The sequence below is a fragment of the Brassica napus genome, chromosome C4 (genome assembly GCF_020379485.1).
Source record: "Brassica napus cultivar Da-Ae chromosome C4, Da-Ae, whole genome shotgun sequence".
Lineage (NCBI taxonomy): Eukaryota > Viridiplantae > Streptophyta > Magnoliopsida > Brassicales > Brassicaceae > Brassica > Brassica napus.
Window position 1 is genome coordinate 16,278,416 of NC_063447.1, and position 69,578 is coordinate 16,347,993.

The following is a 69,578-nucleotide window of genomic DNA, read 5'->3' on the forward strand; positions in this document are numbered from 1 at the left end:
ATTTATTATACATATGATAAAACCTATGGAATTACCTAATGTGACTATGAAATATATAGCAATTAATGATTTTAAATAATGAAGATTTGCTAATAATCTGTATGTTTTCTATCATTTTTGTTTAATTCTTTACTATTAAAATAAATTTCACAATTACATTAATCATATATTAAAAATTTAGATTTTTTTGTATATGTTGTATTTTGAATTTTTCAAAACGAGTATAAATTACTAAAACTGTTAAAAGTCTCACATAAACTTTTGTGATCAATGTTTAATTTTTTTTCTTATAATAAGATACAATGATAATAAAATCATATAAATAAATAATTTTATTTTAATAGGTGTTTATGTTAATATATATATATACTTCATATCGTTTAAATTTAATTATATATCATATACGATAGATAAGATTGATTGTTTTGATTTATTTATTCTAAAATGATTACGAATAAACAAGAGTGGTCATTTGATTTATAAAGCCAATTTATTACACAATAGTAACTGATTTCTTAGTTATTTAATATATAATTATTATTTTATTATTTCATAATATGCTGAAAAATATAAAATAAGTATTTATTTTGCACAATGCGCAGATCTTAACCTAAGTATGTATCTCTTTAATAATTTTGAATCTAAAACATTTTCTAAATTTCAGGCCAAAATAAAAGAAAGAAATGAAAATAAACTCAAAAATCAATATTTATATCGAGCAATAACCAAAATGACACAAAAAGAGAAAAATGTCGAAGATTGATAGGATTGGTACGTGAACGTAAACTTCTCATAACCATAATTAACTTTTAAATTGCTAAATAATGATATAAAACCGAGCTGACATAGTTTCATTGTAACCAAATAGTAGGCATGAGATTCTTCGGCCTAAACGTTAGGTTTTTATACGATAAATAATTTTTTGACCTAAAACATTTTTAAAAATGAGATCAATTCATTAGTACGCAAATTATGTAATTAACAAAAAAGGGTTTTAAAAAATTGTTTAAGGGCCAAATATATTAATTCGATCAATAATATAATTTTTTTTCCATACGATATTTCTTAAATAATTTTCATATAAATTTACCATGCGCAAGGCGCAGGTCTTATCCTAGTTATATATTAAAAATCAATCTAATTATTTATTAAAGGTAATAAAACTTTAAACGCTCTAAATTTTAAAGTGAGAGCAAAAAATCACTTCACAAATAATAGTATAAATACTTTTGAATTCTTTGTCAACTTTTTTCAGAAATTATCACTTTTAGTGATTTTGGTTGTCTTAAGAAATTTATATTTGAATATAGATGTTTCATTCTATCTTATGTGTTATATATAATATTTTAGTATTACTAAATAAAATATAATATTAATTTAATTATGATATAATCTTTATAATTTTTAATTATTCTCAAGATAATGATAAATTATCGAGAAAATGTGTAATTAAATACCAAACTATCTCAAATTCTCCAAAACAAATACAAACTTTTCATTAACCCAAATAAATCACAAACTTATAATTATTGAGCCATACTGAGTACAAGTTTTCTCAATTTAATTTACCATCTAACCTCTGTTTGATATTAACAGTTAATGATGTGGTGTCGTTTTAAGAATAGAATACAAACCTAAAGAATAAAAAACTACACAGTACTTCTAATCTACACGTACTCTTCTCTTCTTTCTCTACTCATTGTAGAACCCTAACTCATCTCGTCTTTCTCTTTTCAATCATACTAAAACTCCATATCATCTCTTCTCCAAATCGTTATCATCTATTCTTTTTCTCCTCCTTCGTTTTAAAACTGTAAATCGTTTTTCACTGACATGGTGATAAGGAAAAAGCTTCCAGTATGTCGAGGCGGATGTAGAGAACCTGAACCTCAACCTGTTGATGAAGGTGATGAAATAAGGTCGGCTGTATTTATAGGCTATGACAGAGATGAGTGTGAACCTGTACCCGGTGATGATTGCAAGGCTATTGTTGATGATCCTGGTGATGAGATTGAAGAATATGAGAATGGGGTTTCAGAAGAAGAAGGATGTGGCGTACAAACTGAAGAAGAAGCTTGTGAAGTTTTCTCATCCTACTTTGGAGATGTTGCAAGTAATGATGGAGACGAAAACGATGAGAGTGGAGATGATGATTGCTGGAATGAGGATAATACGCCTGATCCTGTATCATCTGATGATGAGGAAGAAGAAGCGCGAAGGGAAGCTTGTGAGGATGCAGCATCAGCCGATGAGGTCTTAGCGTTTGGGAAGACGTTTTCGTCTGCATCAGAGTTCAAGCAAGCTCTTCTTAGGTATTCTCTTGAAACAAGATATGATATCAAGCTATACATATCAACACAAATGAAGCTTGGCGCTGTTTGTTCTGACACTGAGTATGATTTTGTTACTGCCCTTTGTGATGGTCTTTCTTTGTATCAGTCGTAAGGTTGGCGTGCGTAACAAGTTTTGAGTTTCTTATTTTCTTTTGCATCTTCTTCTTATTTTCAGAGCATAATTGTTAAACAGGAACAAAAACAAACCAGAAATCTACTGTTAATGCATGTTTGTTTGTCATTACGAGAAAAATGACACACTGAAATTAACAAAAACAGTTTGCGCATGTCCAAAAATGACAGAAAAAGTTTAAAAATAAAATAAAAGTCAATTCGCTCGTGCCGGGAAACACCACTTCTTGAGCTTCCTCATCCATCTCTTCTACTAGAGATTCCTTGGTGTCCACTTATCTTATGTAGTCCAAAGTCTCCTCAAAGTATGGTTTTCGGGTTGTGACCAGTAAAACCACTCGAACATATATAAAATCCTTACACTGTTGCAGGAAATAAAATTATAAACAAAAATCTATTTCATATCTAGCAATGTCCAATGAGAACAGAAAGAAGAGATAATTAGTTTAGATGGAAGATTATTTGCAGAAAGAAAGAGAAGACAAAGAAGATATGGTTCTAAAATAGATTAAAAGTATCAATTTGGAATTTTTAGCTTTTTGGTCTATTCTCTCATATCAACAAACGGAATATTAGATGGAGATTTAACGACAAATTAAGTTGACCAAAGGTGTACCTAATATAACCCAGTCAATATAAGTTTGTGATTTATTTGGGTTAATGAAAAGTTTGTATTTTTTTTAGAGAATTTGAGATAGTTTGGTATTTAAATACACATTTTCTCATAAATTATCAGTTAAATCAATAAATTATTTATTAAAATTAATAACTGAGCATAAAATATAAATAAACCTAAAATTATGGGAAGCATGACAAATCAGCAAATTCACTTCTCAAATAATAGTATAGATTCTCAAAAAATCACGAGACAAATGTCTTCGTTTTCTCGTGACTTTTGTCTCTTGATTTTTTCATGATTTTTTAATAATAATTAATTGCAAACAATATTTCATCTTCTTTTTTTTTTGGAAACTTACTACATCTTCTTCCTAGCTACTCTTCTTTCTTTCTTTTAATTTTTTAAGAGCATAACACATAGATTTTTTCATTGGTTTCTATTTTCAAGTGTTGCAAAATAGTCAATGTATAAATGAATCGTGGGATTTTAATTGCATCAAACCATCATTAGGTGCAAGAATTGTAAGGGCATGTCTTACACCTTTTCATTCGGAGGTGGAAGCCTTGATTTGGCAATGGAATGTATGAAGAATCTAAGACAGTTTCAGGTTACGTTAGCTACGGATTGTTCTCAATTGGTGAAGATGGTTTCGGAACCAGAAGAATGACCATCATTTGAAAGTTATCTGAAAGATATAAAGGTTTTACAAGGAAGTTTCCATAACTCAGACATCATCTATGTTCCTCGGACGGAGAATCAACGGGCGGATAGCTTAGCACGTAGTGCTAGGAAACAACCGTCTTTCGTCGTTCACATGGATGCGGAGTTACCGATTTGGTTTACAAAGTCAATATGAGTTTGTGAATGTCTTGTTGTAAAAAAAAAAACAAACAAACAAACCATCATGCTATGGACAATTAAAATATATATCTCGCTTCTACACAGATCATTATTTTGTTTTTTGTTACACAGTAGAACTCTCTTTTTTTGTAACACAAATTTTCATTAAATCTCAAACTTCTTCTCTACAATAGAAAAAGGGAATTTATCTTTGTCAATAACCATAGACTACAAAGGAGACATAAGCTAAAAAAATAGGTCTTCAACCGAACATGACAATAAATTCGAGACAAAGCTTGAATGTGTTTGAAGAGCCTTCACGATAAAATCGGCCAGCTGGATAATAGTCACACAGTGTGTCGTTGAAATCCAGACCTCATCTACAAAAACTACCGAGAAAGTCTCGTAGTTTAATCTCATGCTCTGATATGGAAGAATCAGTGCAGCATCGATATGCCTTGTATGATAAGTGATACGTGTAGCCACGTTAAGTGAATTTGATTTCTTCCACTCTTAAATATAACTTCGACATCTCTGGAGACGTGTATTGAAAGAAATACTTCATTCTGACCCATCTCCCAACCTTTTTTTTTTTGAATGAATGTTAAATTTGTATTCACCAAAAAAACTACTTTACATCAAGTGCATCTTGTTTTTATATCTCTCCATCCTGAACAAATAAACTACTCCCTACTTCCGAACCAAAACATAAGGATACCCCCCCCCCCCAGTTTGTTCGCTAACCTCACACTTACAAGGCTGAGTTTGTTCCTAATTTGCTTCTCAATGATCTTCTCCAAGGTTGCAGGTTGCATATGTGCTTCACCATGCCTTCTTCTATTGTGTTCTCTCCATGATCTTTTCAACCATCTTTGTTCAATCACTGACCTAAATTTTATGTTTTTTGTCCACCGTAAATGAAGTTCTTACAGCCAATCTCAGCATCCAATATTCGAATTCGTACAACTGCAGGAAGGTTATCATACTCTACAGGGGCAAAGCTAGCAAGAAGAGAGGGAGTGCACATGCACCCATATATAATATTTTCAAAAAATAATGTGTTACTCGGCCTAATTTCATATATACACATATTGTTACTGGTAATTTTACACTGTGTGCACCCAGTGAAAAATCAGTTTGGATTCGCCACTGATACTATATATAATCTCAAGATAGATAACTTGCAAGCCGGATATAGAGCTCGCCATTCATCATTCCCAAAGGCGCGATCAAGCCAACTCTGGACTAGAATATCCTTACGCTTGTTATTCAAAGTCATAGTACTACCTCCATAATGAAGATCAGTCATAATGCATAATGCAGTGATATAACATGTTCTGCCACCTTGTTTTTCAGTGCAATATCTGATTTCATTGTAGTCACCAAGACACTTCCATGGTCCACTTCTGCCTGATGCTAAACGTTCAGCTTTTTCCCATAAATGGTGTCTCAAACCTCGAATAGGATTGCCATAAACACAAGTTAAAAAGAAAGAGATCTCTTTATTATTTATCTTACAACTAGGTGTTTTTCCGTACATAATAATTTTTTTAAAAAAATATACATTAATTTTTACTTAATTAATTTTATTCAATTTTTAAAAGTATAAAGTAATCATTTGTAACTGATATTCTTTTTAGCTTACGAATTTTTTAATCTACACCGGCGTTTAATTTAAATAAATAAAAATTATTTTGTTTTTCTGAAATAATAATTTTTATACATCTTTTTATTGTCGTACTATAATGATCAATAGATATATCACATTTTCTTTAATAATTTCTGTCATAAATTTCTTCTTATAGTGATTTTAGACTTAAAAAATTAATTGGTAAATAATATATATGATATTATTTAAAAATGAATGATATAATTATTTAAAAGCAATAATGTATATTTTAAATATTTTTTTTTGTAGGACTAGATAAACTTTGTGATATAAAACATAAGCAGTTTGCACAACAGTTGTATTTGCAGAATAAAAAATACTATAAAAACTATTACATATGCTTATCTATATTTTATATCTTAAACATGAATTACAATGCCATTTATATATTATATTTAATAAAATCATAAACATGAGCCATATACAAAATACTTTATTTATAAAACAAATATAATAAAAAATATATTCGTACCATTTAGAATTTTCATCTGAAACATTGAAAATATAAAAAATTCCAATAAGCAAATGATTTTTTTTTGTTATTAATTTATTCATTTTGCAAGTTTATATAATAAATCGCATATAATATTTAAGTTATTTCTTATGTTTTATAACTATGGTAATGGCTATATATTTATTGCCTTATATTTTAATTTCTATAACTAAATTATGTCACAATTAATTTATGACATGTCATAATTAATAAAAATTTATGGCACATTTTTTATTATCCATGTCATCATTTTTTAGAGTGATTATACTGATGACACATGTAGAAATCACTTTAGGATTTTATCAATGTAAATTTTGTTGGACTTTTAATAATGGATTCAATCAATTCTTTCTGGATCATGATTTGTAAAAACTTGGTTATGTACAGTAGCGGCGGCAGAAGCATTAGAAGCATTTGCTTCCAGCCGTTGATAAGATATTAATTTTCGCCCATTTTATAAGTTACTAGTGGTGCTCCCACGCTTCGCGCAGGTTATTTGATATTTGTGCTATTTAAAGTTTTAAATGTGTATTTTGTTTTTCAGATTTTTTTCTTTTTTATGAAATATATTTGATGTATTTGATATTGATGTCAAAACGATATTATTTTGATATGATTTCTTAGGAGCAGTAAAAACTGTATTTGGTGGGCATGTATTCGGTGCACACTTGAGAATTTTGTTTATTTAATATATTGTATAAATGTGCATTTTTTATATATTTAAATTAATGTTTTAAATTTTTATATACTTTAACATGTTTTAGTTTTTATTTGTTGTTAAACATGTCTCGAGACTTTGAGATTTTCGTGTAAATGTTTTCTTTTTTACTATATATCGTTGGGTTCAATGTATGCATTTCCGTGATTTTTTGTATAGCTAATGTATGCATTTTATAATTGAACTCATTAAAAAAACGTTTCAGAATATAACCAATAGAATCTCCACATTTATATAATTTGAAAAATCGGAAAAATCCAAAATCAACACCAGAAAAAAACAAATTAGATTTATATTTATATTTCTGCCCAGATATATAATTAATGTATAATACTTAAAAGTGACTGAATAAAGTCTACAACGATATTAAAAAGATAAATATAATACATTTTTTTTTACTGAAAAATAGAAGGGTATATTGTTTGTGGAAGACTTGATCCATCCCTTAATTTCAGGTATTGGGCGCCTCTGATGTACTCATAAATATCTCGTTTCTTTAAACATTCAGTTAGAAAAATGTTTGAGATTATATTTTGTGATGTAATTATCTTATTATTTTTTCTATTTGCTTGGATTAGTTAACTTTTGTTTGTAACGTATTCAATAATTGAAGAAGCATTATTTGTTTGAACGATATGTCATTGAAATTAAAGTCAAAGTGGTCGATAATTCTAAGAATTTTTTTTCTATTTACTAATAGAACAAATATTGTGAAAAATGTAGAACAATTAAAATCTTTTAAAAATGAGTCATACTTAAGATTTCTAAAAATGAATGAAAAACAAACAATAATGCTAATATTACTTTTAACTAGGGGCATGTCCGCGCTTCGCGCGGAATATTGTTTTATTGTTGTTAATTATTAATTTTTAGGATGATATAGCTAGCTAATTATGTGATCGTCTTTATTTGCTAAGAACATTATTTGTTATTTTTATTATGTTATGTAGTAATAGGTGATAACATATTATGTGTTTGTTTTTTTAATAGTGTGTTGGTGTGAGTATAATAGTACCTTATTAGTGGTGGAGTGAGTTTGTGATGTAATGCATATTGAATTTCAATAATTTTACATTTAGGCATTTGTTGAATTTAAGGCTAATAGTTTCAGGGTAAAAGTTAATATTTTTCTAATTATTTGAACATTAGTTTTTAAAGATGTTTTGTGTTCTCTCCCTATATTTTTACATTGAGCCGTAACCATCTATGCATTTCGTTTACCTTTCCGTTATTCTGTGATTCTCGCCATCACCAAAAAAGACTCACATATGTGCTCTTGTTTTTCCTCACCTTTTTCTCCTCTTTTTCTTTAGATTTCGGCTCATGTTAGGAACTGCATCTCCTTGGGTTGGGTCAGAGTTTAGTCGTCTTTGAAGTTGATTTCCTCATCATTGGCTTACCAACGATAGTCCCTTCTCGTCTTAGTTTTCAAGATATGGTTTTTGGTGATCTGACTTCTATAGCTCGAGGACGGCTACGCGATTGAATGATTTCGTTTTGTCTATCCTTCCATCTATGTTCCCTCATCTCGTTGCAACTTTCATGGCTGCTTGCGTCTCTGTGACTCTCCCTTTCGCCATGTTTGCCACTCCAAATTTGGATAGTGTTCTCCTCCGAATATGCTCTGTAGATTTTGAAGATTGTTTCTTGTCTCAAGTCTGGGCTCTGGTTTCTCGGGGGTTGGCTTCCGTTCTCCCTCACTCAGGTTGTTCTCTTCTTCCCTTGCTTCCCTTAGTATAAGTGTGTGGTATTAGTCTCTTGGAGCTTTGGTCCCTTCTATCCATAGTTTTGTAGTTCTTCACTTGCATAGACGTCTTGTTTGTTCTTGTTTAGTTTGTGAGGTGATTCTTACCTCTTAGCTAGTGGTTGTCCTTATCGCTCGTTATGTATGTCTATTCCTGCTTCATGGTGATTTTAGCCTTTTGTTGATTATTTTTCCTCTAACCCGCTTTCTTGGTTCTTTGCATTGGTCTTTGATCACGCTCCTTTGTGTTCGAGTGATTGCTTTATCTCAAGATTATCTTTCTACATTTTTCTGACTTTTGATTGTTCTGGCCAAGACACTCAATGATAAAGTGGGGTAAGTTAATTTTCGTTCTTGATCGCCTTTGAGCTCTGGACCTTTATTGAGTTAGTGTTACTTTGGTATTTTTTTCTCTATGATTATGGAGGTTTTATGTTTAGATTATGTGTTTTGCTTTAATTTGGTTAATATTAAGATAAATATATAGTTGCAAATGAAATAATAGAAAATAGTAAAAAATAATAAAGTAGCGAAAGTTTATGTTATTTTTAGCAGTGAATAAATTAAATATTAAAATACATTTATATTTTTTTACTTATTTTTTTATTCGTTTTGCAATTTTTTGAACAATAAAATACATTATCAAACTTCAAATGATGATAGTTAGTGTGAGAAGGATTAGATAGTACATAATTAGAAAATAATGAACCAAATTGCAATAGTCTAAAAGAAGAAGGATCTAAAATGTAAAAAGACAAAAAAAAAAGACACATGTCAACAAACTCCCCTTCCACATGTCATAAGAAGAGAGAAAAATCTACTTTATATATATAGATAGATTAAGAGTTGATTTGCATTTTCAAATATGTACTAAAATTTAAGATGCTTATATATTATTTACTCTTTCACTTACCTGTTTTTAGAACATGTTAAACTTTAGTATATATATATATATACAGTAGAACCCCTATAAATTAATACTCGATAAATTAATAATCTCTATAAATTAATAAATTTTGCCGGTCCCAACTTGGGCCGGTGTAAAATATGACACAAATCGATACGATAATAATATTTTTAAAACTTTCATGTAAATATATAGTCTCATTAAAATCATAAATTAATAATCTATCTATATATAGTTTTATATAAGTACAAAATAAACATTATATTATTCATTTATATTCACAATGAAAATATCTTTATTATTCTTAACATTTTAATATATTTTGATAATATTTAGTAAAATTGTATGGAAAACCATTTAACAATCATATAAAACATAAACACCAAATAAGATAAGAATATTTTTAAAAATTTCATGTAAATATATAGCCTCATTAAAATCATAAATTAATAATCTATCTATATATAATTTTATATAAGTACAAAATAAACATTATATTATTCATTTTATATTCACAATGAAAATATCTTTATTATTCTTAACATTTTAATATATTTTGATAATATTTAGTAAAATTGTATGGAAAACCATTTAACAATCATATAAAACATAAACACCAAATAAGATAATAAAACAATATGAAAGTCAAATTTCTAAGATTTGAATAATGTGCATACGATAAAATCAAATATTTTCGTATTTTATATATAAACATATTTAAAATTGAAAAAAAATTAAAAAAACTTTTGTAAATTAATATCTCTATAAATTAATAAAATTTCAAAGTCCCAACATTATTAATTTATAGAGGTTTTACTGTATATGCGTTATAAGATACAAGAAAATAACTTTTATTTATATTCCTTTCCCAAATTTAATTTTTACTTTTATCTATTTGATAGTGATTTACATTTTCATGAATGTTGTGATAGTGTTACGTTTGATCTTGTAGAACAATTTTCTAATTAATAATAATTAGATATATTTATTGGATTTGATCAGTGAATTGAGAATGATATAAATAGAGTAATGTAAAGTAACAGTGAAGAATTTAAAAACCAAAACATGTAGAGAAAATATAAATAATGGCATTTTCATGCATTATTGTATCTAATGTTAAAAATATCTCTCTAATAACGAAGATGAAAAGTAAGAATGTGAGAGTAACTAAAACAATAGTGGGAAATCATGGCAAGTGCGTGCACAACTGTAACCACTCTTCCTTGCACCATTAATAAAATATATTTTTCGTTTCATGTTTCTATCTTGTGAGTTGTGACTTTCTTCTCTTTCCTTGGCAGTTCAACATATCTCCTAGAACAACCACTTCCTCTTTAATGGCAAAACTAAAACTTTAGATTTCTCGATTTTTTTTTTCTCTCCTTGGCTTTTATAACGAATATATTCTCTCAATTTCTCCTCAGGCATCACCAATCTCAAATTTTGTACAGAGAATACATCAAGTTATAAGCTTCAAAAACGTTCTTCCTGAGGAGAGTTTACTCCCAGAATGATCCCCCCGCAAAACCCGTGTACCTTTGATGCCGTGACTTGCAGAGATGACAATGTTTCTTGGACTGATCTCTGTTCCAAGCCTCTCAAAGTTGGATCCAGAGCCGTGGCTACGTCTCTTTTGTCTCTAGCCAGATTGGAGTATTTGTTCCTCTCAGAGTCAGACCCACATAAACCACGCCATTTCTGGTTTCAAGTGCCATGCTTCTTTCACCAGCTTGGATTTGCCGAGGAACTCTATTTCGTTTCATTTATAGATGTATTCACTTAATCGAGCCTAGGCCATTCCACCGGACTGAAATTTCTTATTTCTCTTCCAACATCTTTGATTATTCCCTCGATTATCCCGAGAAAATTTCAAGTGGGATGAACCTTAGTAGATTCAAGGTTATAGATATCTACACCCTTTACAACAGACTACAACGACGTAGTTTCTAATCAGAAACCGGAATCTTTAAGGATGCCATTGGTTTTTCTGTGTTTAAAATGTTGAGATAGAAAAGAAGAGGATGCGATGAGAAAGGTCAAACTCTAAATGCTTATTTATAGTCGCTAGCGTAAGGATGAGATGAAGGATACTTTAGTGAGAATTAATGAGACGTTTGGGTGGGGTGCTATAAATGAGAAGGTTAGTAAGAAGATACGAAGGTCATCTGTACGTTACAATGGCCGTTCCATAGAAGATAAGAAGGTTAATTAGGTAGACGACAAAGTTGATGGGAATTGGACGTACAAAATTAAGGTCCAAAAGAGGTGAGAGCCCAAACAGTATTTCACAATTTTATGCACTTGTGAAAGACCATTAACAACACACAAAAAACCAACGAAACTTGAAGAGAGAGCGACACGTGGCGTGATTTGCCCCTCCTTCTGTGCTGACGTGGCTTAATGAGGAGAGACACAAGTCTGTTTTATTGTATAAGATAACAGTAGCTGGTTCGATGCGTCTAGGCGGTATTTTTTTTCCTTTGGACTTCCGGTCCTTAGTTTTGTAGAGCTTTTTAGGGCCCGGCCTGGCTATGTACATTTAAAAATACTAGATGTTGACAAAATAAACTTAAATCATTTTAAAGTAATTTATTTATATTGATTCTAAAGTTTCTATAATACATGAGAAATTGCTTAAATAACCACATTCTTAATAAGACTTTTCATGTTTACGTTAACCATATTTATTTTTAGGATTTTGGAGGGTGAAACTTAGGATTTTAAAAAATAAATAAATTTTTAATTTTTTTTAAATAGTTTCAAAAAAATTCTTCAAATTTCAAAAATAAAATTTGGAATTCGAATTTTTATTATACAAAGTTCATATTTGAAAACGTATAATTCGAAAAATATAAAAGACAATTATTTTTATTTAAATAATTATTTATATTTATATATCTATAAAATAAGGGTATAATAGTTCTTTTGCCTCTTTAGTGAAACTTCATACTTTAAATATTTGTGAAAATGTTTTCTAGTGAATGTAAACATGAATAATAGTACCAAAATTGAGTTAAAAGTAGAATTGTCTCATAAAACATTTTGGATTTTGTTTTAAATAATTTACTTATACCAGTCTATTGGACTTTATTTTAAACCATTATATTTTTTTTTTATAAGATAATACTAAATATTCAAATATATGATACATGGTTTAGAACATATAAATCAAATAATATTGGAAATCTATATTATAATGATTGGGTTTTTGCTCTCTCTTCAGCGCGCCACGTCAGCATTCTGTGGGTCCCACTTTTAAAAAGTGTGAAAAAGTGTCAAGTCCATGGTTCGAACCCGGGTTATTGAGATATAAATACCAACATTTATACCACTAAACTAAAGGATACTTTGTACATTGATGGCCGAAACTAATATATATTTATGAAGGTCGGAAACTCTTGCTTCTTCGGCTTTCTCTGTGGGCCGGGCCTAGGGAAGGAAAATAATATAGATTGTTTTTAATTGATTTCCTGATTCTTTGTTGAATAATATTATTTGCAGATTCTGTGAATCATGAGTTTATTCCCGCCGGACGTGCTAATTATTACATGCCATCTTTGGAAGTCGGTTCCATTGTGTAAGTCGATCGTTTTGAGGTTGATAGGTGCTCAAGCATGTACAAGATAACTGATCATTCATTCCTCATTCGTTTCATCTCACCAACTATTATTGATGAAGTCATCACGAATGCTCCTAAAATCAATCTTCAGTTATAATTAGATTGTTCGACAATTTCCAAGTGATTGCGAACACAAACCTAGAACTCCCAGGTATATTATCATATTGCATCTGAGTTTATATTATGTTTCGATATCATAATTGATATTTAAACTCGCAGATGTGGTTGGGCAAATCCGTTCTGTTCAGGTCTCTGACCTTACCAAAGAAACAACCCGAGTCGTTATCCGTCTCCTCATTGATCCGTAAGAAACAATCAACACACAATTCCCTTTATATTATTATCTATATTGTGCTAACATCGTAATCAAAAATATTTCCTAGCCAAAATATGTGGTCGTCTATTTATCTCCCTTACTTATCAAACTAATTTTACACAAACCTTTATTTTACAGCTTAAAAGAAACCACAACATCCCAAACAATCAAAACACCAAAAACTAGAATTCCAAAAAAAAGACAAATCATTAATGATCACTTCTCTTTTTTGTCTAATCTTAGAAATAAACTTCAAAACAAATATACCAAATCAATCACCTCAACTAAAACTCAACGACACATACATCGAGTCAGCTAAACAAATACAAACTACACGGCCAACTATTTAACAATTTACAAACTTACTTTCGCAAAGAAGAAGACGAAGACGACATCAGTGAAATTACCTAAACAAAAAAGCAGAGTAAATTACGAACTCTGATAAATACAACTAACAATGATTTTTGTTTACATATTACCCATCAAATAAACGAGAATTAAAAACAACCAAACCAGAAGATACAAGATAAAATCCCGACAGACACAAAGACGACAACAACATCTCCACCTGCTCACTCCTCTTGTCTTATAAAAACAGCTTACATGCCCAATGTCAACAGGTCAATGTTATTGTCTTCTTAAGAGAAATACATAAATTCGTTTAAAACCCATTAAGGCCCAAATACTCAGAACTGTCACTCATTTTATAGTTATTTCTACAAGTCTTCATGTATTTGTTTTAAAGGTCCGGTAAGAGCAACAAGTTTAAAAATAAAAAAGAAACATATAACAAACATAATAAAGATAATAAAAATTATTACTTAATACACAAAACTTACACAACTAAACTGGAGAAAAAATATCCAGAAACAAAAGGTATTCTCAACAACTTTAATATAATTTTTGTACTCTTAATAGTACAAGAAACAAATTAAAAAGACAAACAAACAATAAGTCTCAGTGACACAGCAAACAACACCACAAATTATATCAATCACATTACTAACACAATTTAGTACTTCATAAGTGGAGAACAATGCATACACAATTTATCATCACAACTCTAACCCTATATAAAAAAAACTTAAAAAACAACTCAAAACGCAAAATTCACAACTACAATAACCCTAGCAAATATTGAAATGAAACAAAAACTCTGTCTACGACCCCCGCGCACAACTACAATAACCCTAGCAAATATTAAAATGAAACAAAAACTCTGTCTACGACCTCGCAATGCCCCTGGTGCACATAATGGCTGTATTTAAACTTTATAAAACAAATCATTATAAATACTTTAATTTGATCCTTCTTTTCAAATATCTTCGGGCCGAATGTGGGCCTGTAACACACCCATGAAAAAGGCTTAAGTGGTGGTGTGTACGGTCTGTCACAGGTGATTATTCATCGCCAGCCACCACCCACTAAACAAGAAGCGGGAACCAAATACCCTAAAGGCTAAAACCGAGGCGTTTAATATCGATTCCCGCGAACTCATTTCACCATCAATCTCCTCCTTCAGAAAGCTCCAGAACCCTAAATCCACAATCCTTCGAACAAGATGTTGGAACTTCGTTTGGTTCAAGGCTCTCTCTTGAAGAAGGTTCTAGAATCGGTCAAGGATCTGGTGAACGATGCCAACTTCGACTGCTCCAGCACTGGCTTCTCTCTCCAGGCCATGGACTCGAGCCACGTGGCGCTGGTGTCTCTTCTCCTGAGATCCGAAGGTTTCGAGCACTACAGGTGCGACAGGAACCTCTCCATGGGGATGAATCTCGGCAACATGTCCAAGATGCTCAAATGTGCCGGAAATGATGACATCATCACCATCAAAGCCGATGACGGCGGCGACACCGTCACCTTCATGTTCGAGAGCCCTAGTAAAGTTTCCCCCTTTTTGCTATTTCGGTTCTGTAGAGTTTGTTGATTTCATTACAGAACAAAACCCATAGTTTGTTTTTAGAGAAATGAAGGAAAAAGGGTTTCATTACAGAACAAAATTATAGTTTGGTTTAGAGAAAGGAAGAAAAATAAGTTTTTTTTTACATGTATACTATGTTAGAAAGTGTGTAATAATCTTCTTATGATTGATTGATGGATGGTGCAGCACAAGACAAGATTGCGGATTTTGAGATGAAGCTGATGGACATCGACAGTGAGCATTTAGGAATCCCTGACGCTGAGTACCACTCTATTGTGAGGATGCCCTCTGGTGAATTTTCCAGGATATGCAAAGATCTCAGTAGCATTGGTGACACAGGTATTATAACGCACTGTTGGTAGTCATTGAGAGTATTCAGTGAGTTTTCTCCTAACGTAGTTGTGCTTTTGATTGTAGTTGTAATCTCTGTGACAAAAGAAGGTGTGAAGTTTTCAACAGCAGGTGATATCGGGACAGCTAACATTGTACTCAGGCAGAACACAACTGTGGACAAGGTATGAACAACAGTCACAATTCATCCAGAACCTTATATACAATGTTGGGGTGACCTTTTGTTTTATGTGTGTTTGCAGCCTGAAGATGCAATTGTGATAGAGATGAACGAGCCTGTAGCGCTTTCATTCGCGTTGAGGTACATGAACTCCTTCACAAAGGCGACTCCCTTGTCTGATACCGTGACAATCAGTTTGTCCTCGGAGTTGCCAGTCGTGGTGGAGTATAAAGTGGCGGAGATGGGTTACATTCGGTACTATTTGGCTCCCAAGATTGAAGAAGAAGAAGACACTAATGCCTAACACGTCTCTGGCTTCTAGATGCACAACCTTTGGAACTCTTCTTGGATGAATGTTTTTTTCTTTACTAAAGTCCATTGTTAAGATGTCTGTCTGTTTGGATTCAGTTGTTTTCTGGATTTTCTATGTTACTGCATCGCTAGATTAGATCATGGTAAAACAGATTCGGCTGGTTTTGCAATTTGAAAAAAGACATGTTTACCAATTTCTTCTTGTTTTGTTCTTCAAACTTGCAAGCCAAAGACAAAAAATAACAAAATGTTACTTTCGAGACACAGAAACCCGTCTGCGTAAGAAAACCAGACTCGAATGCATCGCAGCAAGACGAGACAAAAATTTGTAACAGTTATATATCACATAATTCACTTGTTTAGAGAGTTTGCCTCCAGTCTTCTCCGGCGTACACAGCTTGATCCCCAAGCTCTTCCTCAATCCGAAGCAACTGCAAGAAGATTTCAAATGACTTTCAGTTTTTTTCGTAAAGAGTACTTTCTACACATAACACAAAACATGAATTGAGAACACTATCTAGAAACTAAATGTACTACATGGCAGATCCAAAACTGAGGGAACAATTATTTTATAAGCTAAGCTACATTATTCATAAGTCCCCAGATATTAACAAAAGATACAGACCTGGTTATACTTCATGGTACGTTCTCCTCTGCAAGGAGCACCAGCTTTGATAACACCTGTTGCAAGACCCACGGATAAGTCGGAGATGAAAGAGTCCTCTGTTTCTCCACATCTATGTGATGTCACCACACCCCACTGGGCATCCCTTGCCAGTTTCACTACTTCAATCGCTTCTGTTACTGTACCAATCTGATTCACCTGCGTATCACAGTATGCATGTTATGTTTTTATCATTCTTTAGGTACTAGCATATCTATCATACAACAATTACACACGATATACCTTGAGAAGTAGGGCGTTACAAGCAGACTCCTGTATTGCTCGCTCAACACGTTTTGAATTTGACATCAACAAATCATCACCTACCACCTGCAAAAGTACAATACTGAGGATTTAGACGACGAGAATAATTGTACAAACAGGTTTTGAGTTCCCTTTTTAACATGGTTAGCCTGGCTTGTTTTATGTAACCATCTGATTCCGTGAAAAGATTCAGAAGATAGTTATATCTGAAGTTAACCATTTCTAACAGGGGAAACCGAGTTTGACCTGGCAAATTCCGAGATTGGAAAAATACTTGGTGTGTTCCCAATCTTCCTTGTCAAACGGGTCTTCTATAAACACAATGGGATACTCTACCACCACAAGGAGACCAAGCAGAAAATAAGGTCGTCAGAAATCTAGAGCAGACCCAAAGGAAAATCTAGCATAAGGGGTATAAACATACCAGCACAAAGTTCTTTATACATGTCTATCATATCCTCCGCTGACTTGAAATTTTGCCCAGATTTATTAGGAGATTTGATATCCAGATCATACTTGGTACCTGCTCAGGAAAGAATCGTGGGAAAAATTCCAAGGAAAATAAAATATAGTAAAAAAACTTGGCAAAAGCATGATACGAATTGGTTACACATTATAACATCTTTTTCGTGTTGCGAGCCAATTGTGAATGACAATGCCTAGAACTAAACCAAGACTATCCATGACTGAAACTTAAAAGTAGCCTCGGAAGACCAGTTTGCAAAGACCTATAACATTACCTATACAAAAATTAGTGGCAGCAACATCAATAGCTATCTTTATCTTATCACCGTATCCTGTTCGGTTGATAGCTTCTTTCACAAGCTCCAAACCTTCCTTGAGACTGCAGACAGTTACAATTATGTATATAAGGTATTTATTCAAGGAACTATAACACAATTTTTCTCATTTTTTACTGATGCCGTCACCACAAGCAACAGAAGAAAAAAGATAGTTACCTTGAGATATCTGGAGTAAGGCCACCATCTTCACCAACATTACACCCCATATTACCATTCTTTTCAGTAACAACAGCCTGCCATACACAGAAATAGATCATATCTCACCTTTATATACAAAGTTACAGATGCAAATAGAAAATTAACTCCCAGAAAGCCATATATCTTTAAGAAAATTGACCGACCTTTAAATGATGATATGTCTCAGATCCCCATTGCAGGGCCTCCTCAAATCTACTTGCTCCAACTGGGAGAATCATAATTTCCTAACAATATATGCAATGTTATAAATGTGTAAACAAAATGATTTGAACACCAAAACAATTCTAGAAGAGTGGAAAAAAAAAGTATTCCCAAGAACTTGCATGAGAAAGAGGTAGAACAGAAACACTAATAATGGGTTGAATACCTGAATGGCAAAATGGTTCGAAGCATGATTGCCGCCACTCAAAACAGTGAAGGCAGGTACCGGTAACGTCATGTTTGCTCGGCCACTAAGATCAGAGAGGTGCTTGCATAGAGGGACCTATTATATAGCGCTTCTATCAGAATCTCCTAACAATAGAGTATGCATGAAATGTATAAGATAAGAGATAATATTGCCAAGCCTTAATACCTCTTTCTCAGCAGCTCCAGCTTTACATGCAGCAATGGAAACAGCTAGTATAGCATTAGCCCCAAGCTCATTCTACAAGATAATTAAATCAAAACAAACCGTGACGAAGATATACTAAAACTTCAAGATTCCACAATCCTAAACAATTGAAAATATATGAGAGATACCTTCTTTTCAGTTTTGTCCAAGTCTATCATAGCGTGGTCGATCTGAGCCTGAAGTTTAGGGTCCATACCGATCAACGCCTCAGAGATTCTATCATTGATGTTCTTAACAGCTTTAGCCACACTGTTTCCCAGATACATTCCTTTGTCTCCATCACGTAATTCAATAGCTTCGTATCTAAAATGAATGAATCAGCTTAATCATATTACAAACTTCAATGTCAGAAGTATCCTTGTAAGAGGTGAAATTCAATTCATGATCATGCATCAACACAATTCAAACAAATAAGGAAGATTAAGAGTGCTCACGTTCCAGAGGAGTCGCCACTGGGAACAGAAGCACGAAAGACGCCTTTGTTAGTGTGAAGATCCACTTCAACTGTTGGAATCCCTCTGCTATCGAGGATCTGCCGTGCTTTGACCTTCGTTATCACAGATGGTACTGCTTTCTTCATGTGATTAGCCTGCACGAAAACGATAATCTATCAGGATAAGGTATCACAATTGCATGAAGGGAACAAAAGAGGCGAAAGAAACGCACGATGAAGAGAACGGGATCTGAGGTTTTAGCCCTAACGGCGGCGTTGACGGCATCCTCAATTTTCCGAGAGAGTGTGTGCTTGTCTAAGTACTCCTGCACAGACATCTTCTTCTTCCTTCTCGTTTCGAATCTTCACGCAATTCTTCGATGCGTTCGTCAAGCAAGTTTGAATCTGAAAATTCCTTTTTCCGATTTCGAGTGTAAATTTTGGTTCGGCTCCGGTTCAGGATTCCAATCAGAAAAACGCCATCAAAACACGACGACGTATCGTGTTAGTCAAGCATGCGTGCCGTCTAAGGATTAAACTGTCGTACATCACGACGTTTTATATTTTTGAACGAATAGGGCTTTCTAGAAAGAGTTAAAAGCCCATTAGAAGCTCTCACGTGCGATTGCCAGGTTGGAAAATAAGAACTGCTTTTCTCTCACGTGAGATGCCGTTTTAGTAACTGCTCCTTGGTTGGGATCCAGCTGTCACACAAACCAGATTCCGAAATTCAAAAAGATTTATTTTTAACGAGCCATTTTTATTTTTGAATTTCCACCCGTTACACCACCTCGAATTACGTGGCACCATCGTAACCGTCCATTAGTTGATATCCCATTTCGAATCACCAAATATTAGCCGTTAAAACCTCTTTTCCTTTATAAAATGGACCCTCGCTCTCCCTCTCTCTCTCTCCTAAAACATCCGCTCTCCCCCTTTTTCAAAACCTCTCTCTCGCTTTAGATCCAGTTCTAGGGTTTGCGAAGATGCGTGAGATTCTTCACATCCAGGGAGGACAGTGCGGGAACCAGATCGGTTCGAAGTTCTGGGAAGTGGTGTGCGCCGAGCACGGCATCGACCAGACGGGACGTTACCAGGGAGACTCCGATCTCCAGCTCGAGAGGGTTAACGTCTACTACAACGAGGCGAGCTGTGGGAGGTACGTTCCTCGCGCCGTTCTCATGGATTTGGAGCCTGGGACCATGGACAGCGTTAGATCTGGACCTTACGGTCAGATCTTCCGTCCGGATAACTTCGTTTTCGGCCAGTCCGGTGCGGGGAATAACTGGGCGAAAGGTCACTACACGGAGGGTGCTGAGCTGATTGACTCGGTTCTTGATGTTGTTCGCAAAGAGGCCGAGAACTGTGACTGCCTCCAAGGTATGATAAAACTCTGTTCATCGCTAATTGATTCGTATCTTTAGGTTTATTGGTTTAGAACGGTTTAGTTTTAAGATTTTGTGGTTTGGCTGGTTGGTTTATTGTTTTCGTTTGGTTTGGTTTGGATTTTGCAGGGTTTCAGGTGTGCCATTCGTTAGGAGGCGGAACTGGTTCTGGAATGGGGACTTTGTTGATCTCGAAGATCAGGGAGGAGTACCCGGACCGTATGATGCTGACGTTCTCTGTGTTCCTGTCTCCCAAGGTCTCTGACACTGTTGTTGAGCCATACAACGCGACACTATCTGTGCATCAGCTCGTTGAGAACGCTGATGAGTGTATGGTTCTTGATAATGAGGCGTTGTATGACATTTGCTTCCGTACCCTCAAGCTTAGTACTCCAAGCTGTAAGTATCCTCTTTCTATAATCACTATCAATGTTGTTGTCATGTCTCAGTGGTTTTACTTGTGATGCTTTGCTATTCGTTAGTACCTAATTTGAGATTTACATGGGTTTTGCTTATGTGATCAGAATGAGGCTAGTCCTCCCTGATGTCTCTATGATTCTTGTCGTTAGTTGTAATCATGAAAGTATATCCCTTGCTTGAATCTTTTGCCATATTCGTTAGTACCTAATATGAGATTTATTTGTATGCATTTATGGGGGAAAGTTATGATCTGAAAGTATATATTTGTCTGTGATGTCTCTATGGTTCTGCTCTTGTTTGTTTTGTTTGATGTCTAATCATGAAAGTATATATTTGTCTGTGATGTCTCTATGGTTCTGCTCTTGTTTGTTTTGTTTGATGTCTAATCATGAAAGTATATATTTGTCTGTGATGGAAAAATGCTAGAATATGATCAGAGTACACGGACTCTTATGGTCTTACATGCTGTTTCAAATTGTTTTCATCAGCTAAAGCTTTTCGTTTGCTGAATTGTGCAGTTGGTGATCTGAACCATTTGATCTCCGCAACCATGTCTGGTGTAACCTGCTGCCTTAGGTTCCCTGGTCAGCTCAACTCTGATCTCCGAAAGCTTGCTGTGAACTTGATCCCGTTCCCTCGCCTTCACTTTTTCATGGTGGGATTTGCTCCCCTCACCTCTCGTGGCTCTCAGCAGTACCGTAACCTCACCGTCCCAGAACTGACCCAGCAAATGTGGGATTCCAAGAACATGATGTGCGCTGCTGACCCAAGACACGGTCGCTACCTCACCGCCTCAGCTATGTTCCGCGGCAAAATGAGCACCAAAGAAGTTGACGAACAGATGCTGAACGTCCAGAACAAGAACTCCTCCTACTTCGTTGAGTGGATCCCCAACAATGTCAAGTCGACCGTCTGTGACATTCCACCAACCGGGTTGAAGATGGCTTCGACTTTCATTGGTAACTCAACTTCGATCCAAGAGATGTTCAGGAGAGTCAGCGAGCAGTTCACTGCCATGTTCAGGAGGAAAGCTTTCTTGCATTGGTACACAGGGGAAGGCATGGATGAGATGGAGTTCACAGAAGCTGAGAGCAACATGAACGATCTTGTCTCGGAGTACCAGCAGTATCAAGATGCCACAGCTGAGGAAGAAGGAGAGTATGAAGATGAAGAAGCTGAGTACGAGCAAGAAGAAGGCTATTGAAGAGACATAACACAAAGCTTCAACTTCCTGTTGCTGTTTTACTTTTCAAAATTTCAACTAAGTTTCTTTTTTATTTAGTTTCTGTAACTATATCGTTTTCATTAGTAGTTTATGTACTCGGCGTAGACTGGCTAAGGGATTATCAAGATTTATCAAACAACTATTTTGCTTAAATCTATTTATTTGCCTATAATCCTATGATTCAAGATCAGAGCCATTTTACAAAAATGAATGGGGGTTCAAAAAGCCTTCTTGCTTGGACCGTCCTCTATGGTTTGGCAGTACAAGTCTTGGTGCTCTCTCTATGTGAATAGGGTTGTGGTCTGCTAGCAAGTCCTTGTCTTGTTGCCTTGTTGGTGATCCTTTATGACAGTGAGTTTTTCCAGTTGATGAGTGATGTCTTCAAGATCCTTCTGATTGATTAAAGTCTTCTCTCTTTTTTTTCCGAACCTTGTCTTTGAAACTTGTCTTATGGCTGGAACTAGCTACGTTGGATCCATAGTGGCGCTCTTCAACTTGTTTATTTTAGCGTAAATCTATATTTGTTTGGATCCAGAGACTTTGAGCTTGTTTGCAATTTGTGCTTGTGGATTTGTGAGTTTTGACAATAATATTAAATACGAGTCGTCTGACAAATGTAGAGGATACAAATCAAAGATAAAACGCTATAGAGAGAATACAAAATTAATCGCTTTCAATATCCATGGACGCGAGTAGATCCCTCTGCTTCTTAAGTTCTTCTTCTTCAGCCTTCCTATTCTTCTCCTCCTCGGCGGCCAAACGCGCTTGTTCAACCTTAAACTCTGAAACCGCCTTGTCAAAGACACTCCTCACATGTCTGTTCATGAGCATGAGCTCTTGACATGCATCTTTCAGTACCTCCCTCGCCGGATCGCCTAAAACAATCACATAACCCATCAAGTTTCTATTGGTTAAACACAAACAAAGAACTCTTGCAGAGTAATAGAGAAAGAACATAGTAACAATGTTGTGAAAAGGGTGTTGTAGTACCTGTGGTCTGGACTCGGACATTGACACATTCAAGGGAAGGATGTGGGATGCTGTACCCAGCAAATGTTACTCTCGGACTGTAGAGTTGCAAGTAGTAATAATGGTTAGTGACAACATAAACACTGACTACACAGAGAAGCATACATACAAGATCAAGATCCTAAATTGAGAAGATGTTATGTCAATTCATTTAATAAGCAACCAAGCAAAGACCTTTTTATTTTCCTGAATCCTTCTAAACGGTTTGGCATACAAATGAGAATCACTAACCACATACATAAGTCTAACCAACATTCAATCGCTAAAACAGAGAACCAAATTGGGAGCCAAGAACTGGTTTTGAGAATATATAAAGTTTAAGTCTTTCTATGTCAAGTATGTATAAACAAACAGAAAAGGGTTGAAAGATACTAACTCTTGGTTTAACATGAAACGAACGGCGTTAGCAAGTGTGTGGTCTTCTTCCGCTAGAGTAAAGGAAGCAAAACTATCATTCGTGAACGAACCGTGCTCCATCTCTCCGCTTCTGCTACAGAGTTCAAACCAAAACCCCACCACGAAACTATCGAACAACACACAAAGAAGAGAGAAAAGGTTTCTTTCTCCTAATGAGCTATGCGAGGAAGTTGCGCTGAGACTTTTGTTTGCTAAAACCCTAAAAGCGACACGAAGACAGCTCGGAAGTGTTTATTTATGTATCTGAAATTACTTCTGTACCCTTTCGCAATAACGGCGTCGTTTTGACTTGATGACGTGGCGTTTTACGTCTTAAACCCTAGTTCGCTCGGTTCGGCTGTCGAGGAGCAAGCAAAAGAGAGAAGCGTCGTCCGTCGTATTCAATCTCTGAACATCTTCAATTTTTTTTTTTTGAGAAAGTAAGGATCTTTGTTCTTCAAATTCAAGTATTGGATTATAAAGGTTCGATCTTTACGAATCTTAAACTTTGTTTTCAGGTATTGCTAAGATGGCTGCTCCCAGTCCAATTCCTGCCGGCATTTCTAAGGAACAGGTTCGGATTCCTTATTAATTGTTTTGTTGATACCTCGTAAAGCTCAGATCTTTGATCTAGTTAAGCAGTGGAGTTCAAAGAGTTTCATAGCTGTCCTCTGTGTCGATGTATATCTGTTCTGTATCTTCAACTCAGATCTTTGTTCCTTAAAACCATTGAAAATTCACGATATGCCCATTTTATACTTCTTCAAAATAGATTTTGGATTGGTGTCGTCTAGTTTCTGATGTTACCTTCTCTTTGGATTGAATCAGGCGTTTAGCATGGCACAAACGGAGATGGAATATCGAGTTGAACTCTTCAACAAGTAATGAAATCAAATGCGTTTATTTTTTTCGTTATCAAGTTATTTTCTCGTCTTGAATAAGATTAGAGATTGATGCTCTCTCTCGCTTTTATGTTCACCTTGTTTTTTAATCTAGAGAAGCATCAGTTTTGTCATTGCTGCATAAACCCCATTTCAGTGCCTGAAACTTTTATGTCCAGCTAGTGTTATATCTAGAGAAGTATCAGTTTTTTTTATAGATGATATAAACCCATTTCAATGTCTGAATTGATCTTGATGAAAGATTACTTAGGTGTACAATGTATAGCTTTGAATATATCCTTTGATAGGTCGTTGTTAAATGCCTTTGATGTGTGGTTCTTATTAAATGCCTTGTTCTTTTTTATACAGGCTTGCTCAAACATGCTTTGTTAAATGTGTGGATAAAAGGTAAAAGCTTCCTCCTATCTTGTTTTATGTGTGTTTTACAGATTTTGTTTTGAACTGATAGATTATTCAGTTGCACCAGTTTGAAGATGTTACTTTTTTGGGTATTCCTCAGGTACAAGGAAAATGAGTTAAACATGGGTGAGAACAGTTGCATTGACCGTTGTGTTTCCAAGTACTGGCAGGTAACCAAGGCTCTTGTGTTAATTAAAAAAAAAATTCGGTACTTCAAGCCGAATACTATTATTCTTCAGATATAATACTCTGATATTTTCTTTTCTTCATGTAACCGTTTTCAGGTAAATGGAATGGTCGGACAGCTCTTAAGTGCTGGCAAGCCTCCTCCACAGTAAGCCCCGTTTAGAGGCAAAGTCATAGGACCAAAAAGCTCACGGAGAGACAAAAACTCTCTTCTTTCTTTCCAAAGTTTTAAGGCAATCTTATTGTTTTTGTTGTCTTGCATTACATTTTTGGCGCTTATTTGGACAAATTATGCAATTCTCTGAGACTTTATTTATAAGAGATGAAATGAAATAACCAGATAAAAATCAAAAAAACATCTATTTATGATTTGTATAATTTATATGAAAGAGAAACGTCTATGCTATTGCACTATTACAAAGAAAGCTGGAAACTTTCTGTTCAGTTTGAAAAACTTCTGCTTGGATTCAAGATTACATAGCTGGAGAAATGAAATATGCTGTTCTGCTACATTGTTCTCGTTTATTTGATGATCTTCTTTGCTCTTGCTCTTTCCGTCCTTTATACTCAGTGGAAGTAATGGCGTCTGAGAAAGTCCACTAGAACGCTCTGCCATATCTGCAATTCAGAGATACATTCACAATTTCTTCAGTGTACCACAAGATTGACCAAAACCTATAATGGTGTTTAAAATACTCTTTTTGGGTGAATAGCAGAGACTAAACTAAGAAATGGTCGTGGCAAATCTGAGTAGAGTCGCTACATGATATCTTTGTAATGATCTGATCTTTTGGGTGAGTAAAACTAACAAGGAACTATGGAAAACAAAAAGAATTCTTTTTATTGTGGAAAACAAAGGGATGAAAAGTCCACTACGATCAACAAAAACCCCTTGTAAGAAAGAGCCATAGAAAAACGGTACACAGAGAATTGGTGATATAGAGGGAAGAGAAAAAAAACTTACTAAGACAAATGAGGTAAAATTGACGAAAACAGTTTTTTTTTTTTTCGCCTAAAAATATGGGTGAATTTGCGAAATAGCCGGAAAGATAATTAAGTGTAGGTCGCTGATTTTGACATAATTAGGCAACTAACAATTGTGTCTCTTTTGATCCGGTTTTAACCCTTTCTCATACAAATAGCAGGTGAAATGGAAGAAGGTGAGTTGACGTAGACAAAGTAAAATATGGTTAGTATTATAGCAAGTAATATATGGACAGGAGTGGAGAAAAAATAGACATCCACGTTACATATTTATTGACCACATATGTATGCACTGAGTGTTATATTTCATATCACACAAGGTAGTATAGAAGGACTAAAACCACGTCCATAATCCTTAAATACTAAACACTATCTCAACTCCTAAATACTGAATCATAAATCCTAATCCAAATATAAGCTATAATTAGGTGACTGAATGACAGTAAAATGAATAGATAAAATATAAGACTTTTCAATAAAGAATGCATTCCATATTAACGCAATACACAACTTTTAAATACTAACCCAAATCAAAATTTAAAATACTAAACCCAAATATAAACCTTAATTATCAACCTTAAACCTAATTATCAAAATATGAATAGTAAATGTAACTGCCTAGTAAACCGGAGAGATTAACGATTGAAGGAAGAGTTGACGAACCTCACGGTGGCGCCGTTTACGTTGTCGGCGACTCCATAGATTTCAAATGCGCAAAGATTTCCGTCAGTAGTCAAGCGAGCCGTTGCAGATGGCATCTCCTAGGCAAAGCTACTCCAGAAATGGTTTTGGTGGTTACACAGTGGAGCAAAAATGGGGAAGAAGCCACTCACGTTCTACAAGGTATGTGATTCTCCAAAAGCCATGATTTATGTGTGTTAGGTAAGTATTATTAATTTAGATTTTTTTCCGTTTACAGGTTTTACCGGTTGTGTAAGAGGGCATATTAGTATTACTATAAAAGATGCATGGTATATTGATGTATTAGAGTATTTAGACATTAAATGAATTATAATTTGTTTGATGGTTATACAGTCCAATTCTCCTAAAAATATATAATTTGACAAAAACATTTTCACTAACAAAAGCTTTATTTTGCCCAAGCGCCTATGGTACACATATCAATTACCAAACAAACTACAGTATAACCAGTATAAATTAATAATGTTGAGATTTTGAAATTTTATTAATTTATAGAGATATTAATTTACAAAAGCTTTTTTATTAATTTTTTTTATATTTTAAGATATATTTATTCCAAGATAAAAAAATATTTAATTTTATTGTATAAACATTGATTTTTATTTTTTGAAATTTGAAATTTATATTAACTTTATTATTATATTATTTGATGTATATAATATATATTACATAAAATTAAATATGGTTTTAGATATAATATTACTAAATTTCATCAGAAATATAAGAAGTGTTGAGAAAATATAATGATAATTTCATTGTAAATATAAAACAAACAACATAATAATAAATTACTACTTATATAAAATATGTATACATATAAATTATTATTTTATAATTTTAATGGGACTATATATTTACATCGAATTTTCTAAAAAATATTATTTTATTATTTTATCGATTTATATCAAATTTTGAACCAGTGACCGGTAAAATTTATTAATTTATAAAGATTATTAATTTATAAAAATTCAATTGTACCACTATTAAAACGAGGGAAAGTAAACATCTTTAAACAGTAAATAGGGAGACGGAACCTAAGAAGCAAGTCGTCCGGCAGAACAAGCTTCCATTTTCCGACAAGGAGAGAAGCTTGTAATGTCGTTTCTGAGTAAACTCGTCTCCATAGCTCCACAGAAACACATGGACCCATTATGTACCAAACTTTCGCGTGAGATAAACGGATGAAGAAACAACAGAAACCACAAATAAATAAAAACCTTAGGAGCGTCGCCATTAACATAACGGGGCATGATGACTAATATTGAATATGAACATTAATCTCCTTTACAGGACGATCAGACGCAGCTGATTTTTTGTGCAATCCACGCATGATGATGAGCCAAAGCGATTTGGTGAGCAATGGCAATTCTGTAACCGTTTTAGTGGTTCGTATAATATATATTAAATTATTGATAGTATTCAACAGGTGCTGTGGTGTAGTGGTTATCACGTTTGCCTTACACGCAAAAGGTCTCCAGTTCGATCCTGGGCAGCACCAGTTTTTTTATACTCAAAATTCGTACATTTTTTTGCTCTTTGGAGAAGAGATTTTCAGTTCAGACACACTTTGTGCACTGATCCACCATACTTGTTCATTTTCCATTCAGACACACCTGCTGACATCATCAACTAGCTCTCGTCAATTCTTTAGAATCTTGAAATACAAAAACTAACGAGGAGGTTGATGGAATGAAAGAGACAAAAGGCATATGCATATATTACATAGAACCATCATGTAATGGAGATTAACAACTGGTATGAATGAATATCTAAGTTTTATGGAGATTAATGGATGGTCAATGGGCCAATATTCTTCTTGCTCTTCTGTTGAACCATTGTTGTCTTCATTATAGGATTCTTCTTGTGGCTGGCCGGACATTGACGTCATCCTCCTCTCGTAGTCTGGCGATGGTAGCTTTTTGAGAACTCTTTTTGATAGACAAGTAGAAGAATAAAAACTAAAAAGTGGTTTTATTTGCTTAAATATTAATAATGGGTAGAGGTGTTCATTCAATTCAAACGAGTTTCACAAAATGTTCTATATAACGTAATCTACTCCCACACCGTAATTACATAGAAAATACGAATCATAGACTAAACATATTTATATATAATAGCCGATTATTTAGAGAAAGCGACTGGTTAAACCCTCCCCACAGGAGATACCGGTGGGTTTGAGACATACTTTGCCGGAGCCTCACCTTCAACAGGACCTGAACATGACTTCAACCTCTCGTTCTGAATCATGGACGACAAATCTCCACAAGCTTTGTTGTCTACACGCCAAGTGTTTGGTTCCACTGTCTTCAACGAGTTCCGTCCTTCGTTAACCGCTATACATATTGAGAATGCTTGCAAGAGTGAGAGTGCTGTATTGTACTCAACAGCGTAAACACCTTCTCTGTATGGAGTGAAGCTCAAGAATGGTTGGTTGCTATTATCCTGTAATCCTCCCTGCCAAATCAAACATTAATAAGTTTCATCACAAAGTATTCAGAGTTTTTGTGATTTTTTTTTTTATGAACCTGAGAGAAAAGCTTGAAGGCATCTGAAGTGGAGGCAGAGAGGTTAGACTCATTGGTGAGGATTCTAAGGTTGCAGCCCATGTCCCAACCTCCACAGTCACATGAACCACCAGACTTCCATCTCTGTATCAGCGAGGAAGGCCCTCCTTTGTGCGGGAGGCTGTGAACACCACTCGGAAGCACCACTGTAGTGCCAACCTCTGCAAAGTAATCTCCAAGTGTGGTTGCGCTCGCCTCAGCAATTTTTGGGATCTTGATCACCATGGCAGCTAGCTCGTTAGCTCGCTGCTGCGACTCTGACGCGAAGAGTGCATATTCTCTGGTTAAAAGGTCATCGACAGAGCCCACCGAGACTCTCATCTGAGCGACGATGTTGGATGTGTACTCTTGCCCTTGCACTTTCCTGCTGTGGTTCATCCATTTTCCAGTTTTCTTCTGCACTTCTTGAACGGTGAAAAAAGTGTACTTGTGCCCACATTCTTCCTTTTCTGAAACCATCTGTTTTCTTATTGTGGCTGCTGTGATGCTCTGTTCCTTGTCAACCGCGAAAGTGAAGAGCGGTTGATCGTTCTTAGACGTCACACGAAAGAGAGCCTGAACCGTTGAAGAGGATGGTTGATGATTGTCAGAAAGAATATGCTTCTGGTGACTTGAAGACGGTGAACCCTTTAGTGATGATGGCTCACGAGATCTGCACGCATGGCTCGATTTTGGTCTTATCAGAGGGTCGAGCAACCTTCTCAAGGGACTAGACCTGCCTCTGTTTGCTGCAATGGTACTATCTATAGACGAGCTTTCGCTGAGAGAAGAGGTGGAACGGTTCTCTAAACCAGCTCGCGATGGAGTAAGAGTCTGAGCGTCTTCCGCGTTGGAGGTTTTGCTTGACTTCCCAATGCTGAAGCTGAGCCGGCGAAACGGCGAAATGCTCCTTGCTCTTTCTGATACAACTTTAACTGGCTTCTGATCTGATAGCTTGGGGAGTGTCTCTGTTGACCTTCTGTCTAAAGTCCTGCTCCTGGAGGGACTGGATTCAGACTTTCTCGACCGCGGAGCCGAGCTTGATCTATTCTTCTCTGCGCTCAAGAAGTTGAGACGCTTCAAGAACGGCTTACTTCCATCAGCAGCTTCACGTCGGAAGTGGCCGTCCAAAACAGCACGCTGTTCATACGCTAACCTCTCTGGGAACAACCCCTTTCTATTAGCTTCGGCCACTCGCTCGGCTAACAACACTTTTGAATCGTAGAACTTGGACAAACCGAGTATCTGTTTCTGAGAAACGATCCCTGGTACGAACACAGCCGCAGCAGGCTTTTCTTTTCCAAACATGTCGTGAACACGAGGGTTTCGGATTCTCTCATCCAGCTTCTCTCCTTTCTTGTTGAAATCATGTGCTAGAAGAGTCCTTGATATTACCCTCGTGGCGGCTGAAGGACTCTCAGGCTTTGATAGACTCAAGAAAGTTCTGGTTTTGGGAACGATCTTAACATCAGAAGAATCTTTCTTCTCCTTCTGTAGGAATGCAGTTCCACGAGGGCTTTGATGAACCTGCACAGCGTCTCTCTTAGTGGTATCCGTATGACCATCGTCTCGAGGTGGCTCGACATCTTGAGAGCAATCTCCTGGCTTAGATGACATGAGATAATACTGAAGCGGAGGGTGATTAATCCTTCTGCGGAATGGAGAATCAACGAGACGTTTGCCAGAATCAGTAGATGATGACTCATCAGTACAGAGCGATGAAGATGTGCTTGTGTTGGACAATGAAGACCTTGTATGCTTGCTATCAATCTGTTTAGCACCAGCTTTAACATCTCTCGCTTCAGGCTTCTTGACATAACTGGGCACATAGGACTTGTACTTGACAAGGTCTCTTTCACCAGAAGCGGTTCTACCAATCCGTGACTTGATTCGATTCTCCAAGCGTTTGGGGCATACATCTTCAACTTTTTTGGTGATCTCTCGGTGGAAGTCGGAGTAAGATAAGCCGCGTTTGTCGTCTCTGAACTTAGCCGGTAGTGATGACCTTTGGGTTTCTTTGGTGAATACCTTCTTCTCAGCAGGTGGAGGTCTATCACTTGAACCTTTCTTCAGCTCCAAACGACACTCCATCTGTTTTGAATAACGTTTTCACTCAGATCATTCCTTAGTCTCCAAATGCTACTGAAGCTTCAGCTTAAAATGCTCTGGAGGGTTTCCTGTCCACAAGGAAAAATGTTAAGAGATCAAAACTTACAGTCTTATCCACACACACACACAATGACTTAAGAATCGACAAACAGCTCATGAACATGAGATCTGACTACAAGATAAAGCTGAGTAAAAAGACAAACAACATTCTTAAAGATATTCTTCTTAAAGCTTCCAACTTTACCACTAAAAAAGAAGACTAAAGAGGCCTACTACACAAGATCGAAGAATCCATTTTCACACTAACTTATAAGAGGAGATTTAAAACAAACATTTCTTCTGAAACATTCACTGGGTCTTATGAAGAAAAACGAATACTTGAAGAGTGTCGGAGAGAGAGGAAAAGCACTGCAAAATCGAATCCGTACCTCGTCGGAATCAGTGGGCATGTAACCGAGGGGAAGCAGCCATCGAGCTAATCAGATGAGCACAGCAATTACGAGGGGGAAACGGATCCCTAATCACCCGTAAAATCCGGAAGCGGGAATCGCGCCGACGATGCTGACCCTATCAGCTACGAAGCTGCTTAAAGCGTAGAGTAACTATGAGAGAGAGAGAGAAGAGCTTCTTTGTTGTTGTAGATAGAGAGAGAGGGGACAAAGTAGAGAGTAGAGAAAGTTTATTACTATTTTATTTTTGGAAAAGTAAGAAAAAGAGAGAGAGAGAGACATCTTTTTTTGGTGGCCGACGGATTTAGTAAAAAACAAAAAGAATCGTACGATGGAGATTCCTTTGTGGACGCGGGAGTTTCGTCAGACTTTGACCCCACACTTAATGGATCTCTTACTCTCTTACCCACCGTTGGATTTAGACCGGAGAATATCTCATACTTACATAACCGACAAGTACAATTAGCCCACTGTTAAGCCCATTGTAAACTTACTAATAAAACCCATTAAGGCCCATTAACAAAAAGAAACTTGATTATCCTCCTTGGACCTGCTGGAAGTTTCTGGATTCACATATCTTTTGCGTTGTAGGCTCCAGATGTTTCGTTTTCGTGTCAAGTCTAGAGATTTCGATTTCTTCCTATTTATACGTTCTTCGATGCTCTGTGTTTACTCAAAAGTCGATAAATAAATTTCAGAGAGACAAACAAAACAATTGAATCCAGAAGTTTACTTCTTGTAATAACATTCGAAAAATGTCGATGATTCCGAGCTTCTTCGGCAACAACAGGCGCGGCGGCAGCAGCTTCTTCGATCCTTTTTCTCTTGACGTTTGGGATCCGTTCAAGGACTTTCCATCATCCTCTTCGTTTTCGCGGGAGAACTCCGCGATTGTGAACGCGCGTGTGGACTGGAGGGAGACTCCTGAGGCGCACGTGTTCAAGGCCGATTTGCCGGGACTGAAGAAAGAGGAAGTGAAGGTGGAGATCGAGGATGACAGCGTGTTGAAGATCAGCGGGGAGAGGCACGTGGAGAAGGAGGATAAGAACGACACGTGGCACCGTGTGGAGAGGTCGAGCGGGCAGTTCACGAGGAAGTTCAGGCTGCCGGAGAATGTGAAGATGGATCAGGTGAAGGCTGCGATGGAGAACGGGGTTCTGACTGTGACTGTGCCAAAGGCGGAGATGAAGAAAACTGATGTCAAATCTATTCAGATCTCTGGCTGATTCAAGCATCCCAGGGCTCTGGTTCGAACTTGAGTATGTATTCTCGTGTGCTTTGGGTTCTTGTCTGTCCCAGTTCTGGTGTTTGCGAGTGTCTGTTTAGAGTTTCAATGTAATGGTTGTGAAATGGTGTGTGTCGTTCTGTGATGTGGAATAAACTTTATTAGTATTAAGTTAATGTGCATGGACTCAACACCTTGAATCTTATGGGTTATATTTCTGAGAGTGGATAGTGAAGCTGTAAGGGGGTATTCCTTATTGTTAGTTTCAGACGATTGTATGGAGGGTTCTTCACAAAATGTCAGATACAAAGTAAGCTTCTGCTTATCATCGAGTTTTGAAACTCCGGTAGTTGAAGAGAGACAACCATCGAGCTAAAGTAAAACTAAAGTACTTCCCATTCGTGTTTTAGTAGTTTGTCATAAAATGCCAAAATGATGAACCGATTAGAGGCTAATTCGTTCGTAACACACCAAAATGTCCATTTTTTTCAGGAGTCGCACAAGTGGCATGAAACATGACGTATTGGAGAGAGCATGCCCATTTAAAAGGTATATGCGACTCAGAAAAAGAGAGTGGAAGTTAGAAGACACACTTAAATAAAGAACTTCGATCAACCTGTGAGAACTGAGAACTAATTTACTTGTTTATTTTTAACCGGAAGTTTTATTTTTAGTTATTTTCAAATATTTTGAATAATTTTGAGTATTTTGAATATTTTGGTTTTTAGATATTAAAGCTAAATATCAATATGTTCAAATAAACAATTGTGATCTAGATGTTTTCAGGTAACCAAAATATTTCAGTTCGAGTTTGAATGTTTGACATTTTGTGTTTTGACTTTTGTGGTTTTTCAATTACAAAATTTTGGATTTGCCTCGTTTGAGTTTGATGCAATTTTTTTCCCAATTCTAATTATTATGTAGATCATAGATTTGTGTAAAGTTGCCCATCCCTATGCTTGCCATATGATATACATACAAACACTAAATGATGATTGTTTGGATGTAACAAGTGTAATCAATTTTCGATCAAGTCTCCAAACACCGTTGGATTGGAGCTGCTAGTTAAGATCAAATCGTAATCTGAGAACTAAGACAGGGCCCATTTCAGAGGCTATCTAATCTAGCCCACGAAATATCTGATATTTTTGTCTTGGGGTCTTCTAGATGCTTGTAAGCTGGAGAGAATCAGTGGGAGTGGAGAACAATTCGAGAAGCTCCAGATATTTCGTTTCGTTCCTATAAATAGATTCCTCGATACTCTCGAGTGAGAATCAAATTCAAGAAAAACAAACAACTTTTGAAGAAAACGAAGTCAACTGAAAATGTCGATGATTCCGAGCTTCTTTGGAAACAGCAGCAGCAGCAGCAGTTTCTTCGATCCGTTTTCTCTAGATGTTTGGGACCCGTTCAAGGACTTTCCATCATCTTCTTCGTTTTCCCGAGAAAACTCTGCGATCGTGAACGCGCGCGTGGACTGGAGGGAGACGCCGGAGGCGCACGTGTTCAAGGCGGATTTGCCTGGGCTGAAGAAGGAGGAAGTGAAGGTCGAGGTCGAGGACAACAACGTGTTGAAGATCAGTGGTCAGAGGCACGTGGAGAAGGAGGACAAGAGCGACACGTGGCACCGCGTGGAGAGGTCGAGCGGACAGTTCACGAGGAAGTTTAGGCTGCCGGAGAACGTGAAGATGGACCAGGTGAAGGCTGCGTTGGAGAACGGAGTCCTGACTGTGACGGTGCCTAAGGTAGAGACGGAGAAGGCTAGTGTCAGATCTGTTCAGATATCTGGCTGATTCAAGCATTCTCTGACCATGGTTCGAGTTTTTGTGTGTGTTGTGTGTTTCCTCTTCTGGTTTAACTGAGTGTGCCATGTCCTGTCTGAGAGATGATGTATCTATACTAAAATATTGAATAAATATTATCTTAAAGCCTCCCATAAGTTCGTATTGAAATTGTTTAATTAATTCTTCAGTTTACAAATGTCATTTTTGTTTTAAATCGCACGGTAATGATTTATGAATTTCATCACAAAACAAACACACGAGTTATCCATTTCTAGGTGTTTCCATAAGTTCACTGGACAATCTCAGTAAAATTCCAATTTGGCTGTAATTGAGTATTGCTGGTTCATGTGTATGATGGATGTGCCAGATGATGGATTTGGCTGTAATTGAGTTTTGCAAGCTTGGCCCAGTTTACATATTATAGTTGTTTTGCTGTTGTTTGAGGATAGCACAAGGGAGGAGAGAAAATGAGATTTGGAGGTGACTCATCAATGAGAGGCGGAGAGTTGCTGTGGAAGAGATAACCATGGTGATTTTATCTTAACTTTTTTGTAAAAAAAAGAAGTGAAAAGGCTTGAATGAAAATGTATAATTTCATATGTACTCAATGAAGTTCTGGAAAAAATAAATGTTACTTTTTTTCCAGAAAAAGAAAGAAAATGAATTAGATCGTTAACAACTTGGAATCATATCTATTCTCATACTATATAATAGATTGAGGAGAATGTTATTTTATTGTATCTATCTTATTAAAATAGAAGAACTTTAAACTTTTGTTTGGCAACATAGATAACAGTTAAAAAAATATAGCGTTGTTTGAAAACATGAATATCAATATATAAAAGAAAAAAAGCAATAGACTTAAGAAAAATTGAAAATTCATAATATTATGAAAACTATATATATGGGTCAGTTTTAAAATATACAAAAATGACTGGTCCAATCCAATTACCTAAAAACATCTTTGTCTAAAATAATCATAAAACAAAATTTAAATTTTATATACATATTTCAAATCAAAATATTAATTTAAAATTTATTTATATCAAAAATTGATTCAAAATATACATATATTCAAAAATTGATTTTACTAAAATATTTTTATAACCATTATAAAAATGTTTTAAATATATTTAAGAAAAATACAATACAAAGGAATTACAAACACCAACGTAAATTATGATTTTTATATTTCATATTAAGTTTTAAAAATATAATATATATGAGTATTTATATGATGGTGTGTATAAATACTATTAATTATATGATTACTTATATGATGGTAGGTAAAAAGCACAATTAATTATATGATGACACATATATGATATTTAATAGTGACATGAAAAAATAAATAACAACATATTTTTGCAATATTATATCTTCTATCTTGTTAAAATAGAAATACATTTGAGAATGTTTGGAAACAAGAATAACATAATTAAAAAGAAATATAATGTTGTTTGAAAATATGGATAGCAGCATATTAAAAAAAAGCTTATGTTATTAAAAAAATTGAAGTCCATTATATTTTTATAAATTATCTGTTTGGACAAGATTTAAAATATACGAAAATGACTCAATCTAATTACTTTTTTTGTGTAACTGGTCCAATCTAATTAACTAAAAACATATTTTGTATAAATTAATCATTAAACAAAATTCAAAACAAATATTGATTCAAAAATATACATGTATTCAAAAATTGATTTTTACTAATGTATTTTTCAATAACCATTATAAAATTGTTTTCAATATATATAAAAAAATGCAATACAAATGAACTAATAGATTGAGTAAACCTTCTTTCTACTTTTTTTATGGACCACCAAAATAAAATTAGATATACAATACTAGAAATAGCTATAATATTTGGGTTAGAATATCAAATAAACAATAAAACAAAAAAATTAATATATGAATGTATTAGTATTCCTTTATTCGTATTACAAATACAATAATAGTCAAACAATAATATATAACGGGACCATAATTTTTAAAATCAAACAATTACCAATTAATTATGAATGTATAATGTTATTACAAATTAAAGTAAACATCCGTACGGACGGACAGTTGTGTTTTGTTATTGAATATGAGATTACAACACAACACCAAACACCAACACCAAATTTGTCTGATTATTTTAACAAAAAGAGTAGTTACGTTAGCAATGACGTGCTTACCTTATAAAATAATGGGAAAAATAATTCCTTTCTGGTTTGCTGTCCAGGATAACTTATTTTTTCTATCTAGTTTGTTGTCCAAGGTATCTTTCATTTATTTATATAGAGAACATTAGTGAACGAAACATAAAACTGAAAGAAAAATAAACAGGAGTAGAACCAGAGGGATCGAAGAATGGCAGAGAATGAGGGAAAAGTAAAGCTTCTAGGGTGTTGGGCAAGCCCTTTCAGTCGTAGGGTCGAGATGGCTCTCAAACTCAAAGGCATACCGTACGAATACTTGGAGGAAGCCTTGCCCAACAAGAGCCCTTTGCTTCTTGAGCTTAACCCGATTCACAAGAAGGTTCCGGTTCTTGTACACAACGATAAAATATTACCCGAGTCACATCTAATCCTCGAGTACATCGACCAAACATGGAGTAACAATCCAATTCTACCTCAAGATCCCTACGAGAAAGCCATGGCTCGATTCTGGGCCAAATTCATCGACGAGCAGGTATATCCAACAAAACATGCTAATTATAAATATTTTTTTTTTTTTTTGTGGATCAAAGCTAATTCATAAATCTTTTTTCTTATATATTGATCTTGCAGATTCTTACTGTAGGATTCAGGTCTCTAGTAAGAGCAGAGAAGGGGAGAGAGGCTGCTATTGAAGAGGCTCGAGAAAAGTTTGCGTTTCTTGAGAAGGAAGTCACTAGAAAAAATTTCTTCGGTGGCAAGACAATCGGATTTGTGGACATGGTCGCAGGAAGTATAATCCCGTTTTGTTTGGCTCGTCTTTGGGAAGGTATGAGAATAGATGTGATTCCAGAGGACGAGTTTCCAGAGCTAAACAGATGGATCAAAAATCTGAAAGATATTGAGAGCATGAGGGAATGTATACCTCATAGAGAGAAACAAATTGAGCACATGATGAAAGTTTCGGAGCGATACAAATTGGCCTAGAAGAGAAGATCATCGTATTTCTGAAATGTTTACTATAGATATATGCTTGCATGGCTTTGTTCTTTAAACGTTTAAATAAAAGTGGAGTGTAGCTCGTACTGGCAGTAGACACTTTTGAATGATAATGATATCTTAAAAGGTTGACAATATATTATATGTTTGTACTGTGATTTGTAAGAAATAAAATGGAAAATTGTTAGACAGTTCCATCCACTTAGAGGTTTGATTAGACTTAATTTCTATATAGTATTTGTAAGATTTTTACAGGTTTTCAGGAACATGTAATCTTTGGTTTACAGTAGGCCTGTCCAATACCACTACAAGAAAACATCAAGGATTCTGAGGGAAAAAATCGTCGGAATTTCGTCGGAATATCGTTATTCCGACGCAATTCCGACGAAACACGTCGTCGGAAATAATTTCTCGGAATTTCTTTTTTCCTCTGAAATCCCTCGGAATTTTCCGACGAAATTCCGAGGAAATAAATTTCCGAGGAAATTCCGAGGATCCCTTGTTTGTCGGAAAAGTCCTCGGAATATACCGAGGTAGAACTTCGTCGGGATAATTCCTCGGAAGTTCATCGATCGATGCGTGTTTGGACATATATACATCGATCGATAGGAGTATACCGACGGACTTTTTCCTCGGTTTATTCCGAGGAACTGTTCCCTCGGTATATTCCGAGGGATCCGTTCCTCGGAATTTTCCGAGGGAGTTGTCCCTCGGAAAATTCCGAGGGAAATGTCCCTCGCTATATTTTAAAAAAAAAACGGATCGATCGATGCGTTTTTGTTCAAAAACGCATCGATCGATGTAGTGAAAAATATAATTAATTTCCTCGGAATGTAAAAAATATTAATTTTTTTGAAAAAATAAAATTTCTGAAATTTAAATTCGAAAATATGAAATTAAAAGTAAAATTGAAATCATACTAATTAATATTCAAAGTTTCACAAATAAAAATAAAACATTCCGAGATTGGGGAAAAAAAAAACTACGGGTCTGGCACGTCCGGGAACACCTCGTTCGGGTACATCCTCTGCATCATCTCCATCATTTGCTGGTTCAGCCTCCTCTGTGCCTCATAGCCCGCCTGTTGAGCCGCCATCTGGGTCTCCAACAAAGATATTCGATCATCTTTGTCCTTCAACTGAGCCGTAAGTACTTCTGGATCAACAAAGGGCGGTGGTGCAGAAGAAGGAGGAACCGACCGGGTGCGACGACCCAAACCGAACAAACGTCCCTTCTTCTTTGGAACCGACTGAATAGAAAAAAGCCAAATTTAGAAATTTAAACCAAGAAATAAATGAATTGAACTTAAAAAAAAAGAACTTACGGATTCAACGATTTCGTTGATTCGAAACCGGGACAAGTTGGTCGAAGCCGTCGAAGCGTCATCCTCGGTTTGAAGCTGAGACACTTCGTCTACCACCTGAGTTTGGACCAGGTCGACCACGTCCCTCACAAGACCGTCATCAATCTGGCCGGTCTTCTTGTTGGTATACGCCCTCCTCATTAGGGCGAGATCATCGACCGGCTCGCCATCATTTTCTTCCGCCTTGAAAAAAACATAAAATTAAAGAAACATTAGAAATTAGAAGAAATGCACAATAAATTTAAATTCTGAAACTCAAATAATTGAAGAAAAAGCGGTTGAACTTACCATGCGATCTCCGAGAGTGGCAATAGATTGAGCACCCAAGTTATGCTTGTAGATGCCCTTCCCTTTACGGTCGCTCCTGCGGTTGGTGGAGTTGGTGGAAGAAGTTTCTTTCGTCTCCTCCTTATCCCAATGCGCACACAACTCCTTCCAGACCGTGTCGTTCATCGACTTTGGGACCTTTTAATTAAAAAAAAAAGAAAAAGTTTAATAAATTAAAAAATAGTTTACTAAATTAAAAATTGTTTAATAAATTAAATCGAACCTTATTGATTTCCCACTTCTTCTTCCACTCGTGGATCTGCTTCCCATAGTTGTCCATTACTTTATGGACGAAGTGGTGATAGATAAAGAGCGTCTCATCGGAATTCCAGTTGAACTCTTGCTGAAAAAAAAACACAATTAGTAGAAAATTTATATTAAAGATTAAAAATATAAGTAAAAAATTAGAATACTTACCGCAAACTGACGAAACCACAGAACCTGCTTGTCGGTTGGGAAGTGAGTGAAAGTCGGATGTCCACTGTCGAGGGCCGAGTACATCATACGGTTGATCCATGCGCTGATCCCGTTCCCGGATCGGTTGAACCTTATTAAAAGAACAAACGGTTAATAATGAATCCAAATTTAAAGAAAAAAAATGTTTAATTACCATGTTTGACCCCGTCCATGTGGATACGGAGTGAGATACGGAAGATGGTCACGACCGGGCTGTTGAACCAACTCCGCAACCCTCATCACTCCCGGAGGACCCGGAGGAACAGGAGCGGATGCAGCAGCGGGAGCGAGAGGAGCATGAGCGGGTGCAGCAGAGGGAGATGTATGGTTGGAGCTGTGGGGCGAAGGGGAATCCTGAAAATGGCTGGAATCCCGAGACTGGCTCCCCGTACCACCACGACCACGACGCTGTCGAGGCCGGGTCTGATCATCATGAGACCTGTAAATTAAAAAAATATATTTAATAAATACAGAAATATATAAATTAATTTTTTTATTAAAAAAAATCCCAAATAATTTAATCACAGAAAAAGATTTATATATATTAAATTTTTTTAATAAATATATAAAAATAGTTCTAATAAACAAAAAATAGTTTTAATAAATAAAAATTGTTTAATAATTAAAATGTTTTGTAAAATCCAAAAAATCGAATTTATATAGAAATTTTTTTTTGTAAAATCCAAAAAATCGAATTTATATAGAAAAATCGTTTTGTAAAATACAAAAATCGATTTTATATACAAAAATCGATTTTATAAATACAAAAAATAAAAAAATTATAAAAAAATTCTAAATCAATTCAACAAAACAAATTATTCAACCAAATCACAATTCTAAACCTATTATACAACCAAATCACAATCCTAACCAATCACCCTAACAAAAATCTATCAAAACTACACAAAAACCTAACAAATAGAACCTAAGAGAGTGGGATAGGGTCCTTACATGATTTGTGTAAGAGAAGAGGGAGATCGCCGGAGATATCGTCGGATTTCAGGGGGAAATCGCCGGAGAGAAAGAGAGGAGTCGCGCAGAGGAAGAAGAGAGAAATGGGGAAGAAGAAGGGGCTCGTGGTTATAAAACCTAGGGTCCGACGGACATTATCCGTCGGAATTCCGTCGGAATTCTAATTTCAATTTTCGCGAAATATTTGCCCGGTAAAATGAAAATATTCCGAGGAAATACCGAGGAACTAGTGTTTGGGGTTTCAAAACATCAATTTTTTTTGCCGTATTTCATTTCTTATACAATTGTAATGCATACCATTGAGGATTCTTTGTATACATGAGCATAAACCATGAAATAACAAATTTCAAAACTAATTGAAAGTATTCCCTTTACCGTTCGTTAAAAGGTATAAGTGTTTCTCTTATGTTGCGAGATTTCGTTCATACAATCGGAAAAGTGTTAATTATACGGTAAGGAACAAATTTTTGACTTCATAATGAACGTAAGACACTTAATAAGGGTTATATAGGTGTTATTCAAACGGCAAAACGTTGTTTTCGGTTTAAAAACCCTATTTCCTCGGAATTTCCTCGGATTATTCCGAGGGAACTCCGACGAAACCCTCTTCTTCCTCGAAATTTCCTCGGAATATTCCGAGGAAATTCCGACGAACTAGTGTTTGGGGTTTCAAAACGTAATTTTTTTTAAAAAAACGCATCGATCGATGCGTTTTTGAACAAAAACAAATCGATCGATTACTAAGATGGCCCGGGCCGTAAGATTGTGATCGATCGATGAGAGTATCCCATCGATCTATCGACAATCTGAATTGTTCCTCGGAATTTCCTCGGAAAATCTTGTATGTTTTTTTAAAAATGCATCGATCGATGCGTTATAGAACAAAAACGCATCGATCGATTACTAGGATGGACCGGGCCGTAAGATTGTGATCGATCGATGAGATTAACCCATCGATCTATCGACAATCTGAATTGTTCCTCGGAATTTCATCGGAAAATCTTGTATGTTTTTTTAAAAATGCATCGATCGATGCGTTATAGAACAAAAACGCATCGATCGATTACTAGGATGGACGGGGCCGTAAGATTGTGATCGATCGATGAGAGTATCCCATCGATCTATCGACAATCTGAATTGTTCCTCGGAATTTCCTCAGAAAATCTTGTATGTTTTTTAAAAAATGCATCGATCGATGCGTTATAGAACAAAAACGCATCGATCGATTACTAGGATGGACCGGGCCGTAAGATTGTGATCGATCGATGAGAGTATCCCATCGATCGATCGACAATCTGAATTGTTCCTCGGAATTTCCTCGGAAAATCTTGTATGTTTTTTTAAAAACGCATCGATCGATGCGTTATAGAACAAAAACGCATCGATCGATTACCAAGATGGCCCGGGCCGTAAGAATGTGATCGATCGATGCGTTATAGAAACAAAACGCATCGATCGATGCGTGTTCGGAAAACAGAATTATAAGGCAAAACCCGACCTTTTTTGGATCTAAACCTTAGAACTCTCATCCCCTCCGATTTCCCCTATAATTCGCCCCCCTTTCTCTCTCTCTATAATCATCCGATTTGAACAATTTTGGGCTCTATTCCACTTGATTTTTCGAGCTCTACCTGATTCCTACACTCGTCTTCACCCTAAGACAGGTATACTCCGCGAATCTCCACATTCTGAAATCGTGTTCTTGAGCAATTTTTTGGGTTTTGTGAATTTCTTATTTCCGTGTTGATTCCTTGATCAAATATGCATGAAACAGATGTTTAAACATGGAATAGAACACAATTGTCTGTGATCAACGAGTTTGGAACATGACTTGAGATGATTTAGGGATAGAGAATTTTTTTCAATTTCGTTTTTTTTTATCACAACTCGATTTCGCTTTTCATTTTCATGTTCAGCTTTGCCTTCTTAATTGATTATAACCATGTTGAGAGCAATGATTCTATTTTGTAGAGAATGAAGCGCACGAAAACATCAGCAAAGAAAAACACACAAGAAGCGGGTTCGTCACAGCTGGAGAAGCAAAGGCCAAAGAAGTGGGATAAGTCTGATACCACCCACTACAACAACATGAAGAAGGTAGCCGTTCCGGCTACACAACTAGCATGTCCTGAGACGATGACAATATTGGGAATCAAAGCAGACATTGAAGGACTGTTCCAGAACATGGGTCTAGGCCAACTATGCAACCTCAAGGAACCCACTTATCCGGAGTTGGTACGCCAGTTCATAGCATCCGCATACGTCACCCGTCCCGATGATAGCCATCAGGAAGGTTTTCTGGCATTCGTAGTGCAGAAAGTATACTATGAGGTATCTTTCACAGACCTCTGCGGACTATTTGGATTGAGTGCGGGGGAGAGGACATATGGTCTTTATTGGACTTCAGAGCTGTTGAACTTCTGGGAAACGATTGGCACAGGGGTTTATAGATCTTCTCAGGCAAAGGAGTCACTTATCCGGAGCCCAGTACTGAGATATGCGACACGCCTCATTGGCTCATTGCTATACGGGACAACCACAGCCGCATCAGTCACGCAATGGGAGTTGTGCCTCCTGTACCAAGGTGTGAGGCATTTGCTACCGGCATTTGGAAACTCTACATTCCCACCTGCTACTGCCTTCAACATGGGAGCGGTGCTGGCCGCAAACTTAGCAGGATACAAGGGGAAAGTAACCAAATCCAAGAGCAATGCATGTGGATTTGGTGCAGTGATTACTCGGATCCTTAGACATGTGGGTGTAGACTGTGAGAACCACCAGGTAGCACTGGACAGATCGAACAACATTGCTTGGAACTACCTGGATGTCATTTCTCTAGTAAGTAAGGAGTTCATAGCTGGTCCCCACTCGAGGATCGATCGGGATGGTCCTTACGTCTACGTATTCCAGGACCGAGCGAAGAAAACACTCTACTGCCACCTGCCTCAGATCGGCCTGACTGCTCTACTTTCAGAGGCTGCAGTTGAGTTCCTACCCCCTGCTACCGCACTAGTAGACAAGCCATCCTTCTTCACGCCAAAATATCAGACCAAAGGCAAGGGCGTGGTTGATGAAGAAGGACAAGATGAGGCTGCACAAGCCATTCCAGATGATTCACAACCCCATCAGCTACTCCCATCAGACTCCAGCCAGTACAAGCTGCAAGAGCTTCCACCGAACGCCACTTCGCGCCAGCAACAACATTGGAGAGATCAGAGCATAAAGACAAACAACGACATGCTACACAAGATCTGGGCTGCCATTTCACGTATCAGGCCGTGTCGTTGCCAAAAGGATGATGTAGTTCATCGGGACAACTCTCCATCCAGCTCTGGTTCGGGTTCGAGTGGTACACACAGGGTAAGAAAGAGGTCCAAGAGACCCAACGATGCAGGAACATCTGGAGCAGGAGACGAGGAGTAGGAGCTATCACCGGCTATTTTATTTTCTTTTCTATTCTAACGTTTTATGGTCTTATTTTCTGTTAATTTTGAACTGAGTTTTTTTTTAGGTTTCTTAATTATGAGTTCGTATTTCTTTTACATGGTTTCTTTGTTTTATTTGGTTGTGTTTTGTGTAGCTTTTAATTCGTATTCAGCTTTGCCTTGCTAGATAAACCAAATAACTATTATCCGAGGAAAGAGGTTATATCAAGTGTTCCTCGGAATTTCCTCGGTATTTCTTAAAAAAAAAAAAAAAAGTTCAATGGTAGTCTGTTTCCGAGTCATCATCACCAGATGAATCTGAATCTGGATCTTGGTGAAACTCTCCAATTACTGGTTCATCCTCTACGTGAACGACGGCTTCCTCTCCAAAGTCGGTTAAATCGACTACAAGGCCAACTCCAGCTAAATCTTCTGCTGCACTACAGTTGCCGGATGTGCTTGGTTGTAGTGGGTCTTCCAGCTCAGAACTTCCCTGAACTCGGCCTCTCGGGTTGAGTCTTGTAACAGTAACCCATGGATCATCTCTGTTCCTTACCCGGGGGTACTTGATATAACAAACCTGTAACATTTAGAAAAATTATAAATTAATACACATGATGATGAATCATTCTGAATAATTAACATTTAATTACCTGATCGGCCTGGGAAGCAAGAATGAAAGGATCATAATATTGCAGCTTTCGCCTCGAATTTACTGATGTAACACCAAATGCATCTGTTCTCACACCTCGATCTGGGGTGTTGTCGTGCCAATCACAATAGAAAACAGTACAGCGCAATCCAACCATGCCCAAATACTTGATTTCCAAAATCTCATGTATGTGTCCGTAGTATACATCATCTCCTGATGCAGAACAAACGCCAGCATCATAAGTCGTACTCGAACGTCTCCTCTTCTGAGTTGTGAATGCATATCCTCGAGTACAAAATCTCGGATATGACTTCACAACAAAGTTTGGTCCAACGACCATCTCACGTATCCAATCGTCAAATGTTTCACCTCTGGCCAAACCAGCAGACACCTATTAATAGCACATATATATATATATATATCAATAAATGTGAATTAGTATAAATATGTGATAAAATATATTTTAATTTGTTTAAAGCACTCACATAAGTAAACATCCATCCAGTAAATTCTCTCTGCTTCATTTCTTCTAGTTCGTCCTCTGTGGCGTATCTATACTCGAACCGCTTTTCTGCCATGAAAATCCTGTATATGATGACAATAATGTAATTAATTAAGATTTAAATTTCAACTTGTTAAAATAAAAATTTGTAAGCTCATTTATTTACCTCTCATATTGAAGAACGTCTTCGCAGTTGGTGAGCAAATATGTTTGCAAATGACTGCGCTCCTGCTCAGTAAGTCGACGGTCCTTTGGTTTTCCGCTAAGTCGTCCAACGTCTGTGAAAATGTCTGGAACCGTAACATGATATGTTGCCCGTTCGCCTCTATCATCATGCCGAGCAGGTCTTCTGTTTTTGGTCTGAACTTCTGCTGGAAAGTAGTACTCGGCAAAGTTTGAAGTTTCTTCATTGATCATCTGTGCGACTATAGAACCTTCCACCCTACTTAAATTTTTCACCATCTTCTTCAAATGGAACATATACCGCTCATACAGATACATCCATCTATACTGCACAGGACCACCAAGTTCCAATTCTCTTGCCAGGTGAATAACAAGATGCTCCATAACATCAAAAAATGAGGGAGGAAATATCTTCTCAAGGTTGCACTGAATCACGGCTATGTTAGTCTTCAAATTTTCAATACCTTCAAGAGTCACTGATCTCGTGCATAAATCGCGGAAGAAACCACTTATCCCTGCAATTGCTTCATGAACATTTCGTGGTAATATTTCCTTGAAGGCGAACGGAAGGAGGCGCTGCATCATTACATGGCAATCGTGGCTTTTCAAGCCAGTAAACTTTCCTTCCTTTCTGTCGATACAGTTACGCAAATTTGATGCGTAACCGTCTGGAAATTCCACATCGTTTGAAATCCAATCAAAGAACGCATCTTTTCCCGCTGCATCAAGTCGGTATATGGGAAAAGGAGCCCTACCATTCTCATCAACATGAAGTTCTGAACGAGCACATATATCGACTAAATCCAGTCTTGACTTCAAATTATCCTTTGTTTTACCTTGAACATTAAGGATCGTGTTCATGAGATTGTCAAAAAAGTTCTTCTCAATATGCATGACATCTAAATTATGCCTTAGCAGATGATCCTCCCAGTATGGCAGATCCCAGAAAATACTTTTTTTGTGCCAGTTATGTAGTTCTCCAACAGCATCTACCGGAAAACGCTCATGTCCACCGACTTCTGGCGTCCTTTCTGCACCAAAATCTCTTAGTTGTATCTTCAAATCTTTCCCACAAATTTCCGGAGGTGGACTGTCAAACACCCTCTTGTTCTTCGTAAACAAATTCCTACTCCTACGATATGGATGATCAGGTGGTAGGAATCTCCTGTGACAGTCAAACCAACACGTTTTCCTTCCGTGCTTTAGTTGGAAAGCATCAGTGTTATCTTGACAATATGGACATGATAGCCTTCCATGCGTTGTCCATCCAGACAACATACCATATGCTGGAAAATCACTTATTGTCCACATTAGTACTGCCCGCATTTGAAAGTTTTCTTTACACGAAACATCGTATGTTTCAGCACCTTGAGCCCATAGTTGTTGCAACTCATATATTAGTGGCTGAAGAAACACATCAAGTGATCTCTTAGGATGCTCTGGTCCGGGAACGAGAATCGAGAGAAACAAAAACTCTCGTCGCAAGCACAAGTTTGGGGGGAGGTTGTATGGTGTAAGAATGACGGGCCATAGAGAATACTGTCTTCCACTCTTGCCAAACGGACTGAAACCATCAGTACATAATCCAAGGTAGACATTTCTTCTCTCATACGCAAAGTCGGGATACTTTGATTGGAAATGCTTCCACGCTTTTGCATCTGAAGGATGTCTGATCTCACCATCTGTTGAGTGCTCCGCATGCCATCTCATTGGTTGCGCTGTGCGTTCAGACAGATACAACCTCTGCAACCTTTCCGTCAAAGGTAAATACCACATCCTTTTATATGGCACTGGAACTCTTCCAATTGTATCTTTATAACGAGGCTTTCCACAAAATTTGCATGTAACCCGCTGTTCATCCACCCTCCAATAAATCATGCAGTTGTCGCTGCATACATCTATTACCTGATACGATAAACCAAGACCAGCTACGAGTTTCTGAACCTCGTAGTATGAACCAGGAGCTACATTATCCTCGGGTAGAATACCTTTTACAAAATCAGCAATCGCATCCACACAGTCTTCAGCCAAATTATAATCTGTTTTAATGCCCATCAATCTTGTAGCAGATGATAAAGCTGAATGACCATCTCTGCAACCTTCGTACAATGGTTGCTTTCCAGCATCCAACATATCATAAAATCTCCTAGCTTCTGCATTGGGTAAATCTTCCCCTCTAAAATGATCATTTACCATCTGCTCAGTACCTACACCATAATCTACATCCGTTCTAATTGGTTCTTCTAATCTAACCGCTGGCTGAGGTTCACTAGTACTACCATGTTCATAATCAGTTTCCCCATGATGATACCAAATTTTGTAACTTCGTGTAAACCCACTCAAATATAGATGAGTCCAAACATCCCACTCTTTAATAACCTTTCTATTTTTACAATTAGAGCAAGGACATCTTAACATACCTGTTTTTGCTTCCGGTTGTCGGTGAACTAACCCCATGAATTCAGTTATACCTCGTTGGTATTCTTCCGTAAGCAATCTCGTGTTCGGATCCAAATGAGGTCGATCGATCCAAGAACGAAAATAATTTGAAGAAGACATATTTTTTATGAATCAAATTCGTGTGTAAATAGAGTAAGAGGGAGGATGAAGATATGAAGTGAATGAAGAGGAAGAGGAGTGCTTGTATTTATAGTTTAAATCCTGCCGACATACCGAGGAAATTCCGACGGAATTCCGACGGACAAAACTAGTTCGTCGGAATTTCCTCGGAATTTTGTAAAATCCCCCAACGGCTCTCCAACGGCTATAATATTTCCTCGGAATTCATCGGTTTTTTCCGAGGAACAGAGTTTTCCTCGGAATTTCCTCAGAATATTCCGACGGACTGTAGTTTCCTCGGAATTCCGTCGGTATATTCCGAGGAAATTCCGAGGAAACCCAATTTTGTGTTTCCTCGGAATTTCCTCGGAAATTCCTCGGTATATTCCGAGGATTTCATTTTCCGTCGGAATGTCCGTCAGAATATCGCTGTTTTCTTGTAGTGTACGGTAAAACCGAACCATACCAAACCAAACCGAACCGAAATAGACAATATGGTATGGTTTTGGTATATACCATATAAACCGAATGGATATGATTTTATAAAAACCGTAGGATTTGGATATGGTTTGGTATATAACCGATTAAACCGAATAAACCGAACAAAACCGATCGAAAGTAAAAACATGTAAATATGTACATATTTTATAACGTCACATGAAAAATATATTTGTTATATAAGTTATTCTTTTGTTAATAATTATTACCATATTTTTATAGTAATAAAGAATCATAATTTGAAAAATACTTAAAATATAATTAAATAACAATTCATCGTAACTGAAGCTTTTTATTTTCTTAGTCTTCTTCTTTTAATCATTTTATTTTCTTTTAGCATTCATTAAATTGAAGTGAAGGTTATAAATTTGATGGATAATAACTAGAAAAAATTCTTCACAATTTTTTTCTTATTTATAAACGAACAGAGTTTCACTCGACGAAGCATGACTTTGATGAACACTAAATATGGAAGAGTGGAAACATTTTCTTTCATACTTCTCTTTTGTTTTTTATTTTCATTTTCAAAATTTCGAGTTTTGATTTTAATTCTAGATTTGATTATTTCATTTGAAGGTATAAGCATTTTTATTTTTTTGTTCTTTTATTTGAAAAATATAATATATTTTAATAAATGACTGCGATGACAATATGACTCCAAATTTATATAATATGATCTCAAACTAAATAATTATGTTTTGGTATAAAACCGAATAAACCGAAAACCGGCGGTATATAAACCGAACCGAACCGAAGTAAATATGGATTTAGAATGGTAGTTATATTTTACTAACCGAGATACCAAAAAACCGAAACCGAACCGATATCCGGATTGAACACCCCTAGTTTACAGTATTATATAAAAGTAGATTTCCGGTCTCTCAAAGTTACGGACTCACCTCCATTGAAGTACAAGTAGACTTATGGGGATCAGATTAATAAATTTGACCATGAGCCAAATTACTTCGTTCTGAGTTTTGCTGATTACAATTAAGATCAAGATTAGAACAATCATCTTTATACTAAGTTCAGTTTAACTACTCAAGATAATTATCTACTCTTGATATATGGTGCTTTTGACACCTTCTAACAATGTTTTCCATAATGTTTTTGAGTCTTTATCGAATCTTTTTCGAGTCATTACAGGTCTGGAGTTGCATTGGAAGGAAGATGGATTACTTGGAACAAAGAGGCAGAAAATGACACAAATTGGAAATTTTCACGTGGAGCAGCCTGGTGGGTGCTCCTAATGAAGCGGAGTAGCCTGAGTGCCTACTCCAACAGCAAAGGTATTTAAAGAAGTTTCCAATATTTCTGGATTTTACCCATCGATTCCACTTTTTCTTCTTGCAGCCGCCAGACACCTACAAAATATCAATTTTTATTATTTTTTATGAAAACATACTACTTTTTACGTGACTTTGGAGAGAGAAATTTTGGGAGAGAGAGATTTGGAGACTTTTGTGAGATTGAAGGGAGAAAAATATCTACATCCTTTAGAGAAGATTTCTAAACCCTTATTGCTTTTTATTAATTATCCAAACATGTTTTCTTCATCCATTCTTGTGATTTTTGTTGCTATGTCTGAGTAGTTTTGTAGTTAGGTTTAGGGATTTCAAAGGATTCATGAGTTATTGAACTAAACATAGATAGGGATTTATCTTTGATTGTCTTCACCTATTGTTAAACTTAATGCGGAGAATAAATTGACAACTTAATATCTGATTTTAGATTGAATCTATTCATCAAAAGTGTAATATGTTGCTAGAAAGAACATATGTGAGTGATTTGTCCTCAACCAACGAAAATTGATGCTGAGACAGATTGTGAACATATCAAACCAACTCTTAATGCTTGTCTTCAATTCCTGATTCAAACGAAAGTTTAGACATTAGGATTGTTTGACAAATTCATCGTTGCCACGACAGTGAATCGCTTGTAATTGATGTTTGAGTTTGAGACTTGCTTGTTAATCATTCCCTGAATAATTGTTTGGTTCATGATCTCTGAATTCCTGTGACATGCCCTTAGCCTAGCGCTTTATCCTTCTAATTTTACATCATTCTCAATCTTATATTTATTTGCTTTCATTACATAAAACATCAACCACAAAGATTTGTCTTAGCTTAATATCAAACTCATTAAAACAAAGTGTAGAAACGGTCTTTTGAAATTGAATCTCAAATAATACACTGTTAGCTTGCAGTAGATAAACAATTTTAGTGTATCAACCCTCCAAAGATTATTTGGAATTTTAATTACAACTAGCTTTTGATCCACGCGCCCGCGCGGATGTATGTTAGATGTAATTATATATTTTGTAGTTTTAAAAACATTCTTGTTATTGTTTCATATGTTATTGAGTTCTAACATTGGTGTATCTTGTTTATTCGGTTTAGTGTACATTTATAAACTATAAAGTTTCACTACAAGAAAACAGCGGTATTCTGACGGACATTCCGACGGAAAATGAAATCCTCGGAATATCCCGAAGAATTTCCGAGGAAATTCCGAGGAAACACAAAATTTGGTTTCCTCGGAATATACCGACGGAATTCCGAGGAAATATCAATCCGTCGGAATATTCCGAGGAAATTCCGAGGAAAAATGTGTTCCTCGGAAAAAAGTAATGAATTCCGAGGAAATATTATAGCCGTTGGAGAGCCGTTGGGGGATTTTACAAAATTCCGAGGAAATTCCGACGAACTATCCGTTGGCGTCGGAATTCCGTCGGAATTTCTTCGGTCTGTCGGCAGGATTTAAACTATAAATACAAGCAGTCCTCTTCCTCTTCATTCACTCCATATCTTCATCCTCCCTCTTACTCTATTTACACACGAATTTGATTCATAAAAAATATGTCTTCTTCAAATTATTTTCGTTCTTGGATCGATCGACCTCATTTGGATCCGAACACGAGATTGCTTACGGAAGAATACCAACGAGGTATAACCGAATTCATGGGGTTAGTTCACCGACAACCGGAAGCAAAAACAGGTATGTTAAGATGTCCTTGCTCTAATTGTAAAACTAGAAAGGTTATTAAAGAGTGGGATGTTTGGACTCATCTATATTTGAGTGGGTTTACACGAAGTTACAAAATTTGGTATCATCATGGGGAAACTGATTATGAACATGGTAGTACTAGCGAACCTAGTGTATACCAAGCCCCAAGATGAGAAAATTTGAGTAGATTGAGTGGTCAGTCAGTTTGAATCCTTTGAACATTCTTAAAAGCATGGATGTTGTTGGTTGATCAATGTTTGTGGCTTTTCCATGTTTCACAGCCTGCAGTTGATAGCTGAAAGAATGGTACTCAGATATTAGTTATTTGGTTTATCTAGCGAGGCAAAGCTGAATACGAATTAAAAACTACTCAAAACACAACCAAATAAAACGAAGAAACCATGTAAAAGAAATACGAACTCATAATTAAGAAAAAAAAAAAAAAAAACTAAGTTCAAAATTAACCGAAAAAGTTATGGCAGATTCCTAAATGGAACTATGACAAGTACCCTCCCCCAGACTTAGTTTACACCGTCCCTGGTGTGACAACAGAAAATAAGACCATAAAACGTTAGAATAGAAAAGAAAATAAAATAGCGCGGTCGGAAATCAAATGGCAATACTGGCCGGTGATAGCTCCTACTCCTCGTCCCCTGCTCCAGATGTTCCTGCATCTTTGGGTCTCTTGGACCTCTTTCTTACCCTGTGTGTACCACTCGAACCCTAACTAGAGCTGGATGGAGAGTTGTCCCGATGAACTACATCATCCTTTTGGCAACGACACGGCCTAATACGTGAAATGGCAGCCCAGATCTTGTGTAGCATGTCGTTGTTTGTCTTTATGCTCTGATCTCTCCAATGTTGTTGCTGGCGCGAAGTGGCGTTCGGTGGAAGATCTTGCAGCTTGTACTGGCTGGAGTCTGATGGGAGTAGCTGATGGGGGTTGTGAATCATCTGGAATGGCTTGTGCAGCCTCATCGTCTCCTTCTTCATCATCCACGGCCTTGCCTTTGGTCTGGTATTTTGGCGTGAAGAAGGATGCCTTGTCTAGTAGTGCGGTAGCAGGGGGTTGGAACTCAACTGCAGCCTCTGAAAGTAGAGCAGTCAGGCCGATCTGAGGCAGGTGGCAGTAGAGTGTTTTCTTCGCTCGGTCCTGGAATACGTAGACGTAAGGACCATCCCGATCGATCCTCGAGTGGGGACCAGCTATGAACTCCTTACTTACTAGAGAAATGACATCCAGGTAGTTCCAAGCAATGTTGTTCGATCTGTCCAATGCTACCTGATGGTTCTCGCAGTCTACACCCACATGTGTAAGGATCCGAGTAATCACTGCACCAAATCCACATGCACTGCTCTTGGATTTGGTTACTTTCCCCTTGTATCCTGCTAAGTTTGCGGCCAGCACCGCTCCCATGTTGAAGGCAGTAGCAGGTGGGAATGTAGAGTTTCCAAATGCCGGTAGCAAATGCCTCACACCTTGGTACAGGAGGCACAACTCCCATTGCGTGACTGATGCGGCTGTGGTTGTCCCGTATAGCAATGAGCCAATGAGGCGTGTGGCATATCTCACTACTGGGTTCCGGATAAGTGTCTCCTTTGCCTGAGAAGATCTATAAACCCCTGTGCCAATCGTTTCCCAGAAGTTCAACAGCTCTGAAGTCCAATAAAGACCAGATGTCCTCTCCCCTGCACTCAATCCAAATAGTCCGCAGAGGTCTGTGAAAGATACCTCAAAGTATACTTTCTGCACTACGAATGCCAGAAAACCTTCCTGATGGCTATCATCGAGATGGCTGACGTATGCGGATGCTATGAACTGGCGTACCAACTCCGGATAAGTGGGTTCGTTGAGGTTGCATAGTTGGCCTAGACCCATGTTCTGGAACAGCCCTTCAATGTCTGATTTGATTCCCAATATTGTCATCGTCTTAGGACATGCTAGTTGTGTAGCCGGAACGGCTACCTTCTTCATGTTGTTGTAGTGGGTAGTATCAGACTTATCCCACTTCTGTGGCCTTTGCTTCTCTCGCTGAGACGAACCCTCTTCTTGTATGTTCTTCTTTGCTGATGTTTTCGTGCGCTTCATTCTCTACAAAATAGAATCTTTGAAACAAGTGAGTATGCAGTATATGTTTTTCAAAGCAGCACAATACTAACACGAGTTCAGTAAACACTAGCGACTCAGCTAAGGAACATCAATCCATAATCAGTTCATTCCCCAGGTTCATCATTCCAATATGTATTTCAACAACGATTTGCTCTCAACATGGTTATAATCAATTAAGAACTCAAATCAACATGAAAATGAAAGGCGAAATCGAGTTGTGATAAAAAAAACCAAATTGAAAAAAATTCTCAATCCCTAAATCATCTCAAATCCTGTTCCAAACTCGTTGATCACAGACAATTGTGTTCTATTCCATGTTTAAACATCTGTTTCATGCATATTTGATCAAGGAATCAACACGGAAATAAGAAATTCACAAAACCCAAAAAATTGCTCAAGAACACGATTTGAGAATGTGGAGATTCGCGGAGTATACCTGTCTTAGGGTGAAAACAAGTGTAGGAATCAGGTAGAGCTCGAAAAATCAAGGGGAATAGAGCCCAAAATTGTTCAAATCGGATGATTATAGAGAGAGAAAAAGGTGGGGGGGGGACGAATTATAGGGGAAATCGGAGGGGATGAGAGTTCTGAGGTTTTGATCCAAAAAGTTCGGGTTTTGCCTTATAATTCTGTTTCCCGCACACGCATCAATCGATGCATTTTTGTACAAATACGGATCGATCGATGCGTTTAAGAAAAGACTCCCGAGATTTTGTTCGATCCATCGATGGGATAATCTAATCGATTGATCACATTGTTACGCTTTGGTCCATCTTAGTGATCGATCGATGCGTTTTCGGACATATATCCATCGATCGATCCGTTTATAAAAAAACGTACAAGATTTTCCGAGGACATTCCGAGGAACGCTTGAGATTCTCGATCGATTGATAGGATAATCTAATCGATCGATCACATTGTTACGCTTTGGTCCATCTTAGTGATCGATCGATGCGTTTTTGGATATATATACATCGATCGATCCGTTTATAAAAAAACGTACGAGATTTTGTTCTCGATCGATCACATTGTTACCCCAAACCCTGTTTCCTCGGAAAAGCCTCGGAATATTCCGAGGAAATTCCGAGGAACACCTGATATACTCTATCGATCGATGCGTTTTGGTACATATATCCATCGATCGATCCATTTAAAAAAAAATTGACGTATTGAAACCCCAAACACTAGTTCCTCGGAATTTCCTCGGAATATTCCGACGGAATTCCGAGGAAGAAAAGGGTTTCCTCGGAATTCCCTCGGAATAATCCGAGGAAATTTCGAGAATTCCGAGGAAATTCCGAGGAAATAGGGTTTTTAAACCGAAAACAACGTTTTGCGGTTTGAATAACACCTATATAACCCTTATTAAGTGTCTTACGTTCATTATGAAGTCAAAAATTTGTTCCTTACCGTATAATTAACACTTTTCCGATTGTATGAACGAAATCCCACAACATAAGAGAAACACTTATACCTTTTAATGAACGGTAAAGGGAATACTTTCAATTAGTTTTGAAATTTGTTATTTCATGGTTTATGCTCATCTATACAAAGAATCCTCAATGGTATGCATTACAATTGTATAAGAAATGAAATACGGCAAAAAAATTGATGTTTTGAAACCCCAAACACTAGTTCCTCGGTATTTCCTCGGAATATTTTCATTTTACCGGGGAAATATTTCGCGAAAATTGAAATTAGAATTCCGACGGAATTCCGACGGATAATGTCCGTCGGACCCTAGGTTTTATAACCACGAGCCCCTTCTTCTTCCCCATTTCTCTCTTCTTCCTCTGCGCGACTCCTCTCTTCTCTTCGGCGATTTCCCCCTGAAATCCGACGATATCTCCGGCGATCTCCCCCTTCTCTTACACAAATCATGTAAGGACCCTATCCCACTCTCTTAGGTTCTATTTGTTAGGTTTTTGTGTAGTTTTGATAGATTTTTGTTAGGGTGATTGGTTAGGATTGTGATTTGGTTGTATAATAAGTTTAGAATTGTGATTTGGTTGAATAATTTGTTTTGTTCAATTGATTTAGAATTTTTTTATAATTTTTCTACTTTTTTTGTATTTATAAAATTGATTTTTGTATATAAAATCGATTTTTGTATTTTACAAAACGATTTTTCTATATAAATTCGATTTTTTGGATTTTACAAAATCTTTTTTTGTATATAAATTCGATTTTTTGGATTTTACAAAACATTTTTAATATCTATAAAACTTTTTTTGTGATTAAAAACTATTATTTGGGATTTAAAAATATTTTTAATATATATATATATATTATTAAAACTATTTTTGTTATTATTAAACTATTTTTTATTTATTAAAACTATTTTTTGTTTATTAGAACTATTTTTATATATTTATTAAATATTTTTAATATCTATAAATCTTTTTTTGTGATTAAATTATTTGTGATTTTTTTTTAAAAAATTAATTTATATATTTCTGTATTTATTAAATATATTTTTTTAATTTACATGTCTCATGATGATTAGACCCGGCCTCGACAGCGTCGTGGTCGTGGTGGTACGGGCAGCCAGTTTCGGGATTCCAGCCATTTTCAGGATTCCCCTTCGCCTAGCTCCAACCATACATCTCCCTCTGCTACACCCGCTCCTGCTCCTCTCGCTCCCGCTGCTGCATCCGCTTTTTTTTTTCCAAAAACTCGGAATGTTTTATTTTTATTTGTGAAACTTTGAATATTAATTAATATGATTTCAATTTTAATTTTAATTTTATATTTTCGAATTTAAATTTCAAAAATTTTATTTTTTTAAAAAAATTAATATTTTTTACATTCCGAGGAAATTAATTATATTTTTTACTCGATCGATCGATGGGTTTTTGGACATATATCCATCGATCGATCTGTTTATAAAAAATGTTCGGAATATACCGAGGGACATCTTCCTCGGAATATACCGAGGGACACCTTTCCTCGGAATATACCGAGGGACATGTTCCTCGGAATATTCCGAGGAAGATGTCCCTCGGTATATTCCGAACGTTTTTTTATAAACGGATCAATCGATGGATATATGTCCAAAAACGCATCGATCGATGAACTTCCGAGGAAATATCCCGACGAAGTTCTCCCTCGGTATATTCCGAGGAGATTTCCGACAAACTAGTGATCCTCGAAATTTCCTCGGAATTCCGTCGGAAAATTCCGAGGGATTTCCGAGGAAAGAAGAAATTCTGAGGAATTATTTCCGAGGACTTGTTTCGTCGGTATGTCGTCGGAATAACGTTATTCCGACGAAATTCTGACGATTTTTTCCCTGGTATCCTTGCTGTTTTCTTGTAGTGTTTTATTCTTCTTACATTTTTTTTTCTTTTGCTTGGTAAACTAAACATAAAGTGTATAATATTATAGCATGTAGTTGAGGTTTAATAGTATTATTAAATACGAAAACATATAATTTTGTGACTTCTATCTTATTTAAATTTTTTGTTTATATAGTGTTAAAATGGAAAAAAAAATCGATAGAAACTATAAAACCAATCGGAAAAGTAACTCCAAAAATATATTTAAAATATATATAGCTTGTTAGGAAAAGCTGAAACAATCGCATATTAATAGCTAAGATTTTGTTAGTTGTGAATTTTCAGTATTAAATAGCGAATATACTATACGATTTTATTTCAAAAATGATCAGTTTGTTAGTTTCTTATGGAATAAAGGTTTTTAAAAATAAGATTTTTTATTTGATCTGCAAGATTAGGAACAAATAAGGATGTTGTGGTTATTGATTGATATCGTAAGATTATTTTTTTTATTGGAAAATAATAAATGATTAGTTTTGATTTTGAATTATTAGATTTAATTTGAATAAATTATATTGTGTAAGTTGGTATCAAATTTGAATCACATGATCGATAGTAATATTAATATAAACTATGATATTATTATATGACATATATTTGTATCTATGTAATGTACTGGTTTTGATTCTGCAGACCAAAACCACTAATCTGATGCGAATGCCATGAACTAAGATAGCATCACAATTTTTTTTTTGTGTGCAAAGATAGCATCACAATTTAATTCGATGGTTTGTCAATGATATACAACGCACTCTTTTTAACCAGCAATTGTATTTTGATTGTTGTGTAATGTAGATGTTTAGTAATAGTTTGTAATCTAAACGTTTCTTGGTTTATTAATCACTATGTTAAGATCCGCGCCTTGCGCGGAATCAACATTATATATATATATATATATTATTTTATGTATTAAATATTTTTACATATTATGAAATAATAAATATATATTAAATAATTAAAAGTTAGTAACTATTAAAAATATAATTAAATTAGTGCGAACATATAAATCAATTTTATTAATTCAAAAAATATTTTTTTTTATATTTGATAGGATATGTTATTAAATTTAAATGATACTAACATAGATAATATATTTTAGTATATTTTTAATATTAATATCTATTAAATGATGATTTCTACTCATATAGTTTATTTGATCATCTGTAACTTTTATAGAAAAAAATTTAAATTACTGATAACAAAATTTTCATTGTGGGATTAATATTTTTAGTAATTTATAATTTTTTTAAAAAATAAGTTGTCAATGATCGTTCAAAACTTTTATCAAAAAAATTGTTCAAAGTAAATTTTGAAACTAAAATATTGTATTTTATATGGTTTATAGTTTAATTTGAAACGATATATATATTAATCTTAATAATTAATTAAATTATACTTTTTACTTATATAATTTTTGTAATCATTTGTATTTTGTCATAACAAAAATTTTAAACCATGAATCATAAAATTTGAATGTGAGATTTTTAACAGTTTATTAATTTATAGCCGTTTGTAAAAATTCAAAATATAACATATACATAAAATCTAAATTTTTATTATATGGTTATTGTGGTTGTTTAATTTATTTAATAGCTTAAAATTAAACAAATATGATAGAAGATGCACTATTTTTTTATCAAATTTTTATTATTCAAAATCATTAATTGCCGTATATACTTTAGTCACATTACGTAATTCTGTAAATTTTATTTAAGGAAATAATAAAGTACATTGATGATGAATTTATTCTTAGTTTAATAAAAAACTTATTATATAATTAGATGGACCTACATATTTCTTTGGAATCATTCTAGTGATGACATGTGGCTACAAAAAGAAGTTGTAATGCTTCTCAAATAATATACAGGGATACATGATTCTAGAATTGTTTGGCCCGTATGCTTCGGCCCGTATCTATTTAATAAACCAACCACTTTCCTACAGTTCGTTGTACACATAATGGATGGTTGTGGTTAAGTAACGGTTTAGTAATTTAACGGTTTAGTAATTTAACGGTATAATAATAATTAAGCATACGTGATTCTCATTTTATTATACGTGATTCTCGGTTTATTAAATAATCAAAAGGTTGAGTTTTAATGCCAGTGGCATATCTTGGTAAATATTGTAAAAAATTTAGGGCAAGTACTATTTGTACTACCCTTTTAATAGTTTAGATAACCAATCAAATTAAAAAAAAAATCTAATTTTGGTAGAATGGAGTTTTATCTTTTCTTAGATAGTGGATGAAAATAATAGAAAACATAATATTATAAATTTTAGGAAAAATTGGCAAATTGGGCAAATTGCAAGTTTGATATTAGGGAGTTGGGCGACCTCGAGTTTAAATTAGAAGATTGGACGAATCGCCTTTTCCAGACTTGTGAAATGTCGACAGAAGGCGCGCGTGGTTCTTGATATTACGACCGTGCCACCTCTTGATTTTTTATTTAAAAATCAAAAAAGACCTAATAAAAGAATAAAAAAGAAGGAAATTAGAAAAACCAAAACATCCCTTATATCAAAATATACCAGAACCACCTCTAAACAGCTGCAATTGAGAACCAAACATAAAAAGAATCCCACATAAGAACCACTCTCGACTGTACCCAGATCGGCATGGTATCCCCCTCCAGCGTAACGCCCTCGAGGAGGGTGACTCGTAGTCAATGCGCCAGTGATAGAGAAGCAAATCCCAAGAAAATTCCCCGACTAGGCAAAACTGCATCTCGTTATGCAGGTATCTCCTTTCGCTAAGCTTCGCTGTGAAATTCTTTGGAAAAAGTTTTTAAAAATAAAGCGTTGGGTAAATGTCTGGATTTGGTCATTGTATTTCAGTATCTAGCACGGAGTCCGAACTAGAGGAACCTGCATCCACCGACCAAGAAGAAGCTGCATCCACCGAGCCGGAATTTATTGTCACCACGCCGACTTTCCCGGAAAGACTGTTCGCACGTAATTGCTATCCTGGCAAACCTCGACTGAATATCTATTCAAAGGCGAGTATCATTGGATCGTTAGTGAAGTTGCTAAGAGGCTCCCCTGAAATGAATTGTCTGCTAGGAAGTCAGTTTGGAGCTCTGTTCCACTTACCTGTATCGCGCTGCTCAAACTCTGCGAAACTTGTACATTCTCTCCTAAGCCGTCAGCTGGTTACGATGCGCCTATATGAGCTCTGGTTCTTGTTTGCAGACAAGCCACTACGCTTTTCTCTGCGTGAGTTCGGAGACATCACGGGGCTGAAATGCGAGCCTGAAAGGGAAAAAGTTGGAAACGGGTCAGAATCTATCGATGCCACACCTGGACGTATGTGGAAAGAGTTGTTTGAAACTGAAGATGAAGACGTGACTGTACCAGATGTTCTTCGTATGCTTGAACGGCCTAGTCTTCCTGAGTGGAAGCGGTTGCCACTAGCTCTCATTGCGCTTGTAGATGGGCTCCTGGTTTGTGGTCACAAACTTCTTCGTGTGACGCCTGCTTACGTCGAGATGCTGGAAGACACCAGATCATTTCTTCAATATCCATGGGGGAGAGAGGCATTCGTCAGCACTCTGTCTAGATTGAGACCACCTCAACCTTCTGATCCTTCTAAAATGGATAAATCCCTTTCGGTCATGCGCCTTCGTTTGAAACAGCAGTCAACAGCGTGTTATGGGTTCCCTCTGGCGCTGCAACTTTTTGCTTTTAAAGCTATCCCCTCATTGCTTGAGAAAATTCCCGAACCTAATAAAACCACTTCTTTCTTACAAGAACCAGAAGGATGCGACTCAACAAATGCACTTCTGAATTTTGAAGACATACTTCTGGTGGAAACCCAAACTGAGGTACAATGCTGTTGTCTATCTTATTTGCAAAACAGAAGTTAAGACGCTCAAACTTTGTGTACTTATGAATGTTTGTGTTCTTTGTTTGAGGTTATTGTTACGTATTCAATCCCAGATGAAGGTGGGGATCCAAAGTGGAAGAAAGAAGTAATCGATCCCCAAATAGATAACTTAGTTCGTCGAATGCGGGAAGGGCACGAGTTCAAAGCAACAGACTTTAGAGGAGGTGATTCATCCCTTCCACCTCCGAAGCCAGCCGAAAAGGCTGAAGGTGTTGGTGTCAAAAAGAAGTGTCAAAAGCCGTCTAATCGGTTTGGGAAAGCATGTGATGAACCTGGAAGTTCGACTCAGGCGCCTCAGCGTCCTATTCGACCTCGTCGTGGGATATGTAAACAGGCTGAACCAGGAAACTTATCAGATAAGGAGCAAGAGCTGAAAGAGTGGATACGAGTTGAACTGAAAACGCAGTTGGGTAAATTGCGGAACGAGATTTTTGACTGGTTGCATCATGATAGGGGAGGCTCGTTCACGGTTCCGCAAAACACAGCAGCCGGTTAAACAAACAGAGACAACAGCCACGCTGACCCTACCGGCATGGAAGGTCCAAAGAAGCGACGTCCGTGCACTGGTGGTCAGTTTTGAGAGTTTTTCATCAAGTGCGTAATAGCTGGCAACACAAACGCTATCTACTATGAAGGACTCTATGCAGCACTGATCGTAGGTCCTGAGAAATGTATTAGAATATTGCAACCAAATGTCCCAAATCATGATTTATCAACTTTAGCAGTCGGCATTTTCAACGTGTGTATTGGCAATGACAAGGAAGCCAGTAAACTGTTTCAGCAGTTCGAAGCTAATCACTATGACCTTCGCTCGGATGCGATAGTTGGACTGGGAGCTGATCTAGAGTGGCGATTGATATCATTTGGAGCGCCATACATGAACAGATATGGTGCATCTTTCAAATTTCCGGATGATGAGGTAATCAAGTCACCAAGCTGCCTTTATGGCCATGATTACACAGTCGATTTTGAAGGTTCTTGTAAAAACTGCAGGCTATTTTGGATATGCTGCAACATTTCTCACATCCTCTAGGACTTTATTTATATTATCCTCGATGTTATCTGTTTTCTATCGTATAGCTTAAGTATTCGTAGAACTTAAGTATTCGTATACCTTAAGTATTCGTCAATGTTATCTGTTTTCTCTCGTAGACCTAAAGTATTCGTCAATGTTATATGTTTTCTCCCGTGTACCTTCAGTATTCGTATACCTTCAGTATTCGTATACCGTTTAATCAATGAAAAGTGAGTAAAGATAAATATTAATGGAATTATGAATAGAGATGTCAATTGGGCTGTCCATGTCCAATGGGTATGTCCTTTGGACAAAGCAGTTTATTGGACATTAATCTTAAGTCCAAATTGTCCAAACACAAAAAAAGACCATTCCAAAACAGACCCTTCCAAATAGAACCATAAACCATTCCAAATTGGACGTCCATGTCCAAATGGTTTTAGCCCATCTAATTTGGACTTAATAGGTTTCAGTCCATTTGACATCCCTAGTTATGAATGTTAAGTAATAAAAGTGAGTAATTAATGGAATTATTCGTAGACCTTAAGTATTCGAATACCTTAAGTATTCGAATACCGTCAGTATACGTAGACCTTAAGTATTCGAATACCGTCAGTATTCGAATACCGTCAGTATTCGTATACCGTGAGTATTCGTATACCGTCAGTATTCGAATACCGTTAGTATTCGTATACCGTCAGTATTCGTATACCGTCAGTATTCGAATACCGTCAGTATTCGTATACCGTTAGTATTTGTATACCGTCAGTATTTGTATCCCTTCAGTATTTGTATCCCTTCAGTATTCGTATACCGTCAGTATTCGAATACCGTTAGTATTCGTATACCGTCAGTATTCGTATAATTAGCAATTCCTAATTTTACTAATATTAAACATGCATAAAAAGACAACAATAATAAACAGAAATCATAAATTTTATTATATAATATAATAAAGAGTTCAAAAAAAAAAAGAGATCAACATAATTACAAAAAACAATAAAATTCAAAATATTTAATAATATTAAAAGAGGAGGAGGTTCCTACTCGGAGTCGGAGGTGCTGGAGTCGGTGCCGGAGCTGTCTGGGTAGTTGTCCATCCTGAACTGCCCAGAACCCAATGTGTCGTCGGTCCAGTCGGAAGCGTCGTCATCCACGTCCGTGTCCATTTGCATCCACTCCCAGTAGTCACCTTCTTCATCGTCCTTTAACCCCGTCTCTTCTTCGCCGGGGTATCCATAACCCTCATCCTCCGGGTCACCTTTTCTCTCCGCCTTGCGAGCACGTTTGCTACTGCGGTGATCGGGGCTTGTGCGGCGGCGTTTTCGAGGGCTGGATGGAGGTGTTTCCTTTAACCCCTCCTCGACTTCCTCCGCCTCCTCGAACAGGGCCTCGAGTGTGGCGAACTCCTCAGTTTCCAGACCGTCGCGGATCTCTTCCTTCAAACCAGCCTTGGCCAACAGGATCAACTGCTGCTCGGTGCGTTCGCCAACTATAGGCAAACTGTAAAAGAATCGTTTGTATTTTGCGACGGTCATTTTGCCCTGGCTGATATCAGACACCATTTTTGGAATGAAAGAGTTTTGCAGAGAAAGAGGTTTGCAGATAATGTGTTTAGAAAGATGAAAAAGATATTAAATGACAACAGAGTAGTATATATATTACGAAAATAATTAATTAATTTTTTGGTAACAGACGCGGCGTTCCATTACTACTCCTCGGTTTAAACCATGCGAATTAAATCGTTGCGACTCCTCGGTAGAATTAAATCTCCGACTGATTAGACCATATAAAATGAAGTAGGAAACTTTCTTGTCGTAGACAGAGTTCACTTAAATTTATTGCCGTGTTAAAACCATAAGTGTACGCGTGTTCGTACACCAACGAAGAGAGAGATGAGAATACCTTAAGTTCATACATTCATTAGTACAAATATGTATAAAGAAGATGTCTTTTCCGTGTCAGAAGGTTGCCCTAATTTCAAACTACGTTATGAAGCTTACGTAACCGAGGGGTATAATGATGACTTCGTACACCCTAACCGAGGGTGTATAATGATGACTTTTATACACATTATGAAACTACATTAATTCAAATGGGTTTGCTTCTTAATTGGATATGGATAGGCCCATTATGAGATAAACAGTTAAAATTTGATAGAAGAGTACAAATTAACCTTAATATAAAATTACATAACCGAGTACAAATTAACCTTAGAATCCCTTAACCTTAACATAAAGAGTACAAATTTGATAGAAGAGTACGAAAATTACATAATAGATCCGACAAATGCTAAGATCAGCGATCCACCATAATTAATTGCTTAAGCTCTTTGATCTCCTCATGCACTTGCGCAAGTTCAAATTGCAGCTCACGGCGGAGCGACACCTCCTCAGCATACTGACTTCTCAAGCAATCCAGCTCTTCCTCGAGGGCGGTAAGGCAGTCATGACGGATGTGCAAACCATCGTTCTACAAGAAAATATATTAGATTTGTTAGCTAAAAACAATACCATTTCCGTTAACAATGGAGGCAAATTTAAGTATTGTGAACTCCAGCATTTCTAACGGTAAGTTGCTTCAAAAGCATTTCTACTTAAATACTAGAATATAATATTGAGAGGGATATATTCACCATTTTTTTTTTCAAACGTGTTTATTGGTTCATAGAATTTTAGTAGAATCATAAAAAAAATGACACATTACAAAAAACCACATCAAGAATTCATTACTCATCCGATTTATTACATTACAAAATAAAGAGTTACTTGAATATGATCACCAACCCAAGTAAAACTAATATAATAACCATTCCACCAACAAAGTATTCGAAGCCATTGGTTAACCTTGTTCTGTTTTCAGCTAACTCAGACACTATCTTCTCTAGCCTAACCAGCTTCTGCTCAGTCTCATTCTGGAGATCCTTAAACTTGTTAAGTTGTGGGTCATAGTCATTCCAAAAGGTAAGATAATCTACCTTTTCAGACAATTGAAGTGTGTGCGTATCCCTGGCTCTCATCTCCTCCATAACCGCCTCATCCCACCATTTATGAACATGAAAGTCTCCATCATTAACATAATCACACGTGTAGTATCTTCTACCTGGATCATTTACAGTGCGAGATGTTGCTAGCTTAGGCCGACCACCACAGTAGCATGTCTGCGGGAATCCAAATTCGACCTCGGGTTGCGGAGGGTACTGAACCGTCGCAGCATAATTGTAATTTAGCTCAGCTTAGTCCCGACGAATAAGATCTTCAACCTCACGGTCTTCTGTGTGGCTGGAGTCATTCCCACCATAGTCCTCTGATTCGGAAGGCTGGCTATAGCTATAATCAAGTCCCATCTTTAGTATAAAAATAGAGTAAAGAGAGAATCGCTAAAAATCTGAAATATAGACGACACAAGCAGTCATACTTAAATAGATTGAGATTGTAACGGCTATATTATTATTGGACCACAATACAACGGCTACATTGTATTTAAATGCCTTTCTAACGGCTAGATTGGCTACACAGATATCGTACACCTCAAGTTATAAACAAGTTACATCAAATCATAAACATGAACACCATATTTAGGAATGACAATAAAACCATACATATCTAATAAATTCAAGAAGAAGCACTGCGTAATCCATATCTCATCAGTTCGTAAAATAGCATTATAGATGTGTTATTAGGAAACACCTAAACAATAACTCCCTTGTCAACAATACATAAAATCTCCTCCATCCATAACCCATCATTGTAGCGGTTCTTTACAAGATTTTTTGTTGTGACCTGAGATATGACATCGACTACATGTGTTTAGTTTCTTCTTCTTCTGCCCCTCCTGAAAAAAACATAACAGCCTTTATTCAGAAAATATCCATGACTACAGTCAGATGAGATTAGGTCGTACCGGTATTTCTCCTGCAGAACGTTTACGCTTGGTCGGTGGACGTCCTGGTGGTCTCTTCGTCTTTGGTGGTAACATGATAAGGTCACTAACCTCCGAAGGTATGAAAAGATCTTGCGGATCTGGAACCGGGAGTGTAACACCCTTTGTTGTTTCATTCCATGTCTTTTTTAGATAGGCGTCTGCAACGAACTCTGAGTGCTGCAAGTCCCAAAACATAGCCGCAGCAATGGCATGTCGACATGGTATTCCAACTTTCTGGAATTCAAGACATGTGCAAGACCTGGTTTCCAAATTAACAGAACTCCCGAAGCCGGTTGTTTTTAGAGTTACCTCAAATTCAAAAGCAGACAGAGGCATCACAGCGTACGCTCTTGCGTCTTCTAGATTGTTCTCCATCAACTCGTCAACAGCTGGGGGGATCTCACCACTCATTTTCGATATCTTTTGCTGTCTACTCACAAACCAACGACTAATCATGCGTCTGATGAACTCAAATTGCGCCATTATTGGGGAATCGCGCGCATGAACTAGTGCTTTGTTGAGAGACTCAGCTATATTCGAGCTCATTAGATTGTACCGCTCGCCCTCAAAGTGTGACCTTGTCCAATGTCTAGGATCGATCTTCTCAAGATAATCCCAACAGCGCTTATCTGTAAGTTTGATCTCCGCGTAAAGTCTCTTAAAGTGGGATACCTTGAATACCTCGGCTGCCCTGCCAACCATTTGCTTCTGATTCCTTTTCTTGAATTTTGCGTCGACGTTTCTCTGTAGGTGTACGAGGCAGCACCCATGGTGTGAAAGAGGATACCACTTATCTTTAGCAACACATATTTGATTTGCTCTATCAGACACAATAGATAAATCGGAGCCATCTTCTACGATCTCTGTCAGCTTCTCAAAAAACCAACTCCAAGACTCGTTTGTTTCATTGTCTACAACAGCAAACGCTATAGGGAATACCTGAAAATTGGCATCTTGCCCACTTGCAGTTAGTAAACACCCTTTGTACTTCCCAAACATATGAGTACCATCCACCACAATAACCTTCCGTAGATGCTTCCACCCGTCAATGCAAGCTTTCAGCGCCATGAACGCGTACTTAAACCTTGTCTGACCCTTATCATCTTTTTCAGTTTTGATATTAGTAATGGACCCAGGATTTGCATACTTTACAACAAAAAAATATTTCGGCAGGAGCTTGTAAGAGCCCTCTTCTGTTCCTTGTGCAGCCACAGTTGCTAACTCTTTTGCTTTCCAACATTTCCAATATGTGGCCGTAAACAAGAACTCACTCCGGAGCATCTCGGGTAATTCAGATGCGCGCGGTCCAGCATGGAGCCTTTCATACTTCGATCTCATTAGTGCAGCTATTACTTTCGACGTCGCATGTTTCTTATATTGCGCTTTAGCATCAGATGTGCAGACATGCTTCAGTTGCGCCTTCCTCACCTGATATGTCGAAGATTCCCCCAATTGCTTAGCCATAACATAAAATTTGCAGTTTTTATCAATGCATTTCGCTGTGACGTAGTTAAACGCATGTTTGTGGAACTTGAACCTGAACACCTGCTTTAAGGCATAAATGTGCAAACTGATCTTGAATTCTTGCTTGCTACTGAATAGCTTCCCAGTGTACATATCAGCATCTGCTAGAGTGAAGTCAATATCATCAACAGTATAATCGTTAACTGCTTCGTTGTTAGACGAAGCTTCTACATCCTCAAATCCATATAGCTCAACGGCTCTAACGGATTTCATGAGTGATTCGTCATCAGCCTTATCCTTTTCACGACGTCTTCTTGTGTCTTCCTCACGGCTTCGAGACTGAGGTACCGGTTTGATAAAGTCGTCATCCTCGTCTTCTCCAACCAGGGTTTCATGTGTCTGACCACCCGAAATACACTGAGGTACCGGTTCGACAAAGTCGTCATCCTCGTCTTCTCCATCAGATGTATCATGTGTCGGTCTAGATGAAACACATTGAGGGACCTGCCCAACAAAATCATCACTGTCGTCAACTTCCCGAGTATGCATGTTGAACGGCTTTGGAGGAGTCTGGAGAACCAACATTTGGGAGCTGTTGTCCAAACTTGGGTCCTCTTCTTGATTTGGATCTGAATGATTCTCAGTGTCGGCCACTTGATCACTTGACTTGACACCTAAATTGTTACTTGCTTCTTCAATATTCTCCATCGAAATCCTAGATGAGCCTATGTAATCTCTACCCTCATCTACATAATCTTCAAAAGTTGATGGTGGGTTTGCGGTACGCTGTTTGTTTGTAGATGAACCACTGCCTTTGTTTGAAGAAGGATTAGTTCGTCCACTCCTCGTTTTAGTCACCACCTCACCACGTACACCTCCATATGTTACGTTCGTTCGACCACCACCACCTACCCCTCCATCCTCATCCTTATCATCGTCCCATTCGCAATTTCGTCCAACAAAATCATGCCATAAATTGTAATCATAATCCTCATCGTCGGCATCTTCGCCTTCCCCTAACGTAGCATCTTCAGTCGTCTCCACTTTATTCTGAACTTCACATGCAGTTCCATCTACTTCATGCATCCCAAAACCATTTGAGGCATAAACTACTTCAATTTCCGCAACTCCCATCAGAATTATTTCATCTTCGGTCAAATCAGTCTCACCGTCATTAACTTCATTCCGGGTGTGCACATCAGCAGACGTACTCCCAACTTGCATTTCGTTGCTGCTGGCAACTTCTTTGGACTTCAAAAGATTCCCCATTGGCCTCAGAAAATGGATTTTCCCATCTATTTCCTCTTTGAATGTGACAAATACGTTGATGTACTTGTCCACCTTACGTGCCGAAGTAAACAAGTCGAAATCCTTATCTTTGGAAATTTGAACAGGAGCTTCTCTTTCACCAACAGCACAAGATCCGTGTTCACCAAGCCAATATGACATCTCAACGGCAACATACATTCCAACTAGACCGTATGACTCAATAATGGCCCGCTTCAAGTCTTCAACAGAAGTTATCAACTTCGCATAGACTGCCCTCCCCATACGGTCGCTATCAAGTTTAAAATCCCAGTCACCAGTGTCGTACATAATCCACCGTCCAGAGATTACAACGATGTATGAATCGTGAACACCTACGAAAAATAAAACATAAATTTATTTAAAAATTCAATGTGCTAATCAGAAGCAATAAATATAGTTTCGCACAAAAAAACACCTGAATTCCGAACACCCTCAAATCTGTAATAAATGATTTCAGCAATAACTATAATGTCATAAATGCAATGGTGTACGGCTTATATATGATTTACCTTCGATGCTAGATACAGAACACCCACCATCCGCCATACCCTTTCCTCCCTCACCATATCGGATGCAGCTCATGCCTCTGTGTGTAAAATT

General features: G+C 36.6%; 10 protein-coding genes and 1 non-coding gene across 12 annotated transcripts; 8 read left to right on the forward strand and 3 right to left on the reverse strand.

Annotated features, from left to right (window-relative positions):
• The first annotated feature begins 14,716 nt into the window (after positions 1 to 14,716).
• Positions 14,717 to 16,328, forward strand: LOC106451515 (proliferating cellular nuclear antigen 1). The gene is made up of 4 exons (XM_013893445.3): positions 14,717 to 15,270; positions 15,498 to 15,650; positions 15,729 to 15,826; positions 15,905 to 16,328. Exons 1-4 carry the CDS (start codon positions 14,952 to 14,954, stop codon positions 16,124 to 16,126), a joined length of 792 nt encoding a protein of 263 aa, XP_013748899.1. The 5' UTR covers positions 14,717 to 14,951; the 3' UTR covers positions 16,127 to 16,328.
• Positions 16,305 to 19,588, reverse strand: LOC106451514 (cytosolic enolase 3). Its single transcript, XM_013893444.3, has 13 exons — positions 19,343 to 19,588; positions 19,111 to 19,265; positions 18,805 to 18,979; positions 18,638 to 18,709; positions 18,431 to 18,547; positions 18,207 to 18,287; positions 18,022 to 18,098; positions 17,803 to 17,906; positions 17,487 to 17,585; positions 17,309 to 17,394; positions 17,042 to 17,128; positions 16,760 to 16,957; positions 16,305 to 16,565 (listed from the first exon to the last, which is right to left on the reverse strand). The coding sequence occupies exons 1-13, from the start codon at positions 19,445 to 19,447 to the stop codon at positions 16,494 to 16,496; spliced, it is 1,428 nt and encodes a 475-aa protein (XP_013748898.1). The 5' UTR covers positions 19,448 to 19,588; the 3' UTR covers positions 16,305 to 16,493.
• A 409-nt stretch (positions 19,589 to 19,997) lies between these two features.
• Positions 19,998 to 22,292, forward strand: LOC106451512 (tubulin beta-7 chain). Its single transcript, XM_013893443.3, has 3 exons — positions 19,998 to 20,489; positions 20,624 to 20,893; positions 21,433 to 22,292. The coding sequence occupies exons 1-3, from the start codon at positions 20,096 to 20,098 to the stop codon at positions 22,116 to 22,118; spliced, it is 1,350 nt and encodes a 449-aa protein (XP_013748897.2). The 5' UTR covers positions 19,998 to 20,095; the 3' UTR covers positions 22,119 to 22,292.
• A 417-nt stretch (positions 22,293 to 22,709) lies between these two features.
• On the reverse strand, positions 22,710 to 23,803 carry LOC106454933 (DNA-directed RNA polymerases I and III subunit RPAC2-like). The gene is made up of 3 exons (XM_013897006.3): positions 23,545 to 23,803; positions 23,130 to 23,206; positions 22,710 to 23,014 (listed from the first exon to the last, which is right to left on the reverse strand). The coding sequence occupies exons 1-3, from the start codon at positions 23,643 to 23,645 to the stop codon at positions 22,803 to 22,805; spliced, it is 390 nt and encodes a 129-aa protein (XP_013752460.1). The 5' UTR covers positions 23,646 to 23,803; the 3' UTR covers positions 22,710 to 22,802.
• A 60-nt stretch (positions 23,804 to 23,863) lies between these two features.
• On the forward strand, positions 23,864 to 25,420 carry LOC106454932 (mitochondrial import inner membrane translocase subunit TIM10). Its single transcript, XM_013897004.3, has 6 exons — positions 23,864 to 24,004; positions 24,083 to 24,138; positions 24,393 to 24,445; positions 24,815 to 24,853; positions 24,966 to 25,035; positions 25,150 to 25,420. Exons 2-6 carry the CDS (start codon positions 24,094 to 24,096, stop codon positions 25,201 to 25,203), a joined length of 261 nt encoding a protein of 86 aa, XP_013752458.1. The 5' UTR covers positions 23,864 to 24,004; positions 24,083 to 24,093; the 3' UTR covers positions 25,204 to 25,420.
• Positions 25,421 to 28,162: 2,742 nt separating this feature from the next.
• TRNAV-UAC lies at positions 28,163 to 28,235 on the forward strand. Its single transcript has one exon. It is a non-coding gene; the product is annotated as a tRNA-Val (tRNA).
• Positions 28,236 to 28,721: 486 nt separating this feature from the next.
• Positions 28,722 to 32,077, reverse strand: LOC106451509. Of its 2 annotated transcripts, none has more exons than XM_048754832.1 (3): positions 31,818 to 32,077; positions 29,263 to 31,457; positions 28,722 to 29,179 (listed from the first exon to the last, which is right to left on the reverse strand). In XM_048754832.1, the coding sequence occupies exons 2-3, from the start codon at positions 31,369 to 31,371 to the stop codon at positions 28,880 to 28,882; spliced, it is 2,409 nt and encodes an 802-aa protein (XP_048610789.1). In that variant the 5' UTR covers positions 31,372 to 31,457; positions 31,818 to 32,077; the 3' UTR covers positions 28,722 to 28,879. The 2 variants fall into 2 exon arrangements, with proteins under 2 accessions (XP_048610789.1, XP_048610788.1); XM_048754831.1 differs by having other exon boundaries at positions 28,722 to 29,191.
• Positions 32,078 to 32,398: 321 nt separating this feature from the next.
• On the forward strand, positions 32,399 to 33,234 carry LOC106451510 (17.6 kDa class I heat shock protein 2). Its single transcript, XM_013893441.3, has one exon. The coding sequence runs from the start codon at positions 32,594 to 32,596 to the stop codon at positions 33,062 to 33,064; it is 471 nt and encodes a 156-aa protein (XP_013748895.1). The 5' UTR covers positions 32,399 to 32,593; the 3' UTR covers positions 33,065 to 33,234.
• A 973-nt stretch (positions 33,235 to 34,207) lies between these two features.
• On the forward strand, positions 34,208 to 34,994 carry LOC106453698 (17.6 kDa class I heat shock protein 2-like). Its single transcript, XM_013895918.3, has one exon. It carries the CDS (start codon positions 34,389 to 34,391, stop codon positions 34,854 to 34,856), a length of 468 nt encoding a protein of 155 aa, XP_013751372.2. The 5' UTR covers positions 34,208 to 34,388; the 3' UTR covers positions 34,857 to 34,994.
• A 2,146-nt stretch (positions 34,995 to 37,140) lies between these two features.
• Positions 37,141 to 38,125, forward strand: LOC106453700 (glutathione S-transferase U1-like). Its single transcript, XM_013895919.3, has 2 exons — positions 37,141 to 37,526; positions 37,625 to 38,125. Exons 1-2 carry the CDS (start codon positions 37,206 to 37,208, stop codon positions 37,976 to 37,978), a joined length of 675 nt encoding a protein of 224 aa, XP_013751373.2. The 5' UTR covers positions 37,141 to 37,205; the 3' UTR covers positions 37,979 to 38,125.
• Positions 38,126 to 60,000: 21,875 nt separating this feature from the next.
• On the forward strand, positions 60,001 to 61,763 carry LOC125585832. The gene is made up of 3 exons (XM_048755527.1): positions 60,001 to 60,121; positions 60,220 to 61,205; positions 61,296 to 61,763. Exons 1-3 carry the CDS (start codon positions 60,001 to 60,003, stop codon positions 61,761 to 61,763), a joined length of 1,575 nt encoding a protein of 524 aa, XP_048611484.1.
• Positions 61,764 to 69,578: the final 7,815 nt, after the last annotated feature.

Excerpts from the sequence above, each read along its gene's own strand:
- LOC106451515 (XM_013893445.3), top strand. The coding sequence starts at position 14,952 with ATGTTGGAACTTCGTTTGGTTCAAGGCTCTCTCTTGAAGAAGGTTCTA. Across the intron at positions 15,271-15,497 it reads CTTCATGTTCGAGAGCCCTA|CACAAGACAAGATTGCGGAT; the intron begins GTAAAGTTTCCC and ends TGGATGGTGCAG. Across the intron at positions 15,827-15,904 it reads AGAACACAACTGTGGACAAG|CCTGAAGATGCAATTGTGAT; the intron begins GTATGAACAACA and ends GTGTGTTTGCAG.
- LOC106451514 (XM_013893444.3), bottom strand. The coding sequence starts at position 19,447 with ATGTCTGTGCAGGAGTACTTAGACAAGCACACACTCTCTCGGAAAATT. Across the intron at positions 18,710-18,804 it reads TGGACAAAACTGAAAAGAAG|AATGAGCTTGGGGCTAATGC; the intron begins GTATCTCTCATA and ends ATTATCTTGTAG. Across the intron at positions 18,288-18,430 it reads CGAACCATTTTGCCATTCAG|GAAATTATGATTCTCCCAGT; the intron begins GTATTCAACCCA and ends ATATATTGTTAG.
- LOC106451512 (XM_013893443.3), top strand. The coding sequence starts at position 20,096 with ATGCGTGAGATTCTTCACATCCAGGGAGGACAGTGCGGGAACCAGATC. Across the intron at positions 20,490-20,623 it reads GAACTGTGACTGCCTCCAAG|GGTTTCAGGTGTGCCATTCG; the intron begins GTATGATAAAAC and ends TGGATTTTGCAG. Across the intron at positions 20,894-21,432 it reads CAAGCTTAGTACTCCAAGCT|TTGGTGATCTGAACCATTTG; the intron begins GTAAGTATCCTC and ends TGAATTGTGCAG.
- LOC106454933 (XM_013897006.3), bottom strand. The coding sequence starts at position 23,645 with ATGGAGCACGGTTCGTTCACGAATGATAGTTTTGCTTCCTTTACTCTA. Across the intron at positions 23,207-23,544 it reads CGTTTCATGTTAAACCAAGA|TCCGAGAGTAACATTTGCTG; the intron begins GTTAGTATCTTT and ends GCAACTCTACAG. Across the intron at positions 23,015-23,129 it reads TGTCCGAGTCCAGACCACAG|GCGATCCGGCGAGGGAGGTA; the intron begins GTACTACAACAC and ends TGATTGTTTTAG.
- LOC106454932 (XM_013897004.3), top strand. The coding sequence starts at position 24,094 with ATGGCTGCTCCCAGTCCAATTCCTGCCGGCATTTCTAAGGAACAG. Across the intron at positions 24,446-24,814 it reads CGAGTTGAACTCTTCAACAA|GCTTGCTCAAACATGCTTTG; the intron begins GTAATGAAATCA and ends TTTTTTATACAG. Across the intron at positions 24,854-24,965 it reads GTTAAATGTGTGGATAAAAG|GTACAAGGAAAATGAGTTAA; the intron begins GTAAAAGCTTCC and ends GGTATTCCTCAG.
- LOC106451509 (XM_048754831.1), bottom strand. The coding sequence starts at position 31,371 with ATGGAGTGTCGTTTGGAGCTGAAGAAAGGTTCAAGTGATAGACCTCCA. Across the intron at positions 29,192-29,262 it reads CCTTCAAGCTTTTCTCTCAG|GGAGGATTACAGGATAATAG; the intron begins GTTCATAAAAAA and ends TTGATTTGGCAG.
- LOC106451510 (XM_013893441.3), top strand. The coding sequence starts at position 32,594 with ATGTCGATGATTCCGAGCTTCTTCGGCAACAACAGGCGCGGCGGCAGC.
- LOC106453698 (XM_013895918.3), top strand. The coding sequence starts at position 34,389 with ATGTCGATGATTCCGAGCTTCTTTGGAAACAGCAGCAGCAGCAGCAGT.
- LOC106453700 (XM_013895919.3), top strand. The coding sequence starts at position 37,206 with ATGGCAGAGAATGAGGGAAAAGTAAAGCTTCTAGGGTGTTGGGCAAGC. Across the intron at positions 37,527-37,624 it reads CCAAATTCATCGACGAGCAG|ATTCTTACTGTAGGATTCAG; the intron begins GTATATCCAACA and ends TTGATCTTGCAG.
- LOC125585832 (XM_048755527.1), top strand. The coding sequence starts at position 60,001 with ATGGTATCCCCCTCCAGCGTAACGCCCTCGAGGAGGGTGACTCGTAGT. Across the intron at positions 60,122-60,219 it reads AACTGCATCTCGTTATGCAG|TATCTAGCACGGAGTCCGAA; the intron begins GTATCTCCTTTC and ends ATTGTATTTCAG. Across the intron at positions 61,206-61,295 it reads TGGTGGAAACCCAAACTGAG|GTTATTGTTACGTATTCAAT; the intron begins GTACAATGCTGT and ends TCTTTGTTTGAG.